Source organism: Tasmannia lanceolata, unplaced genomic scaffold, assembly GCF_043159265.1.
Source record: "Tasmannia lanceolata isolate RefF3 unplaced genomic scaffold, GAP_Taslan_0.1 ptg000008l, whole genome shotgun sequence".
NCBI lineage: Eukaryota > Viridiplantae > Streptophyta > Magnoliopsida > Canellales > Winteraceae > Tasmannia > Tasmannia lanceolata.
The window spans coordinates 69,685,909-69,757,997 of record NW_027518685.1 but is presented as its reverse complement, the minus strand read 5'-3'; the positions used below and the strand labels follow the sequence as shown (position 1 = coordinate 69,757,997).

The 72,089-nt window shown below is 37.0% G+C and overlaps 4 long non-coding RNA genes across 4 annotated transcripts in view; all 4 read left to right on the top strand.

Moving 5' to 3' along the window:
• LOC143885557 (uncharacterized) overlaps positions 1-7,802 on the top strand; it is a 36,550-nt gene extending 28,748 nt beyond the window's left edge. The window contains exon 5 of the long non-coding RNA XR_013253466.1: positions 7,384-7,802. This is a non-coding gene — a long non-coding RNA (uncharacterized LOC143885557). The remainder of the gene's footprint in view (positions 1-7,383) is intronic.
• Positions 7,803-11,743: 3,941 nt separating this feature from the next.
• Positions 11,744-15,967, top strand: LOC143885555 (uncharacterized). The gene is made up of 2 exons (XR_013253465.1): positions 11,744-11,855; positions 12,913-15,967. It is a non-coding gene; the product is annotated as an uncharacterized LOC143885555 (long non-coding RNA).
• A 25,327-nt stretch (positions 15,968-41,294) lies between these two features.
• Positions 41,295-43,849, top strand: LOC143883803 (uncharacterized). Its single transcript, XR_013252555.1, has 3 exons — positions 41,295-42,016; positions 42,120-42,149; positions 43,322-43,849. It is a non-coding gene; the product is annotated as an uncharacterized LOC143883803 (long non-coding RNA).
• A 236-nt stretch (positions 43,850-44,085) lies between these two features.
• On the top strand, positions 44,086-71,721 carry LOC143883802 (uncharacterized). The gene is made up of 3 exons (XR_013252554.1): positions 44,086-45,521; positions 54,774-54,967; positions 71,001-71,721. It is a non-coding gene; the product is annotated as an uncharacterized LOC143883802 (long non-coding RNA).
• Positions 71,722-72,089: the final 368 nt, after the last annotated feature.

Here is a 72,089-nt window from a genome sequence, read left to right as displayed (position 1 = left end):
TTGCTAAGGTGGCATGCCACATGGCTTCTTCTAAGGCTCCCAATCATGTGGTCCCTTCTTGCCCAAAGGCCCCCCTTCTCGCCTTCTCTAAGCTCCCAATTGAGTGACACATGGTGTGTTCTTGTGCTTTAACGCCTTTTAACAATCAGTCCTCCCAACCGACTATGCCCTACCATCCTTTCTACCCGATATTGCCTCTCATATGACAACATTGACATTACTACATTTAACCCCCTGTATGCATAAAGGAAAGTAAAAATACGACTACTCTATGCAAAAAGAAACCCGCGCTCCTCGAACTCTCCACCTTCAAAAGAACATTCCCTAAAGCTCACGTCTTTCTCCATGAAGACTCGACACATGTTCTAGGATGCCCTTCGCCCGGGGCCAATCCGTGTCAACACCTTGCCTCGTTGTCAATGGTGTATCGCACCACCTGGCTACTTCTGATAGTGCCTTGTCTTTATCTCCATCTTGAATTTCAAGTAAGTTTTATGTCCCAAGGCTATCCTCACGAATCAAATGTTTTTGCCATAATGTTCTATCATGATCCAGAAAAGGATTGTGAATGAAAAGCTCTATTAAGTCAAAATGGTCCCTTGTCATCTCAAGATCTAGGCCGTCTACTGCCCACACCTCTGGGCACAATATGGTCATCTTCTGCAAATGCCATCCATTCTCCATCCTCCTCTATGAAGTGTTCCTTGTATCTACGACGTCAGACTGACAACCTCCCAAATCTCAACTTGTGTACCACAATCCTCACAAATCTCACTTTGTGTGTCAAACTCCCCTGTCTCCACACAAGAATCTATCATCAACCTGCTCATTGTACACACATCAATTGATGTAGATCGCCACGTTTAGATCAAATTGTCATGCTAGTTCCCAAAGGTTAGCAGAAAACTCTGAAGATCTGATCTGCAAGACTTTGATCTAAATGCAAAGCTTTCAACAACAGTGATGAAGTTCGATCTACTCACACTTCTTAAATGAGTTTTAGAATTCTGGTCAGGCTGAGGCTTCGCTATCACTATATTCTTTGTGAAATTAATGCTCGCGAATGTATACTGCTGCTCAGATTGAGCTCTCTGATTGAAGATTCTTCTAACCAAGGACTTTTGATTCATTCAATTGTGTTTCAGTGATGGAAGCTGCAAAGCAATCTCAGATTTGCAAGCTCCAGGTTGAAACAAACTCCTCTAATGATTGCTCCTTAGCAAACTCAACTTGGCCAAATCCGCTCACTTGTTGTTTGACAATAGCTAGCTGGATTGGAGTTCAGGGAGGTTTCCTTCACTCTCTGAACTGGTTCGAGTTTATTGTGAAGAGGAGAAGTAGATCTAGAGAAGATATTAAGAAGTATCAAATTGGTAACTGAATACCTTCAGCTTTGAGTTCTCTTATTTTAGGAAACTCAGATCTAGCACTTGAACCCAAGTATTGGAGGGGAAAAAATACAAATCAGAGAGAAGGAGCAATAGGACCTAGAACTTGTAGAATTCTAGAGTGGAGAGCCAGAACTTGTAGACCCGGAATGCCTTTGTATTCACTTGGACCGAAGCTCAGCTTCAGAAAACTATCGCCTCAAGCCAGGATACGACAAGCAGGTGGCAGCTCAAACTCCACATAGTTGATTTTCATGATAACATAGCACGATGTCTTTTCTCCTTCCAGCTCAAAATGGATCAAAGGTTCATCAATACCAATTCTCAAATACCTGTTTGGATCGAACAACCAGAAAGCATAGAATTTTCTCGAAAACAGAGTGTCGGTGGTACTCTGTTTTTGTGTTCTTCTAGAATATAAGAAACAAAAGTTGAATCCTTTAAGATCAAGTGGATTTGTTGTTTTGTAGAGATGTAAGAAGATAATAAGTATAGGATCCCCAATACTTGTTGTTAACAGTTAGCACTCTGTATTCCATTAAGACAAATGATCAATTTTCCCAAAGACGAATTATCTGCCATGAAGTAGTGTAAAAACACAGTGGTTTTATTGCCTCCTAGATGACTCCTTTCCCCATTTCAATTCTATGCAAGGAAGGCTTTCGAAATTACATGAAAAACATGAATAGATTCCTTCATTTTCTATTTTGATCTATTAGATCTTTATAAGGAAAGATCTCAGAGACGAAGTCCAGCAATGAAGGCAGAGAGGACCGAATGGATTGCAAGTCCAGAACAAAGCGAAAAAGAACACTCAAGGATATGGAACCGAACAATGAGGCTCTCCTCCAATTGCTAAATCTCTAAAACTCTAAGTCTAATGAAAACAAAGAGAATTCCTCAAGTATCCTAATAAGCTGCAGTTCGTGTGATGGGGATAGTTTTCATAGTATGATCCAAGGAAAAACAGCAATGGAGGCAGAGCAATGTGTGATGCTCTGTTTTTTTATTCTGTGAATAAATTCAATGGAAAACTGTAAAACTCTCAATGGAGGAAATATGATCGACCAAAGAGAAGGACTTTGTCACTCCTTGATGTGCTTGTCATGAGGCTTTTCATTTGAGTTGCTTGTGGCGTAATCTCATATTGACCTGAACTTAATCCACAATACTAACAAGTGAATCATTAGATTATAAATTTCAATCAATTTGGGTTTGGGATCAATCAAAACAGGGGTGATCGTTGAACCATTGGGCTTACAAATTTTCCGCAAATTTGGTGGACTTTTCGACAATTTCTGTGGAAATTTTGGTGGACATCTTTAAAATTTCGATGGGAATATTTAAAATTTGGGTGGAAATCTTGTAAATAAGCACGAAAATGAAAATTTGGAATTTCAATGAAATCGTATAAAACAAATGACTCATTGTGAATTCTGTTTCAATCTTGGCCGAAATCTGAAATTTCGGCTGAAATTTAAAACCATGCCACCAGTCTGATGTCTTGGAAAGCAGCCCTCACTTCCGCTTTGTTAGATTCCTTGATACCAAAAGGCCCAGGGAAGGCTCGCTTAGTATCACCAGTCTTGTCTCTAATAAGGCCTCCGATGCCGGTCAGACCTGGGTTGCCAAAGCTAGAACCATCGAAATTTAGCTTCAAACAACCGGGGTGTGAGTGACATTTTTAGCATTTTTCATAGAAGTGATATAGAAATTTGTGTTAGTATCTAAGTCAAATAAAAAATGTGGAAAATTGATCGTACCTCTTGCCATGATGATCATATTGACATTGCTTTATGAAATGTGCTATTATTGAAAATGCTCCTATCTTCGAGTATTGTTGATCACTGGAATGATTTTTCAGTATAGCCAAGTCATGATGCTCAGATCAATAGAATCTTTGGCCTTACCTTTGGTATATCAAAGAAAAATCATAGAAATCCTGAGATCTGAATATCTCTTGCTCCCATCAATCAGAAACCCATATTAATAAAAGAGATTAGGGTTAACCCTCCTAGTGAAATACACCTTCCTTCTTAAAGTTGAACTTCTAATAGATTTAATCTTTAATTTATCTAAAATCCATTTTAGCAAAAATCCTTAACACGGATTAATAAAAAATCTAAGTGGCAATGTCGGCTACCCTATTAGATCTCACGAGAGATTATTCCAGCATTCTCCCAGCGGTCCATATTGACACTGCTATGTTCTGGGTAAAAAAAGACCGGGCTTTGGACACTTTAAAATTTTGAAGTATGGGCATACATCATTTCCTTTAACAAACAATCTCTTTAGTCTAGTCTTTCAGGGAAAATATACATTCATGTAAAGAGAACTAAATTTATAGATCATGGCAGCAAATACCCAAATAATGAGCATTACATTCCATATATCACAGAAATAGTGATTTCCTTTTATGAGTACTTAATGTGGTGCACTCTTTATGATAAGACTAACTAATATCCATTCCATTCCAACTTTATTTTGTGCTCGTGGTTAATCTTCCTTTGACTATATCCAAATGTATAAACTTTACCTATGATACGAATCATCAAATTTAGTTTCAACATTAAAGTTAAAAGTGTCTCGTAATCACGATCAAACACTAAGGCCCTGTTTGTTTTAGATTTTGAGAATGGATTGTGAGTTCAAAACTGATTACTGGACTAAAAATTAAACGTAATTTTGAGTCCAATAATCTGTTTGGGACTCACAAACGATTCTTAAAATCCAAAACAAACAGGGCCTAAATGAACTAATCAATCCCATATGCTCTACATGCCCCTTATGTGATATGTATGGAAGCCTTTTTTTGTCACTTGGTATGCGGCATCATCACAATGTATATGTGCTTCACAGTAGGGGTGGACATGGTTCCAGTTCGAACTGAGGAACCGAACCGAACCGGCACATTTGATTCGGTTCGTTTCGGTTCCATTTCTATATGGTTCGGTTCCGGTTCAGAAATCCGGGAACCGGTGCAAATTTGGTTCGGTTCTGGGTTTGAGATCCCGGAACCGAGAGCCAAACCGAGAACCGAATTGGTTTAATGTGATTTTTGCTTTGGATATTAGGGACTGTTTGCTTTGGATATTAGGGCCTTATTATTTCCCAAATTTGTAGTTCATGGCTTCATGCATTGCCAAAATTTGTGCATGATTATCCCACCTGTTTGTACTTCTTCATACTCCATATAAGTTTTGCATTGCCCAAATTTGTGCCTGTTACTGTTACTGTTACTGTTAGTGCTTGTAATTCATATATAAACAGGGCCATTGGTGAACGTTGGGTAAACCCAGAACCGAACCAAACCGAACCGATTATATATGGTTCTGGTTCGGTTCGGTTCGGTTCCACACATATGGTTCGGTTCTGATTTCAGTTTTAGGGAACCGATTATATATGGTTCGGTCCTGGGTTTAGCCCAAAACTGAACCGAACCGAACCATGTCCATCCCTACTTAATACCCAAATGATGATCCCTAACATTCTCCCTAACAATATGATAATTTAAGTAATTATGCTTATTGTCATTGTCACTCTTCTTTCTCCTTAGAGAAGAAACCTACTGTAGCATTATCCCAATAAATAACATATAGCCTAGAGATATGAGTGCACGACTCCAAGCCTTGTGATAAAATTCTGCAACCATAGTGCCTGTATCGCAGTCTTGTAGCATGGAACAAACTCTGCCTCAATACTAGAAGAAAAGATCTGACACTAATGCTTCATGTTTTGTGTTTTGTATGAGATGAGATTTCCCTCCTTCCACATAAGTAGGAGGACATCCCTAAGGTAGACTTCATATGATCGACGTATTGTATTTATAAGAGAAAATTAGCAGGTTAGCCTGTTGTGACCTATCCTTAAACAGAACATCGCTCAAACAAAACCTCAAATTACGAGAGGTAGAGTGCCTCTATAAGGGAAGGAAGGTAGCCCTATGAGTGCTGCTTTATTTGTGGTAAAGCCCCATTACTTTTCTTTTGAAAGAGTTAGGATTGAATCTTACGATCAAGCCTAGGGTCAGCCTCATGTCATACATAGGGACAAGGGTGGGATCATTGATATGGTGAAACATGATGAGGAAAACCCATATGGTTCTAGTCCGGTACCTAATGGGCATCCCATTCACCCAATTAACTGCTATAAATAATCAAAGCTTTAGCTTCTGACTGGGAAAACCTTAGCGAATCCTAATACTCAAGTGCTAGGATCATTCAATCAAGGTTGGACAAACAATAATGGGCCAGGTTTGTGTTCGCCAGTTAGTTAACAAAACGGGTCACATCCACAGGGCACAAGTGGCGGGCACAAGAAGCGATATGTCTTCATGGATGCAAAGATTGGATAATGACTTTATCATGTAGGCTATGAAAATATAATAATACAAAGTTAATTTTTTTTTTCGGAAGCCTTTAAAATGAGGGTTGGTTAAAGACCCTAGTATTAGGGCTGCAACTCGAGCCGGGTAAAACCCGACCCGCATCGACCCGACCCGAAAATAGCCTGGGTCGGGTTCAGGTTTCATGGGTTTCAGGTCGAGCCGGGTTCAGCATTCAAAAGCCCGCATGAATCTCGGGTCGAGCCGGGTTTGAAGGGGCCCGACCCGACCCGACCCGAGTTACATAAGTTATAGTGTGTACATTTTTTTTCTATTGTTAGTTAAAAGTTAAAGGGATAATTACATTTACACCCCCTCTAGTTTCTGACACATCCACTTCCACCTCTATAGTTTAAAACGTGACAAATACACCCTTGTAGTTTCAATTTGTTTAAGGTAGGCCCCCTCAGCTGAAGGTTCGTCCATAGATTGAAGGGTTAGGATGATCCGATGGAGCTGATTTTTTTGGCACACCCTAATTATGTCAGGACCCATCAAATGAACGCTTTGGATCATCCAAACAATGTGGGCCCACATTATTTGGATGATTTTTTGGTAGTGTTTGGATTCGGGTAGGGGCCCACATTATTTGGATGATCCAAAGCGTTCATTTGATGGGTCCTGACATAGATATGGTGTGCCCAAAAAATCAGCTCCATCGGATCATCCTAACCCTTCAATCTATGGACGAACCTTCAGCTGAGGGGGCAAACCTTAAACAAATTGAAACTACAGGGGTGTATTTGTCACGTTTTAAACTATAGGGGTGGAAGTGGATGTGTCAGAAACTAGAGGGGGTGTAAATGTAATTATCCCAAAGTTAAAAGTGAAAACCCACGCACCCACTGTTACTGTATGTGAGTGTAATTTTCTGCTTCTATGAGTTGAGTTGATTCAAGTGTTTGATTCAGCATTGTTTGATTGTAATTACAACATTGTTTGATTACAGCATTGTTTGATTCAAGTGTGATGTGAGTGTAATTACATCATTGTTTGATTCAAGTGTAATGTGAGTGTAATTTCTGCTTCTATGAGTTGAGTTGCCTTGCCAAACAAGAATTTTCCTTAAAAATTTGCGTCAACGTGAAAAAACCCGACCCGACCCGAGATTTATCATGGGTAGGGCCGGGTTTGGGAATCGTGGGTTTTCCGAAAAAAACCCGACCTGACCCGACCCGAGATATTTCTCGGGTAGGGTTGGGTTCTCCAAAACCCGACCCGCCCGACCCGAGTTGCAGCCCTACCTAGTATCATGCCTCTTGGCAAAAGTAACAAATTTTTCTTCCTTCATTTGTCTGTTCGGTTTTAGCTAAAACAACATATTTTTGTTGTAAGGTGGGGTCCATTTTTTGGCTATCCAAGTCATAATCAAAGGGGAATAAAAGAGGATGAAATAGAACGTGGGTCCAATGGCCCACACAAAATCAAAAACTACTATTGAGGCAATTTATGTTAAACTTGGGGCTTTCATGCATGCAGGCATCAACGCAGGGAAGTTGGTGGTCATGAGAGTCACACCTTTGATTGATCTAATCCGTTTATTTCGTTAGCATTGCTTTGGTAATAAATTAAATGTGCTCATATGTTTTTGTCTTCATCATTTTCTTGTAGGCTTATGCAGCTTAAAAAGACTCAAGACTCTATATCTCTGGGGAAACCAACTTGATGATCGAAGTCTTCCATCATGTCTAGGAAACCTTTCGTCCCTGGAAGATTTAGATTTATCATTTAATAATCTTAGAAACCCATTTGGCAACTCAACAGGTACGGCGTGGCAAAAGTATTTTTCTCATCTGAAATGATGATGGTTGAAGTAGTTTTTCTCTTCACTTTCACTTGTCTCATAATTTCAATGATACGCTTTTGATATAGTCCTTAGGGTACAACAGCTGCACCCTTTTTCAATTTTCGAAAGGCAAACTGATCACTGCATATAATGACTGTCATAGGCCTATGAAAAATATAATAATAAAAAGTTAACCTGTTTTTTCTTTTTGGAGAAACCATAAAAACGAGGATTGATTGATCAATAGACTAGTATCATGTCTCTTGGGGAAAGTAACAAATTTTCCTTCCTTCAATTTTTAAAATAACACAAATACACATTAGATTAAGGGCAGTGATAAATCGACTCCCAAATATCTTAAATTGACTCCCCATGTGTCTATCTCTCTCTAACCCAGAGGAGAGAGAAAGACACATGGGGAGTCGATTTAAGATATATGGGAGTCGATTTATCACTCCCCTAGATTAATTGTCTATTCAGTTTTAGCAAAAACAACTTATTTTTGTTGCAAGCTGGGGTCCATTGTTTGGTTATCCAAGCCATTCAACTCATGCTCATATGCTGGTGGATCAATACCATACAAAAAAGTTTTGTTTTTCTTGGATAAATTAGGCAAAAACAGAAAAGGGAATAAAAGGGGAAGAAATGGAAAGTGGGTCCATTGGTGCGGCGATCAAAGGAGAACCCAAGATATAGGTCAAAATCCATTTGGTCAAAAGCGAAAGATCTTGGGTTCGATGGAGATCCAAGAACAAAGTGAACAGCAAGGAATCCAAGATCAATCACGGAGACCTCTCAATCGCAATTATATGTCCAAAACGACATTATTCCAAAGCAAGAGAACTTAAATCTTAGGGTTTTTAAAGATCAAAACCATTTTTTGGATGGGATTTTAGCTTGGATCACGATTTCTGGCCTCCAAGATGGTCTCTCCACTTTCTCCCACACGAACACGCTCCTTTAGAGCTGTTACACCATTAGATTAGGTTAAACTCTGGAAAAACCCCTCAAAAGTTGTATTTTTAGGTGTTTAATATGATCCCTAACCCAGGTTTTGCAAATAGACAAAAACACCCTCTGAAAGCTTTAGCTTCTATCAGAGAGGCGTTAAATGGGGCGAATGCCGAGTCCAAGCGGCGAATTTATCACCGCCCTTTCTAATGTGATTAGAACCTTATGGGACACCCTGCGAGGAAGTACAAGGTTAATGGTTATAATCACATTCATGGTCATGGCCCTTTTGGATTGCAGGAATTTTCTTTAAAAGTTTGAAAAAGAAAATTTTTATAAAATTTCTTCCTTTTCCATTGATTGATTACAAAGTTTTATTTATTAGGACTTTCATTTTACAATGGTACCCCTCTAAATAAACCGTAACCATATGATTTCAGTCTACATTGTGAAATAAACAAAATCAAAGAAAATATTTTGTGCGAGAAATGTTTTCTTGCAATCCAAACAGGACCTAAACAAATCTCATGGCTCAGGATCATCTGATCAAGATTGGGAAAATGATAAAGAGCCACTTTTCTGGCTGTCTTCTAAATCAACAGAATTGATCATGTCCACATGGCACAAGTGTGCCCAGAAAGTGATCAATAGGGGAAAAAAATCTAAGGGTGATTTTTTTTAGATTTCTCCCTTGCATTGAGAGCAATTTATTGTTTAGTAATAAATGAAATGGGTTTTGGGTTTTTATGTCTTTATCATTTTCTTATAGGTTTATGTTTCTTGAAGAGACTCACAAATCTACATCTCGGATATAACAATCTTCACGATCAAAGTTTTCCATCATTTACGTGGGACTAATCTGAGATTTGGCGCCCTTCCATCATGTCTAGAAATCTCAACAGGAACGGGGCAATAGCTTTTCCTCGCCCAAAATGATGATTCTGTTATTTTTCTGCATGGTACCCGCTTTAAGAAAAGTAAACTATAGATTTAATAAAGAAAATGGGAAATGATATTCCCACCCCTCTTTTAAGATCTTTGGATCTCACAAGTCAAGTCACAACACAGAGACAACCAATACAATGGCTGGGCCAAATCTTATAGTTATATCATCTCCACATGTTTACAGGACTAATTATGTTATTACTTTGAGTGGTCATGGTTAGGATGAAGCCTAGGGTCAACATTAAGTTCCACATATGGTCAGGGGTGTAATCAAGACCGTTGATCATGTTGACCATCATGAGGCAGCCCTTATTGTCCAAGTCTTATGCCTAACTGAGATCTCATTTGTCAGATTAAGGCCTCTAAATATCAAAGCTTTAGCTTCTTTTAGTAGGATCCTTAAAACAAGGCTTGATTGGTTAGCATCTCCATATTTTTTTTGGCATATTCTTTCACGATTGTCTCAAACATAACGGAATGTTATTTCATTTTCCTAAGAATAGGGATATTTTTGTCTTAAAAAATAATTATGACTATAACCTTACACACAAGACACAGCATAACAACCTCCCTAAATATTTTTGTTATGTTATTCTACGTACCACGTAGGCCTTGCTAGGACTTAGAAGCTGTCTTTTACCTTCTTTATTTTTTTTTTTCGAACTAGTGAAAATTTATTACGAGCACCCACAAAAAATGCAAAGAAAACACCAACACAAGAAATCTGATGAAGTTTAAGGGGAGAAAATAAAAAATCTCAAGTTGCATGATCTCCTTACAAGATGGAATGGGACATGGTGACCCTTCACGCTAGGGCTGCACACGGTTCGGACCAATTTGGTTTAGGGAGTTTTTTTGAAACGAATCAATCACATCTGTTTGGAGAAAATCCAAACCATAACCAAACCGATCGGGGGGTATAATCAAACCAAACCAAACCAAACCAAACCGATTTGGACCAGTTCGGTTCTGTTTGGTTCACAATTTATCCGGTACAAATCCAAATCAAGTAGTTAAATACATTTATCTATCCAAACTAAAAAGGTTTATCTATCCAAATCGACCATCAACGGTGTGCAACGAGACCGGCAAGCTCTCTCTCTCTCTCTCTCTCTCTCTCTCTCTCTCTCACACACACACACACACACACACACACACACATGAAACAAAAAATGAAGAGACCCCTCCCTCTCTAACCCTAATCGATATAGGGGATGATATATTCGATCCCCCCTACTTCACGCAATCAAGTATCTCAAGTTTCCAACAATGAACTCTGAAATTCCCATAGATATGCACAGAGCCTAAAAGACACAACCATTCACATTTGGCATCCAAAACAAACAGGACCTAACTGAACTAATCAATCCCATATGGTCTACATTGTTAAAAGTATAAAAGATAAATAATGCCTTTCTCCAACAGCTTAAGCATTAGGAGAAGTTGGTAAGTTAACATGGTATCAGAGCCAAAGGTCTCGAGTTCAAACCTCCTCGATAGCAAAAATCCACATGCGATGGTCGGCCCAAAGTGGGACCACATGTGCCATGTGTTTGCCAAGTGGGCCACACGTCCGGGAGAGTGTTAAAAGTATAAAAGATAAATAACGCCTTTCTCCAACAGCTCAAGCATTAGGAGAACTTGGTAAGTTAACATACATGACCCTTATGTGATATGTATGGAAGCCTTTTTTGTCACTTGGTATGCAACAATCATCAGTGTATACATATTTAATACTCAAATGATGATCCCTAACGTTCTCCCTAAGGACCCTAACAATATGATACTTAAAGGAATTATGCTTATTGTCATTGTCACTCTTCTTTATCCTTAGAGAAGAAACCTACTGTAGCATTATCCCAATAAATAACACATAGCCTAGAGATACGAGTGCATGACTCCAAGCCTAGTGATAAAATTCTGCAACCATAGTGCCTGTATGATGAAGACAAGAGTTCTGACCAAGCTGAACAAAAAGAAGAGAGTACTTGAGCCAACTGGAACATCCAAAGGCTTTGAAAAGATCTGAGCTGGAACATCCGAAGGTTCTGAAAAGATCCGAGCGGTTGAAGGGCAAAGTTAAAGGGACTGTAAATAAGTAGTAGTGGCAACCATGTAATAAGGCGTACATTGAAGGGGTGAAGAGAATTGGGAAGAGGACCACTGCCACATGGCGGCCTAAGAAGGCCAAGTGTATAGGGGGACCACTTGGGTCAAGGACAGATGTCAATATCTCCTTGCAGTCTTCCACCTATAAATAGGAGGGAGGGAGGGAGGGATGGATGGGGACTTTTGGCTGAGAAGAAAAATTGAGGTTCCAAAATTCTCAAAGGCTCTGGAATCGGATTGGGAGCTTGGGGAAAAAGAGTTTTAGCAGAGGAAGTGTGGAGGATCTTCAAGTGTAAGATCTTTTCCATACTTTTGCCTTTGTTTTCAGTTTTGAATCGAAGACTGAGATCTCCTCTATTACTCTGTTCTTTCTTGTTTCATAGACTGTAATTCTTCTTCTTCTTTTTTCTCTTGGATCCCTTCAAGATCTATACAATGTGTGAGCTAAGTTCAATTGGAAATTCTCAGATGTTTCCTCTACTTTCATAGCAAATTATCTTTAGAATATCCTACATTTTTTCCCTCTTCTTTACTTCCTTATTAAACTTCTTTTTCTTTGCAAATGTTGGAGTTGCAAGAGTAATGAGGTATTAGATCATAGTAGGTCTTTACTAGTTATAAGTTTGCATCCAAATGTTAGATCCACATCAAGAATTTGGTATCAGAGCTGGATCGGAAAGGTTTCTAAGCTTTTTCCCGATCCTGAGTAACCTATCTTCATCTCTGTAGTGATCTGATCCTAAAGCTTGTGTATTGGATCTGTCATTTTGATGGATTTTTTTTTCTTGTTCAACATGCAAATTTTGACTTCATCTTTGAGTTAGAGGAAGATTTCTTCAAGTAAACTACTCTCTCTGTAGACAGATGTCTATTTGCTCTGAGACTCGACATGTATTCTAAGATATCTTGATTTTAGTGGATCTTGTTGCAATTCTTTCCTATTTTGATCAGATCTGGAACTTTAGAAAGATCTCCTACCTGTTTTACACTTGATCAGTAGTGTAACTTGTTGAACGAGGTTTATGTTTTTTTTTATTTTTTATTCGATCATTGTCCTTGAACAAATCAATTCATCTTCACTTCTTCTTACATCTGTTGATCCGTTCATTGAAATCTTCTTATACTTGTATTTCTTTTTCCATTTCAGTCGTGTTAATCCTTTAGCCTTTGTTTTCACTAATTGTTTACCAAGTCGAAATCTGAGCACCACACGATCGGCTAAGAGGATCATTAATTTTCTCATCCACTTCTCCTGCTGGTCATCAAATGTGTCTTTTTTTTGTTAATCTCACTACCGCTTAAAGAGTTTAGATCTTTAATTCTCCAATGCGTTGCTCAACTGTCTTCAGCAAGCTGGTGGAGAATTAGTTCATTTCAGCTACTCAAGAAGACTTCCCTGTACTTGATCTACATCTTGTGAAAAAAAAAAGGAGGAGTTCTGCTGAAGAGGATCGAGTAGATCAGTTTGGACACGAATTACTATTAAAGAAAGGCTTTGAGCCACACAACGATAACATCAGACATTGATCGATCATACTTGTATTCAACCACTCCTTTCACTACCTCCTTAGAGCTGCAAGTGACAAAACTTGTGAACAGTATCTGAACCATTGTTAGGATTTTTCAAGCAGCTGCTGATGCCTCCTAAACGAGGGACTACAACTGAGACTGAGGAAGGGTTTCAAAACTCTTCATATACAGCGCTATCTGGTAAGATCCATACCTTGGCAACTCGCCAAGAGGAATTTCTAGCACGGGAAGTGCAAAGGCAGCAGCAATTAGACCTCATAATGGAGATGTTGGACCAGCTGAGCGTGCAACGGCGTTCTCCAACCCCTCCACTACCACCTGGATTTGAGGATACAGTGAATGATGAGGAAGGAACCAGGACTCCTATGAGACGGGACAAGGCAGGTCCTAATCTGCCACGGCACAATCCACCTCATTTTGATCCTCCGTTTGCGCGCCACAACGACCGATGGGAACATGGCCTCAAAATAGAATTTTCGGAGTTCGATGGGGGAAGAGAGCCCAAAGATTTACTAGACTGGGAGGCCACTGTGGAAGAAACATTGGACCTTAAGGAGATACCGACGGGGGAAGAGAGCCCAAAGATTTACTAGACTGGGAGGCCACTGTGGAAGAAACATTGGACCTTAAGGAGATACCGACCGACAAGGTCGTTGCCTTATTAGCAACTCGATTGAGAAGACGTGCATTGGCTTGGTGGCAAGCTGAAAAGTTCCGCCGGCGCCAACTTGGAGAGCCACTAATCTCTTCATGGGAGATGTTGAGGCGGGAACTATGAAGGGAATTCTTATAATACAACTTTGGCCACGAACTATATCGGCGTTTGCATAAGCCAGTGCAAGGGCCGAAGTCAGTAAGCGAGTACACCATGGAATTCCGTCAATTGGTAGCCCGAAATAACCTCCGGGAGACAGAAGAACAGCTCGTATCCCGCTATATTAGCGGGTTGAGAATATCCATACAAGATGACATAGCTCCACATTCCTTGCCGAGTGACTGAGGCCCAAAGTAAGGCCCGTGCCATTGAAGAGACGCAACAGCGGGGTCATTATCGTCGCTTCCTGTACAATGGGTCTATGGGTGTTCCGAGGACAAGCTGACCTACTAATGCTGCCTCAACACGAGCGACGTCTGTTCCGACTTCCACGAGTGCACCACAACTACCTGTAACTAGGTCTCAGTTCCGACTTCCACAAGTGCACCACAACTACCTGTAACTAGGTCTCAGACTGTCGGCCAAACAGCCCCACAGCATCCTCAAAACCCACGGGCAAATGTCAAATGTTTCCGGTGCCAAGGCATGGGGCACTATTCTAACGAATGCCCCAAGGCACGACAACAGCTATGTGTTCATGATGATGATTTTGAGGAAGCGTTTGAGGAAGAGCCATTACCTCCAGAGGAGAATGTAGATGAAGAGGACATTTTATCAGCTGAAGATACTTTGGGAGAGTGTTTGGTTTCACGGAGGGTATGTCTGACCCCCAAGCCAGAGGAGGATTGGCTCAGACATAACATATTCTCTACCAAATGCTCCATAAATGGCCGAGTGTGCAAGCTTATCATAGACCCTGGAAGCTGTGAAAATATCATCTCACAAGAGGCGGCCCAAAAGCTTAGTCTACAGTTAGAGCCACACCCCAGACCTTATCGGCTTCTTCGGCTAAATAAGGATTACGAGGCTTGGGTAAAGCACAGATGTTTTGTGGCTTTTTCTATCGGGGAGAAATACCATGATCAATCGTGGTTTGATGTAGTTCCCATGGATGCTTGCCATGTCTTCTTGGGCCGACCATGGCAGTACGACCGCAACATTCTATATGACGGACGAAAGAATGTGTATTCTTTTTTTAAGGATCGAAGGAAAGTTACCCTTTTACCGCATAAAGGGGAACCCGGTGCCGCCACCACCACCACAGAGAAGAAGAGCTGACTTTGAAGAGGCCTGGGGAACTCCGACATCATTTTTGCTTTGGTTTCCACCCCTTTTCCTGAAGACAGTACTATTGAGGGCATTGATTCATTGTCCCCTCAAGTGGAAGAAGTTTAATCAGAGTTTGTGGATGTGTTTCCTCAGGAATTCCCACATGAGTTACCTCCTACGAGGGAGGTACAACATCATATTGACCTCTTTCCTGAGGTCACTCTTCCAAATAAAGCGCATTATAGAATGTCGCCGAAAGAGCATGAGGAGCTCCTACGCCAAGTGGAAGAGCTACTACAGATGCGCTGTACCTGCATTGCTAGTACCTAAAAAGGATGGGTCTTGGAGGATGTGCGTGGATAGTCGCGCCATCAACCGCATTACTATTAAGTATCCATTTGCATTACTATTAAGTATCGATTTCCGATCCCTCAGTTAGATGACATGCTCGACCAATTGAGTGGGGCCACTATATTTTCTAAAATCAATCTTAAAAGTAGTTGTCACCAGATTCGGATCCGTCCTAGGGACGATTGGAAGACAGCCTTCAAAACTCAGAACATGGTGCAAAGTAGAGGGGGTTTATATTCTGCGCGCACGAAGTCCATTATTTTTCAAACAAATACTGTAGGACTAACTTCATGGGATAATCCCAACCGTTCATATGTTGGGCCCCAACTTAAATAAGCATCTCCACAAGATGATCCTAACCCTCCGATTTGTAGAGAGACTGCACATTTTAGAAAAACCTCTATAGATTGGGGAGTTAGGATCATCCCATCGAGATTATTTACCGGATACAACATATTTAAGTTGTGGCCAACAGATGAACGGTTTGGATCATCATATGAAGTGGGCCCACAGTAGTTTTTGAAAAATAATGGATTTCACAGGCGCATAGATGTTGTAAGTTACATCAATCATGGACATTTTTTGTCTCATTTTATGTACCGTTGTTGCCAATGTCCAATATTCAACTATATCAAAAATAAGTTTAAGTGTGATTTAATCATTATAATGGCCAATAAAAATTCAAACTTGTAAATTTATTTTAAGGTAAATATTTTTTAATTAATTGGGCCATTTTTTCCACCTCAAATAATTTATTCTAGAGAAAAATAAAGATTAAAATTTGCAAGATTTCAGCCCATATAGCTGAAAAATCTTTACCTCCCTTAGGCCATGTTTGGATCTCAAGAAAAATATTTCCGACGGAAACTTTTTCTAGGGTAAATGTTTCCTTTCCTCGATTTAGAAGGGAATAATATGATTATGGTTAATTTATAGGGATATATCATGAGGTCCCTCTAAATAAAAATTGAATAGGGTGGATTCAAATTATCTTTTTTAGTGTGAAAAAAACAGTAGGAAATGTTTGAATATGACACATCGCAATACAGTTTTCAAATGAACAATCCAGATATGGTGCCAATGTACATTCAGTAACAGGAAGAAGTTAAGAAAAGACCTTTTCAATTCTTCAGATATGGTAGAAAGAAGTTAATAGACCTTTTCAATTCAGATATGGCAGGAAGAAGTTAAGAAAAGACCTTTCAAATTCAGAAAAGGTGCCAATGTAGAAATGAATAGTGATACGAATAGATGTGCCCATATTATTTTTTGGTGATACAGGTTTCCAACTGTAAAAAATTGCACACCCAATGGTGTTCATCCTCATCAATCTGGTGTGCCTAGCTAGTCTAGAACATTGCCTCCAGTCCCGAGATGATCGAGTGTTCAGCTTAATTATTGACATTATTTCCTCATTTTATGTTAAAATCATGTCAGTCATATCCTTTTATCCAGGTCAGGATCATCCAATAATGGTGAGAATATATAATATAAAAATATCGTAAAAATGTCAGGATAATATCATGATATTATGGGTATATTTTATGATAAAAATAAAAAACATAGCTATATTTTTCAAATCTAGGGATTATTTCGGAATTGTCGTTTTATCAAAATGTCGCAATAAAAACGTGATAATTTGAAAATATTGGAGATAATTGTGACATAGAATACAAGCAGTGTGTCATTGTGAAATTGAAGAATATACGGGCTTAGATACCTCACATCCAGACTCTAAGGCAAGCTTGAAAACCCAAGTGAAATTGAATGCATAGCAGCAGATTCAGATATCTTAATCTGTGATATCCAATAAGAGACAGATGAGAGAACACTGAATTTCCGCCTGTTTGTCGACTTTGACGCATCAGAGGCAGGTGTATCACAATTTCCCTGGCTGCTAGTTAATTTCTTTGTTCTAATAATGCTGCTAACCGGTCTCGGTAGTGGGGCTGACAGAAGACTTGGCAAGAATTGAGAGGTGTCTGGGTGGTTTAGCAGTTTTTTCCTTGCCAGAAAGATAAAAAACACTCACACTTTTGCTTACATCTGAGACAGCCCGACCCTGCGCAAGTATGAAATTAATCTCTTCATCTTCTTCTACAGAGGATGTTGCAAACATCTAAATTTGAAATACGTAAATATAGAAAGAAATTAAATTTTATATTATAGCTAAAATCTGCCTGTACCAAAATATCTTTCCCCCTCCCCTTTTAGAAGGAAATTATATGCTGAAAGGCCGTATGAACACATAAAGGCAGTACGATAAAGGTACCATCTTGAGATTTGATCCAACAGCAGCCCATCAAAAAGTGAGCTGCTGTAGGATCAAATATGAAGGATGGGATGCTGAGTACGTATTCACAAGACCTTTCATCATATAATTCTCTTAGAAACAAGTCATTCCTCTCATATTTTGCTACTAGACACACCATCTCTCTACCATCTTTTCTTTACACAGAGTTCAATTATACATGCTCTTTAGAAGATCTTTTTTTAATGTATTTATTTATCCCTTGATCTCATACACCAAAGAAAACAAGATTAAAAATAAATAAAAGGTTTGAAATTTTGAAGTTTCTAATGAGTCATGACTAGTTCAACATGTCGAAGTGAATATGTAAAAGTTTTAACCTAAAATTTGTATAGAAAGCTTTAGATATGTAATTTTATCAACAAAATGATGTATTGCAAGCAAAGATTATAATTAAATAAAATAATAACTTCAAAGAAATCTATATCAATCAAATTTGATCTAGAAATTTATAAATGATAAAGTATGCATATGATCGGTTACTATAAAATGCATAAGACAATAACCAAAAGAAAAAAATTATTTAAATAAATAAAATTTAAGAATAGCTTATGCGCAATCTGTTTATGTATGGATCTAATAAATAAACAATAGAATAATAAAAGAAGAGGATTAAATCTTTCCCGATGCTTGCGATTCGTGGGTCCAATCATTGATGGTGGATCTGTCATTGATGGATTGAGAAGTTGGTAATCCGTAGAAGCCCTGTGTGAAAATCAATATGAATGCCGAAGATTTGATGCGCGCATCGCCCCAATATATAAGATTGAGATTAAATAAAATGCTTTGGAAAAAAGTATAAATTCTAGTTTGTATTTGTGTACTAATGGCTTGTATGGTGAAAAAACTTATGGTAGAAAGTCTATATTATAGTAACGTGTGTGCAGAGAAAGAAATGACTTTTTTGAAGAGAGTTCTCCTGTAACCTTTTGAGCAATAGGAGGAGAGAGAGAGAGAGAGAGAGAGAGAGAGAGAGAGAGAGAGAGAGAGAGAGAGAGAGAGGGGATCTTTCGAGAATTGCACCAATCTTGGGAAATATCCCCACCCCACCCCCTTCTAGGATTTTGAGGGGAAGAGAGAAATGAAAGATCCTCTTGAGAGGAGAGCCTACTGTGATTTTTTTAGAAGTAGGATAGGAGTCCATTTTTTGTCCTGCTATAAAAGAAAATGGAAGAAAAAAAAGATATTTGGGGAGTGCCTAAAATAAAAATGATTATTTTTAATTGAAATAGGGTTGTATGTCAAAAATAAAACCTTTTCTATAATAGGAAAGTTCGTCGAAAATTGTGTTATCTTTTCTGAAATGACACATCAATGGTGTTTTATTCGATTTCACGTACTGTGAGAAAGACTATAATGCCTTGTTCTTTTTTAATTGTTCCTGTTTTTTAATCTCCACCACCACCGACGACCATCGCTGCAACTTGAAAAAAGGTGGAAGAAGAGGAGAAAGAAGAGAAAGAAGAGAAAGAAGAAGACGATGAAAAAGTGGACAAATTAGATGAAGAAAAGAGCGTGAAGAAGGAAACAACAGAATTGACGATGGAAAAAGTAGAAGACTCCAGAAAAAATTTAAAAGAGAGAGAGAGAGAGAGAGAGGAAGCGGAAATTGGGGCCGTGTCGGTGAGAATTGTGGTCGACTTCGTGAAATGTGGCGTCACTCACAGAGTCAACTCTAAATTTCACCAAGCTGACTTTAAAAAATACCGAGTCAATCCTAAATCTCACCGAGTTGACCCCAATTCCACCAATACGACCCCAACATTCTCTTCTTCCCCTTTTTCATTTTTTCAAATCCATTCTTTCGAGTGTCGATTCTCCTTTTTTTCCTTCTCCCTCTTCTTTTCCATTTTTCTAGCATCTTCTATTTTTCCCAACATCGATTCTTTCTGTTTTCTTCTTCCTCCTTCAACTTGCAGCAATGGTTAGCCATGGTGGTGGAGATTAAAAAATAGGAAAACAAAGAAGAATGAGAATAAAGCATTTTGGTCTTTTTAATCGTACAACACCAAACAGACATGAAATGTCATAATGGTTCCATTCTGAAGTAATTTCTTCAACAGAACACAGTTTTGGAGAAACTTTCCCTTCTATATTTGGATGTATGTAGTTAGAAGATTTATTAGAAAGAACAAAGATTTTAGAAATATAAGTAAAAGAAACTTTTTTGAAAAAATAAGGACCGTAGCCTTTTACTAGTTATGGTAAAAGGTAATCTTTTATTGAAATAAAAAATAAAAGAACAATAGGTTACAATGAGAATTTATATGGCAGCCGACCGTGAAAATCACAAGGGCAGAGTGTCAAAACTCTGCCCCTCGATTTGACACTCTGCCCTTGTGATTTTCACGGTCGGCCACCATATAAAAACTCGGTTACAATTACCCCTCTTTTTCATCACTTTTCTATATAACAAGTGACAAAGAAGCAAACACATGAATAATATGTAGGTCGTAATTTAAATAGAATAAAATTAAACTAAATAGACACCTATAGGATACCCCTCTTGTGTGCCTGATTTGAAAGTGTGGTATCCAAATAAATAAACTCAAAAATAAATGACAAAAAATAGTAAGAAAAAACTAGTGGACACAGTAAACAAATTGGGGCAACAACATACAACATCCAATGAGAACACTCTCAATGGCAGCTCGTACACGAACCTTGCTCTGAATTGTTGCCTTGAGCACACAGGACCACATAAAATGAAATTTATACAACAACCTTGCTTTGATACCAAATATGATGTGGAGCGAAAGTGAAAACCAAGAGGATTCTAAACATCGGCAGCAGAAATCATTGAAGCTTCTAAACTTATGCAGTTATACTCTTTGATTTGGTATGCTCTGATACCAATCAAATGTAGAGTGGTCGGCAAAAACAACTTTTAATCACAGTAGTAGAAACTCTAGAATTGGTGTGCTTTGAAGCCACTACAAATTCAGTCCTCAACTTAAATCCAAAGACGTAGCAACAAATATGAAATTGAGACGCCCACTACAAAAATAAAGCCTCCCTTAGGCCATGTTTGGATCTCAAGAAAAATATTTCTGACCGAAACTTTTTCTAGGGGAAATGTTTCCTTTCCTCGATTTAGAAGGGAATAAATTTTTGAATTAATTGGGTCATTTTTTCCATCTCAAATAATTTATTTTAGAGAAAAATAAAGATTAGAATTTGGAAGATTTCAGCCCATATAGCTGAAAAATCTTTACCTCCCTTAGGCCATGTTTGGATCTCAAGAAAAATTCCTGGCCCATGCTATGCATGGGTGTAAAACTTGTGGCCCCACCCTAATGCATAGGTTAGTCTAGATTATGGTGGGGCCCACCCTAATGCATAGGTTATTTACAGTTTTGTTCTTTTCATATTTATGAAAACACCAAGGAACCAATAGTGACCAAGGGTTAAATGGAGAAGATTAATAGAGTTGAGAAAATGGTTTTACGAAGTGGACATGAATTTTCACAATGCTAACACTGATGGAAGCTAAATTTTGATGGCAGTAGAGGAAACCTTGGCTATCAAATGCTATATCTGGATGGTAAAGGGTAAAACATCAAGGATAAAGGGCAAAATGAAGGGAAAAAAGGCAAAATCTGGATGTAAAGGAACATACCTGAAGTCTGAATCTCTGTTATCCCTTTCCTTTGGTTCTTGCAATGAAGAAATATAGCTAACAAAGAAAGGAGGAGGATGCAAAGATAAGAAATGAGAAAGAAGCTGAATAAACTTACCGGTGAGCAGATGGATGTATTTGTTGTATTTGGCTGATGATAGGCATGAGAATGTTGTTGCCGGCCGCCGCTGTAGAAGAAAGGGGGTTTCTTGTATTTCTTTTGTAAAAGCAGGACTCCTCTTAACCTCTTATTTCATTTACCCAAGACTTCTATTTTGATTTATGATGATTTGCCAAGAATAAAAAAAATAAGAAACTGAAATAGTATGAGCTGATATTTTGGGTAAATTATCCCAAAAAATCCTCTAATGTTAAGCTACCGTTTAGGAAAAATTGCTGATTTTAAGGGGTAGACCGGTGGCAAAATCGAATTGGTTTGAGGAAATTTAAATTGATTAGCAACTATATGTAAGGGCGGCAAACGATTTCTTATAGGAGGGAAACCCAAAAAACTTTTCCAAAGAAACCTTTTTCCTGGAAAAGGCGAATGACATTTTGTAATCCTACAGGCTTAGTATATATTATAGATAGATTATAGATATATATACCCATCATGTGACCAAAATTGAACATTTTAGATTTTCGGATAATTCCTTAGTCATACTCATGTGAAGAATATTTCTTATCTTGATTGAAGTTAAATATATTTTTTAAAATGCAATAAAAGAGAGTATTCCTACCGAAACCTCTGACAGCCTAACCGAGTGTGGAACCGAGCAAATCCCAACAAGCCACATAGCATAAAGGGAGTAGTTGTCCACTTGTTAAGAGCTCAAAAATGAATTGTCTAAGTACTCTTCCCTTCGGGTTTGGGTGAGTGATGATGAATATGGGGCAGTTAAAAAAAATCTCTTTTTCCTTTTTTGACTCAAAGTGATTTTTTTAATAGCTCTCCCATTTCTACTTTCTCATTTCCTATCTCCTCCTTCAATTCCACCCAAATTCACTCATTTTCTTCTCCAAGATTGTCAGTGGTTGGTCCTTCATTTGTAGTAGAAATTTTGCAATAAAACCATTCCATAGCTTGCTGAACGACCAAGTTATTTATAAAGAAGCATCGACTAACCCACTAAGAGAGATTTGCTAGGCAATTTCACGAAAAAGCCATTTCGTGACTCACTTTTTAGAGAAAGAACAGCCACATAGCAACACATTTTGTCTTATTCATTTAATTCACATGACACATTTGTACTGTCCTGTTCAGTCTAAAATGCCAGGGCACAGTCGGTCACTGCAAGCGTGTGTGGGGAGTGTGTATATGTGTGAGTGATGCAAGGGCGTGCTAGCCAAGGAGGTATGAAATTGGAAACCCATTTCGAGGGTTCGACAACCGAAATGTTTCCATCCCCTGAGATTGGATTTCAGGTGATTGAGATGAAGAGGGGAACGTCACTTCTTCCTTGGGCTCCTCTGTCTATACATAGATGGAAAGGACATTTTTAGTACATACATAATGCCAACTGAGGAGATGTCAACACGCGCAAATTGTCAACGACACGTCGACATGCGAAGAACATGAATGACTCGCGATTGGCAAGGGTTACGTCACCGAGCGCATAACGCAAATGTCGCTATCTATTCAAGCAGAATGCAAACGACTCTCAGGGTTTACAAGCCGTTCTATTTCAACTAAATGACAAAAGAATAGAAACAAAACGCCAATGCGAGGGATAGTTGAATTAAAGGGAAGGACTCACTTGGGAAGATAAATTCATTGCATCCTTAATCCGGATAAAATCTATAGCTGGGAAAAGTATAGGTACAGTGCTTGAAAGTAAAGATAAAATGTTAAAACTTGTTTGGATTTTGGTTCTGGTACCTCTTCCTTGGAGACAAATGTCTCTTTATATACCTTTATTTGGATAACTGTAAATACCGGAATTTACCCCTCCCTTTAATATTCGTCCCCCTTGTGAATCAAGGGTAATTTTTCATTAAAAGTTGGATTAGAATTAGAGCTTCTTTAGAAAAGCCTATAAATTTAACTTTAAGAGAGATTAAGAACCCTAAACCGTCTTTGTGGCCCTAAGAGAAGATCCATGAGGAGAAAGAAAGGAAGAACGTGATTCAAGAAGAGAGAACGTGAATCGACGTAAGATCTATGTTATATATAAGGTTTAGCATGTTGAGAACACTAAAACAAGGATTAAAGTATTTAAAAGATAAGATTTGTGATCAATATGGCTTAGAATAAGAATATTTTGACTGATCATGGATTCCTAGGGTTAGTATCGCCCTTCGACCCCCAACAAACCCAAGAATTGACAGTTATGTCATAGAATTTTAGTTTTAGAAAGCTTAACCTAAAAGATTAGATTATTTTACAATAATTACTCGTACCAATTCGGAGCATGAAATTGATTTAGATGGATTTCTCTCGTCGATATGAATCCAATGAATCCGACCACGCGCAAATCGGAGCTAAAACGGAAAAGTTATGGTACGTTGAAATTTTGGAAAAATCAGGACGAATCTGGAATTTTTGCAAAAACCAGTCATGAATAGTGCTGCGGGCATCCGATGAATAGTGTCGGGCATCCGATGAATAGTAAACTGAGAACCCGAAAGTGTGCAGAGGCGTCTGATGAATAGTGTTGGGCGTCCGATGAATAGTGGTGCGGGCGTTCGATGAATAGTGTCGGAATTCCGAACCCATTGAAAATTTTGAAGTATTTTTCTTAATTTTGAGTGATTTTAACCATTGCTTTGGCCACTATCCAAGGCCTATTTATTGATATGAATGCCATTGTTTGGGATAGGTATTGTGCCCTAGAAATTGTTGAAGGAATATGTATTCGGCATTTGAGGTACGTAATTTTGTACTACTTTAGTGCTGCGATTTACCTTTCGAATACTATGCCATTGTTGATTGTGAATCCCAAACTCTCTGAATCTTTGGAGCCATTGATAAACTTTAGACTTGACTTGGGTCTTGCATGCTAATTTCGTTATTTTTTGAAATCTATTAAATCTTATGGCAAAGAGACTTACATTGAATGTTTTTTCCATTATATGAATCTTTTGTGAAAACCCATTTGTGATTCCTTCACACTTATGAACTTTGACCACTGTGTGACCATCTGCATTTGAAACCTTATGAAAAATCTATGTGAATTGCTATCTTTGAATGTCGAATGAACTCTATTGAATTTGGTTATTTGGTGCACCTACGCGGTGTAATACTTTAAACTTATGAGGCCTTTCAGTTTTTCTAACGACATGAATCTTTGAACTATCAGACATCCTCTACTATATGAATTCACTTTGGAACTAATGTGAAACAATCACTTTGAACTTTGAATACCTTCTTTTGAACTGTGTGAACTTTAAACACCTATTGAGAGGCTCATGTTATGTGAACTCAGAAAAGACCCCAGCCAGTGGGGATGGGCATTAGCCTATATGTGAACATAAGAACTGTGATCCTGCCAATGGGGCATAAGCATTGGACCTGTCGACAGGTATGTGAACCTAGGAACTAGTTCCGACACCGTGGGCGGTCGGTGTAAGCAATAACACGCTTTTTGGACCCGTGAGCAGTCGGGGAGAAAATAACTTGCTTTTTGGACTAAGCTGATGATGTCGGGGTGTTATCGTACCTTAATGAGTTTCTCTTATGTGACCCTCAGAACCTATGACTCCCTTCGTTGCAACATTATGAGGCATCTTTTATGAACTTTGCTTCTAAGCTATTGCTCTTATGATTAGCCATGCCTTGTGTAGCTCATACCTACTTTATTCATTGTTGGCCTTTGATCCTTTGAACATTGTGACTCTTTCGTTGTGACACTTTGACCTATGCCTTTATGAGCCTTACTCCTTAACATTGAACTTATGTTAACTATCTCACTTGTGGCTTATATCCTTCTATTCTGTTACGAACCTCTCTTTTGTAGCATGCATGATCCCACTTTTGTAGTGTGTTTTTATGTACTGAGCTTTTCAGCTGACTGTGGTTATATTAACATTTTCAAAGTTTGATCCTCGTGGACTCGGCGAGGAGAAGCGGAAGAGATATCTGATTTTTGAATTTTGTTATCTTTCAGTACTTTACATTCCTTAGACAGTGAGTATTGTTAGGATTATTGAGAATGTATTATTTGACTTCATCACTTTGATTATTTAGATTATTGTAGGTGGTTTTGATATTTGCTTTGCTAGCCTTGTACGCTTGTGAAGCTTGCTTTGCAAGTGTACGGCGTTGTCACACCCTTAAGCCTTGTGTTGTGAATATGTATGTGTATGTGTGTGGCTTTGGGGTGTGACAGAAAAGTGGTATCAAAGCCTAGGCTTTAGGTCCTACGTAGAAGAATTGAACAAAAGACTTCGATTGTGAGATTTGAGAACTTAGGCAAGGAGCAATTTAGGAAGCGCTTGATGGATTTGTGTGTTCCAGGGACGCCTGACAACACATAAGTCAGTCGCGAGACCAGGGCCTATTATAAATTCAAATGCACCTGGGGACGTTTGGGAAGCATGCGAGTTTGTAATTGGGTATGAATAGTACGAAACTCAAGTGAAAGATAATAGCTCCATAGGGTATTTTGATTTATAGTATGGATATTTATGAATTGTGAAACATGTGACAAATGACTAATTGAGTGTTTTATGGAATTGTAGAATGACTAGACGAGGAGTCGTAGAATGTGACCTTATAGCCAATAGTGTCAGCAAGATGTGTCCTATCAGGATTTGTGATGGCAGACTTAATACTTTTAGACCTTTATGATTTTGATGTGATTCTGGGCATGGATTGGTTGTCAGCCCATCATGCCCTTGTGGACTGCAATAAGAAAATAGTGAACTTTGAAATCCTGGAGAGGAAAGATTCTGTTTTGAAGGGAGTGGAGCTCGCTCTACCTCTGTGATTCTATCTGCCATGCATGTCGTTTGCTTAGACAAGGCTGTGAAGCCTTTCTAGCATCAATAGTGGAAGTTGAGAGTAATGATGTAAGAGTTGAAGATATCCCTGTGGTCAATGAATTTATAGATGTTTTTCCTGAAGACCTTCCGGGTCTTCCCCCAGACAGAGAGGTGGAGTTTACTTTGGATTTAGCACCAGGTACGTCACCTATTTCTAAGGCCCCGTACCGGATGACTCCTGTGGAAATATTGGAGTTGAAAGAACAGTTAGAAGAACTTCTAGAGAAAGGTTTTGTGAGACCCAGTGTTTCGCCATGGCGAGCTTGTATGAATTTGGAGTGCTTAGTTCTACTTGAGAATTTGTTAGTTGTGGGATAGGGCAATGTAGTCAACTCATTTGAACTGGGGGCATTTTGGTTTAGCATATAAGTTAACCACACTGGTATGGGACGGTGTAGTGAGTTGTGTGCACTAGAAGCCCTTAGTTGAATTGTGATTCAGCGTATTAGTGTGAGAGGATATGATTGGTTCAAGTGTTCTAGACAAAGCTAGAGAATGAGAATGAGTTAGGAATTTGACTTTCTGTGACATGCACCATTTGATTTTGCTCTGTGATTACTTCGAATCACATTCATCTTGTGATCCTCTTTGATTGGGAACTTAATCGAATTGCCCTATCTTGAATGCATCATCGCTAAGATATGGTTGATTGTTCATCACCGATCCAATAAGAATTCAATATCTTTCCTTGCGTTTTCCTACCATACGTGGTAAAGTTTCGATTGCTTTCTTATAAGCTTCTTTAATCGAATAAGATCAAGGATTATTAGTGTGGCATCTGAATCAATTCCGTGGAAAATTTGCCCTTGAAATTAGGGAAACCAAATCCAGTTAGCATTAATCTCATTTGATATTATGTGTGTTATTGTAATCTGAATCTGACCCTAAACTTTGTTTCGGCCTCAAATCGTTAATTGAGGAGATAAATTAGTACTCTACTAAATCTGAAAGGAACATGTGTTTTATATTTGAACTCTTGTGTAAGTTATCGTACTGTGCCCATCATTCCATCTCTTAGGTGACTATCTCGTCTCTGTTTGTCAAACGAAAATTTTGAGAAAAGAAAAGCCGCAGGATAAATCAATTTAGCTTTGAACCGGGTCACCAAAAACCCTACAATCTGACATTTTGAAAACTCAAAAATAAAAAAGTTCTGGAGCAACTTTTTAAATAGTGTGCTGTTGTAATTTGAATTTGACTCTAAGTTTCGCCTTAACATTTATCTACTATTAGAACAACTAAGAATTTGTACTTTTGTATGTGTTCTCAAAGTATAAGTTATTATAATAAGACATTTGTTTCGTTCTTAGATAACTGTCTTGTCTTAGTTTGTAAGTAGAAGATTTTAAGAAATGGAAAAACTTCGAAATAAAAGAATTCAGTATTGAACTAGTTTGGCAAAGTCTTTTAACCTAAGATTTTGAAATCTCAGAGCTATATATATATATATATATATATATATATATATATATATATATGAGGAAAATGATTGTGAGCTTGAAGCTCATATAGCTTATATGAGCTTGAGGGCTCAAACACATGTGGGCCCACATTGTTAGGATGATCCAAACCATTCATTTGAAAGGCCCTTACATAGATAGGGTGTGTACAAAAAACCGGCTCCATAGGATCATCCTAACCCATCCAAAAGTGGAGGGCAAAATGGATAGACACCGTTTGCCACAAATCTGCCCATTTTTGCCCTCCACTTTTGGAGGGGTTAGGATGATCCAATGGAGCCAATTGTTGGTACACACCCTATCTATGATGGGGCCTTGCAAATGAATGGTTTGGATCACCACAAACAATGTGGGACCCATGTGTTTGGGCCCTCAAGCTCATATAAGCTATATGAGCTTCAAGCTAACAATCATTTTCCTCTCTCTCTCTCTCTCTCTCTATATATATATATATATATATATATAAAGAAAGAGGAGAACAATTTGTATATTTGTAATCGAAAGAAACTGCCTAATATATTTGAACTTAGTAGTGAGACCTGGCCCTTCGAATCCATTAGAATATGAATGTGTGACATTTAGAATAGTTAAGTGATCCATGTTCAGTACCTAAACCCTTTGAGTCCTATCATAATGTGAAAAAACAAACTGAACTCCGATAATCGACTTGTGATGCCTTTTCGAATCCCTTATATCTTATCAGATTTTGACTATGTGGACTTTGATATCTGATCTATGCCTTCGGCTAGAACCCTCTGAATTCTTGTATTGTGACCGTTTAAGTTTTATCACTTGTTCCATGTTTAGAGAGAGATCTATCTCGTATGTATCAAATCTAGGTTAAAATTGTATTTGATAAACCGTAAGAGATCTTTATCGTTGTTATGGACCATTGAACCATTCACATTTTGAATTCTACCTTCAGTAATGTAATGAACACACACAAAAAAAATGTTTGAAACCTATAAGTGCGTTGTTAAATTGTATGTTTGAAAGACATGATTAGCTAAACTAGTGAGTGGAGCAAACTCGGTAAATATCGAGTGAATCCTAGCCTAGAATTACACATTCTCCCTAGGATACCTTGTGTCGGCCTGATGAAAGAGGCCCCTTCTTAGAAATTGTCCAGTGTGTGAAGTAAATAAGAAAAATCAAGTATAGAATTATATCGCCTTATGTGTTATAACTCAGCTTAAGAATTGTTCAGAATAAGAAGCTAACTTAGTGAGTAAATTTCGAGGACAAAATTTTTGTAAGGAGGGTAGAATGTAAATACCAGAATTTACCCCTCCCTTTAATATTCGTCCCCTTCTGAATCAAGGGTAATTTTGTCATTAGAAGTTGGATTAGAATTAGGGCTTCTTTGGAAAAGCGTATAAATACAACTTTAAGAGAGATTAAGAACCCTAACCCGTCTTTGCTGCCCTAAGAGAATATCCACGAGGAGAAAGAGAGGAAGAACGTGATTCAAGAAGAGAGAACGTGAATCGAGGTAAGATCTATGTTCTATATAATGTTTAGCATGTTGAGAACACTAAAACAAGGATTAAAGTATTTAAAAGATAAGATTTGTGATCAATATGGCTTAGAATAAGAATGTTTTGACTGATCTAGAATTCCTAGGGTTAGTATCACCCTTCGATCCCCAACGAACCAAAGAATTGGCAGTTATGTCATAGAATTTTAGTTTTAGAAAGCTTAACCTAAAAGATTAGATTATTTTACAATAATTACTCGTACCAATTCGGAGCGTGAAATTGATTTAGATGGATTCGTATCGATCAGAGCTAAAATGAAAAAGTTATGGTTCGTTGAAGTTTTGGGAAAATCAGGACGAACCTAGAATTTTAGCAAAAACCAGTCATGAATATTGCTGCGGGCGTCCGATGAATAGTGTTGGACTTCCGAACCCATTGAGAATTTTGAAGTATTTTTCTTAATTTTGGGAGGTTTTACCATTGCTTTGGCCACTATCCTAGGCCTATTTATTGATATGAATGCCATTGTTTGGGATAGGTATTGTGCCCTAGAAATTGTTGAAGGAATATATATTCGGCATTCGAGGTACATAATTTCGTACTACTTTAGTGCTCCGATTTACCTTTTGAAAACTATTCCATTGTTGATTGTGAATCCCAAACTCTTTGAATCTTTGGAGCCATTGATAAACTTTAGACTTGACTTGGGTCTTGCATGCTAATTCCGTTATTGTTTGAAATCTATTGAATCTTATGGCAAAGAGACTTACATTGAATGCTTTTCCCATTATATGAATCTTTTGTGAAAACCCATTTGTGATTCCTTCACAGTAATGAACTTTGACCACTGTGTGACCATCTACATTAACAACCTTATGAAAAAATCTATGTGAATTACTATCTTTGAATGTCGAATGAACTCTATTGAATTTGGTTATTTGGAGCACTTATGCGGTGTAATACTTTAGACTTGTGAAACCCCTTTCAGTTTTTCTAACGGTATGAATCTTTGAACTATCAGACATCCCTACTATATGAATCCACTTTGGCACTAATTTGAAACAATCACTTTGAACTTTGAACACCTTCTTTTGAACTGTGTGAACTTTGAACACCTGTTGAGAGGCTTAGGTTATGTGAACTCAGAAAAGACCCCCGCTAGTGGGGCATGGGCATTAGCCTATATGTGAGCATAAGAACTGTGATCCCGCCAATGGGGGATAAACGTTGGCCCTGTCGACAGGTATGTGAACCTAGGAACTAGTTCCGACACCATAGGCGGTCGGTGTAAGCAATAACACGCTTTTTGGACCCGTGGGCAGTAGGGGTGAAAATAACTTGCTTTTTGGACTGAGCCGATGATCTCGTGGTGTTATCGTACCTATATGAGTTTTCCTTCTGTGACCCTCAGAACCTGTGACTCCCTTCGTTGCGACATTATGAGACATCTTTTATGAACTTTGCTTCTAAGTTATTGTTCTTGTGATTAGCCATGCCTTGTGTAGCTCGCACCTACTTTATTCATTGTTGGTCTTTGATCCTTTGAACATTGTGACTCTTTCGTTGTGACACTTTGACCTATGCCTTTATGAGCCTTACTCCTTAACATTAAACTTGTGTTAACTATCTCACTTGTGGATTATATCCTTCTATTCTGTTACGAACCTCTCTTTTGTAGCATGCATGATCCCACCTTTGTAGTGCGTTTTTATGTACTGAGCTTTTCAGCTGACTGTGGTTATATTAACATTTCCAGACTTTGATCCTCGTGGACTCGGCGAGGAGGAGCGGAAGTGATATCTGATTTTTGAATTTTGTTATCTTTCAGTACTTTACATTCCTTAGACAATGAGTATTGTTAGGATTATTGAGACTGTATTATTTGACTTTGTCACTTTGATTATTTAGATTATTGCAGGTGGTTTTGATATTTGCTGTGCTAGCTTTGTACACTTGTGAAGCTTGCTTTGCAGGTGTACAGCGTAGTCGCACCCTTAAGCCTTGTGTTGTGAATATGTATGTGTATGTGTGTGGCTTTTGGGCGTGACAATAACTGCCTCTCACTACCCTACGTTCTCTTGGAGGGAACTCTTTGGGAACTTCCCACTCTAAGCTCCCTTATTTTCATGTCCTCCATTCTTCTAGGTGGTTATCATCCACCTTCCCTTGATTGGCAACTGTAGTTTCACTCCTTTGACTCAGTCCATACGGGTAATAACTTGGTAACTCGGTCCCACTTGACTGATTGGGCTTAGAGATAAGTACAACTAGGATGGAATTCTTGATGACTGTCTAACCTTTTGGATTCCAATTCTCACATGTTCTTCCACTCCTATCGAGTGCCAACATGGAGGGTAACTCCATTTACCTGGTCCAAAGGATTCACCACTTGTCCATTCGGTCATTCATGACCGATCATGTGCAAAATCGGGTGTAAACATTGCCCCCCACATTCCTTCGTTTTGCAGATGGAGACCAATAGGCTGCATTCCTCTGATTGAAGCACCTTTAATCCTTCAAATGGATTTTGAGATTCGAATCTCATCGTTTCTTGTCACAAGTCTTAGCGGTTAAGTAAGGACACATGTTGCCTCGAGGTTGAGCACGTTATTTCATAACCAACGAAATTCACCTAAAATCCGAAATACACGCCAGTTATCGTACTATGAACTCATTTTTTCCAAATCCTCATATTCCTTTCTCTGGTTAAGGTTTCAATTGATCGTCTCTTTTAGATCTCTCATTTGTTCCTCATTGTGTCTTCTTCTCGTTAGAACCTCCCTGGTCCTGATCTGACAAAAAGTCTGAAGGTTTTTGATGGATTCTTGATTATCGCTAATGTAGCTTATTGCCCCCAAATCTTCTCCATCGTTCCAGATTCTTTTGCTGTCACCCTGGGGCGTTATTGTCTCAAAGGTTCCTTAGATGAATATCGGGCTTTTTTTTTCCCGACATTCTAAAGAAAAGCTTCCCATCCAAAAGTCTGATTCTGCCACTCTTCATCAGTCTATGCGGTCATGGTCGCCCTCGGAAAAAGGCAAGCCAGCATGGGTGGATTGAATGGCATCAGTAAAAGCGGATTCTTGGAAAGTTCTTGGCATATATGAATCCATATATTTATTCAAGCTTCCAATACCTGAAAATAGTCCTTTTCCATCCGCGGCCTCATATCTCTAGAGTCGGACTATGAACTCTTTTCATTTCAAAGTCGGTCCAATGGGTCCAACTCTTCTCGATGTAACCGGTTTGACAGGTCTCCCTCGACATGTGAAGAATTCTCTGCGAGTTTTGATATTGCAGGAGAGACTTTTGGCTTAGAGCTCGACAAAGCTTCAATTTATTCCAGATTCATTACCATTTACCAAAAGTTCGATGGCAACATTTCTGACCAGGTGTATTTCCTCTTTCTCTTGATTTGGGTGTGTAATTTTTTTTTCTTTTCACCAAATCCATTAAAGTTAGTAAAGCCATTTCAAAGTTAGCAAGGGCCATGTTTCATGGCCATAAGCTAGCCTTAGCACCTCTAGCCTTGTCGCCATATATCGTGGTTCCCACGACTTTCTATCTACATGGTCTACTTCTTTTGAGGGCCCCCTTTGGATTCTGCAGCTTTGGCTTCACCTTTATTTTCCAGAGCTTCGCCCACCCTTGAAAGATGTCACCTACCATTTCACTATTGGGTTTGAGCTCGCATTGCTAGAAGAGGACACGCATCCTTACTTATTTAGGGATTGTCTCTTGTTTTCCTTCAATGTTGAATCCCGTTCAATGTTTGCTCCTTTAATCTCTGATCCGCCTGGTCCTTCCTAGTTTCGGCACTCGCTCAATTTTGCTCCTGATATTGATCCAGACCTTCTGACCATCATATGGGTTCTTGCTTCATATGGGCTTCTTATTTAATTTTTGGCTCGTCAATTTGGTTTTATTCAATCCATTCCTTTTCCAACAATTTATCGGCCAACTTGGACTTCTATGAGAGACAGATTCTCAATTCTCTAGCTGAGATGACTATAGTTTCATCCATTTATCCCATTTATCCTATGCTGAAACAAACTTTTTACTTTAGCCCTTCACAAAACTCTTTTTTTTACAATATGAAGGATACTTTCATATATATATATATAGAGAAAACGGTTCCTACACATATGTGTAGAGAGTTCTCTACACACTAGCTTAAAATACAGTGGGGGCCCACATTGTTTGGGTGATCCAAGCCATCCATTTTAAAGGCCCTCACATAGATAGGGTGTCTACAAAAAATCAGATCCATAGGATCATCCCAACCCTACGATTTGTGGAGGTAAAATGGATGTCTTTAAACCTTCACAAATTAGTCCATTTTTTGCCTCCACAGTTCGAATGGTTAGGATGATCCTATGGATCTGATTTTTTGTGGACACCCTATCTATGTGAGGGCCTTAAAAATGAATGGTTTGGATCACCCAAATAATGTGCCCCCCACTGTATTTTAAGCTAGTGTGTAGATAACTTATCTACACATATGTGTAGGAACCGTTTTCTCATATATATATATATATATATATATTACACACACACACTAGTAAAAAACCCCGTGCGATGCACGGGCCGACAAAGAACTGTACAAACCACATCATAGGTTGATCCAAACCGTCCATGTGATGGAACACAACATAAATAGGTTGTGCCCCAAAAATCATTTCTATAGGCTGATCCTAGCCCTACAATCTATAGAGGTTTCCATAATATGTTGTTCCTCTTAAGGTGCCCGGAATTTATAAATATTTTTCAAGGTGTCCCGAATTCGTCATATCCTCAACATAGTAATCAGGAAAAGTAGTTTTTTCGTAATTGTCATATTTCAATACCTCTTCTTGGTAGTTTTTTCAGTAATTGTCATATATAGTTACCCATTGCCCGTAATTTTCCTACAAAACTTTAGTAAGTAATGATTATTATTGCTAGCTTCTTTCGGTACTCATTATTGCTAGCCACCTTTATAGAAAATAGTATTTTCGTTCATTTTTTCACCAAGTGTAATAAGACAAATCTATGAAGACATACAATTGCAAAGGACGGGCGAGATGTAACCTTTGGAGAAGGTGGCTAGCAAATGATGATTCAAAATTACCCACAACATGTTAATTCCACAGATTTTTGAAATAATTCAACAATTTCTCTTCTGCTATATATATATATATATATATATATATATATATATATATATATATATATATATATATATATATATATATATACACTAGTATAAAACCCCGTGCGATGCACAGGGCGAAAAAAAACTAAAGATGATAAAATAAGAAATTTTAATTTACGAATCTCCAAAAAATGAAAACCCATCACCAAGAAATAGAATCTATTAATGCTATGGGTGCAGCAAGTAAACAACGGCATAAGTAGAAAATAAAAAAAGTGAGGAACTAAACTAAAACTCAAAAAAAATTACAAAGGAAAGGAAACATCAATGAGAAGTCCTTCTCGAAAGTTGGAGTTTAACCAAATTTCAGCTGCTATATTTGATTTGATCTTGTTAGAAAAAATGAAAATATCTACAAACATACAGAAAAAGCAAAGTATCTAAACCTAAGAACCAAAGTCAATAAATAACTAAATTTATATACCATAAGATCTTTAAGTATCAAACACAGGTATACAATACATTTATTTCGATGTTAACCACAATGATGCTGTCATCTCTTCAAAAAATAAAACCAAGCTAGATACGTCCGCGAAATCCAGCTAGCTAATTTCATCTGACATTGTGGTATACAATTCGCTTAAAGGAGATGTGTGTGCCAAAAAAAATCTATAAATATGCAAAACGTGAGAACATCCATTGAAAAGCTTGGACATTTACTAAAGATGGGGCAAGACGTAAGACTGATATTTTGCTTGAGTAAGTGACAATCCAAGTTTTTGGCTAATATTTGGCCACTAAAGATGGTAAACACAGTCCAATTCACAATAAAATGCATGCAAATATAAGCATCCAATAGAGTCAGATCTTACCCTAACTGAAACAATCGCATCCAACCAAACAAACCTAACCTGCCATTGAAACCCAAGTCAATCCAACAGACAAAGCGAGGCTTTCCAAAATCCTTGCAAATATAAACAAAAGCTTACTCAAATTGAAACAATTGATTCAAAAATACAACGAAGCTGTCTTGTCATTGAAAGGCAAGCCAGTCTAATAGGTAAAGCAAGTTTTCACCAAACCGTTGCAAATATAAATATTCAATAGACTCGAGGCAAGTCAGTCTAATAGGTAAAGCAAGTTTTCACGAAACCGTTGCAAATATAAATAGGGCGATGATATTGTCACCCCCCCTGCGTACGCATTCGCCCCCCTTATTAATGCTTTTTAACGTCAAATCAAGCCAAAAGGGGAGCGAATGCGTAATTTAGGGGGGGTGACAATATCATCGCCCTATAAATATTCAATAGAATCTGAGCATGTCATTGAAAGGTAAGCAGCTCCAATAGGAGTCCCGCAATCGTAGAAAGTACATTCAGTCAAATAAATCTTTCAGTGTTCTTACCATCTACATATAACATAGAATCAAGAATATGCCTTATAATGAAGAAATAATCAATCATTTTGCATTATAACAGAAATCAGGGTATGCAATTATGAGAAACAAAGCCAGAAATGAGAAGTAGACGGAAAATATATGAGAAACAAAGCACTGTGCGTATTGAGCATTACATGGCAATGAGAAGCTAATTGGAAATTGTAAACCAAAGTAAGAAGAGTCGGACGAATTCCTCTACAGATAGAAATGCTAATATAATAAGAAAAACAATGAGGATCTGAACCAAAACTCAGATAAAATTATAGAGAAAAGGAAACATCCACGTAAAGCCCTTTAATAGTTTTAGAGTTGAAACCCAAATATCCACAGCCATATAGGAAAAAATATGTAAAGCCAAGAACCAAGTCAATAAAAAAAATTAAAATGCAGTAACTATAAGTAACTATAAGCCTGAAAAGCCCACAAAACACAATTATACAGTACATGTATTCAAGAAAGAATAAGCATGCCTTTATTGTGCCATATCTTACTCCTCATCTTGTGCTTGACAGCCCCAACAGTCAGGATGTAATGACCCATAATTAGTCGTTAAAAACATAAAACATAATCCTGCTGAAGAATGGAAATAATCTAGTTGAAGAACGGAAATAAATGAAACTTGAGAACTCCCCGGCCGATGAACGAAGAGAGGCCTAAACCAATCCTTGAGATAGATTTCGCAGGAGTTAAGATTAGAAATTGTAAAATCACCTTTCATGTTTCACAAATCTCTGCAAATCCAGCCCAAGTCACTGATTCCCGTAATCAATCGCCAAAAGAATAAGAAGAAAAAAGGGAGTAAATCTAAAGAGAGACCAGCTACAATCGATAAAAAAAAAAAAAAAAAAAGAAAGGCAAGGGAAATGCATTTGGGTTGCCCATAGAAGACCAACTTGGGAAAAAAAAGAAAGAGCACGGCTTGGATTTGAATACAAATGGGATGAGGGTTTGGTTGGACTGGGCAAACTACACTGCTGAAAAATGAAAAAGAAAAGAAACCCAAACCCCAAACCAAAGTAAAAAAATATATATATAAAAAGAAAAAAGAGAATCACAGATTATCCAAACTGGTTCTTAAACAGATTCAGAAAATTACATTGCAAACCCTAAGAAATTCATATAAGATAAAGGGGGAAAAACCCAAACCAGGAAAATAGCATACAATAGGGGAGAAAACCCAAAATAGAAGAACAAATATAATAGATCATAAGGGTTTTACCTCACACATACAGGGAAGATGATGAAGAAGATGAAAAAAACAACCGTGGAGACCTTAGAAGAACTGGAAAGTGCAGAATCAAACTACAAAATCAGAAGAGGAGAGAAAGAGACGTCTGTGAGTTTCAGAGAGACCTCTTATGGGGTTTTAATTTTACAAAAGAAGAGAGATTTTGAAGACCAGGTTATAGAGAGAGAGAGAGGGGCAGAGAGAGGTCGAGATGCCTCTCAAGGCGCTTGACGCGTGGGAAATCGGGGGCACAACAGTGTTTTTTTAATTTTGGATAGGTAAAAATTAATGAAAACAAAAAATCTCGGGAGAAAATCGAGAGAAAATCTTGGGTTGACACGTAAGAGAATATTTTTTTTATGTCTTTTTTCAAATAAACAAAAATCCAAGAAATATATCTTAAGACGAAGGAGAGGCTGACACGTAAGGCATGAACAGTAAGACGCCCTTTCCTCTTTATTATAATAGAATAGAATATAATAGATGATTACTCTTTTATACTACCAGGGATGCTTGGGTAAAAACTTGTGGCAATGAAATTGATATATTTGACTCTTATCTATTTCCCTTGGACAGTCCCTATCTAGGTATTGCTCACTCTCTTTTTACTCTACAAGGTGGGGTGAGGTGAAAATAGGGGTGTGATTATCTTGCAACAAGAAATGATATTTTCACATTCGTTTCCTTCCTTGGACAGCCACCTTGAATGCATTTATCACTACTCTTTCATCCTAAAGGGGGTGGTTAGGCAAGGAGAGGGGCAAATATATCACTTCTCTTTCAGCACAAGTGATTGGTATTCGCACTCCTATGTTGGGTGTTTCACCCTCTGCTGGTTTAAGCAAAAGAAAATGATATCAACACCACCATGCTTTGATATTTGTACTAACTCAGCTTGTCTTTTCTATTCTCGAGAAATGCAATAACCTTGGATAATCTTTTAAACAGTAAAAGACAAGATGGGTTGATGCAAATACCGAAATATGATTGAGCTAGTATCATTGGAATTTGGGGATTCAAGTAGGGGAGTGTCAATACCAAAAACTCGGGGGTATTTTTGTAGGCTTTTCTAATTTTTGCAAAAATAAAAGAGAAGGTCAGGGCAATTGAACGGAGGATATCAATGGGGCTCGGGGATCGCTTGGACTTTCAGAATATTTCGAAAAATGGTCTCCAAATGGGCATTTTCGGATTTTTCAAGTTCTTTCGCAATTAGAGCTCGGTTTTTAGAACTTTTGAGACTCGGTTTCAAACACTTTGGGAACTTGAGACTTGATTATGAGGGACTTTGAATTTGGTTTCGGGACTCAAATTTCAGGAACTTTATTCGATTTCGGGATTTTTATTCAAATTTGGGAACTTGGGGGTTCAGGTCAAAATGGGGTGTCTACAATAGTATATCCACAACTGCACAAGATAAACTAGAGGTCGGCAGTTCAATCCCAGCTTACCTACCGAAAAAGGAAATTAATAACCTTTGCTTTATTATGAAAGCTTTCTAAAACTTACATAAGACTTCAAGATCTTGCTAGCAAACTTGAAATCCTTTAGGCCCTGTTTAGATGGCAAGAATTTTGCGGAAAAGTTTGGAAAGGAAAAATATTTCTAAAATTTCCTACTTGTTTTACACGTGAAAAATAAAGCTAATTTGAACCACCACTATTCAAATTTTATTAAGAAGAACTTACAATTTATAATAATATCCTTCCAAATTAACCATAATCATATCATTTCCATCTAAATCGTGGAAAGAAGAAAATTTTCCAAGGAAGTTTTTTCCATCTGAAATGTTTTTCTTGCAATTCAAACAAGACCTTAAGGTAGATCTGAAAAGGAATCTTAATGACTAGCTTAATACATTCCAGAGGTGGACTTCAAGGCACCTAAAAAATACAACACTTGCTAAAGACTGGCATAAGTCTGCTGGCTAATGCTGGTTGTTGACGGGTCAGAAATGCTACACGCTCTAACACCAGACAGTATTGTTGGAAGGATTTTCCAAATCAAACCAACTGAAACACAAAATCCTGATCCTGGAGAGCTCAAGATTAATACAGATGCCTCTCTTGATATCGAAGGAGCTGGAATTGGTGGAATTCTTCAAGACGACGAAAGAATGGTTCTTATTTTATTGTCCATTGAAGTCATGAAAGAACGATTTTTTGGACTAGAGCTCTCATCCATTTTTGTGAGAGTGAAAATGGTGCAAAAATGGGGAACCCCAAATCTATAGATTGAAGCTGATTAATTATTTGTCGTAGATGTAATTACGGGGAAAATCCAAGCCCCCATGGAAAATATCCCAATGAAAACCCACATTCGAGAAATCCTCAACACTTTCGGTGATCCAAACCATTCATTTGAAAGGCCCTTACCTAAATAGGGTGCCCACAAAAAATTGGACCCATAGGATCATCCTAACCCCCTCCAAAAGTGGAGGGAAAATGGGCAAATTTCTGGACAAACATTGTCTTTCCATTTTTCCTCATTTTCCCTCCTCAATTGGATGGGTTAGGATGATCCTATGGATCTGATTTCTTGTGGACACCCTAACTAGGCCAGGGCCTTTCAAATGAATGATTTGGATCATGCAAACAATGTGGGCCCCCACTTTGTTTGCCCGGTCGAGTAGATAAGCTTATCTACTTGACCGAGTACAATCACTTTTTCGATATATATCTACTACTATATAGCTAGATAAAAAAGGAATTTCTTTTCTTTTTACCTGAGATTTACACGTCAGTATTACTCTTTTACCATTAACCCCTTTGCTGATATCTAGCATCTATCTCTATGAGAAATTATTTGAGGGTAGAATCGTAATCTACATATGAAAAGTACCGACACAGGGTACCTGTCTATGACAATTACGGAAAAAAACTATCAAGAAGAGGTAAAGACATATGACAATGACGAAAGAACTACTTTATATTACTCATGCAGGACACTTGCAAAATATTGATGGATTCCGGGCACCTGAAGAGGAACAACAATTATGGAAATCTCTATCGATTGGAGGGCTAGGATCAGCCTATGGAAATGATTTTACAGGCACAACCGATTGATGTTGTGTTCCATCACATGGACGGTTTGGATCAACTTATAACCCTCTATAAATCGGAGGGTTCGGATCAACCTATGAAAATTATTTTTGGGGCACAACCTATGTAGGCAGTGGCCCATGTAATGGATGGTTTGGATCATCCTATGGTACGGGCCATACTGTACATTTTAATAAAGTGAGGAGTGCGATCATCAAAATACGGTGAGTAGTGCCATTATAAAATATGATAGTGAGGACATTAGCACTATTTATAATTTGAAACCATCGTTGTTACTTGGATGTTCCCACGCGGGTCGGGTTCAACCCGATACTTGGATGTTCCCACGCGGGTCGGGTTCAACCCGAATTTGGGTTGGGTCGGGTTAAGCTTTTTCGTAAATCGGGTTAGGTTGGGAAAAATCAACCCGAATTGGAAATCATGTCGGGTCGGGTTGGGCTGTCGGGCAACCCGACCCAACCCGAAATCCGAATTTGGGTTCCATCTGAAGAAGTTATGTATATGTGTTTTTCTTTTTCAACATTGAAATAGTCTCCACCGTCCACAATGGACGGTTTGGATAATTATATGGTGCGGGCCATACCGTACTTTAATAAAGTGAGGAGTGTGATCATCAAAATATAGTAGTGCAGATAACATTTCCCTTTGTTAATTGTTAGTCTCTGTTTGGTTTGGATTTTGAGAACCGATTGTGAGTTAAAAACTGATTATTGGTGACTCACTATTGGTTCTCAAAATCCAAAACAACCCGGCTTAAGTTGAGGTGGTCAACAATTGGTACCATATCAAATCGGGTCAACCCGACCCAACCCAACCTGAATTGGAAATCGAGTTGGGTCGGGTTGAGGAAATTGCAAATCGGGTTGGAAATCGGGTTGGGTCGGGTTGCCCGATTTATTCAACCGCTTTTCCTATTGTTACATTTCCCCCTTCGCTACTTTATAAATGAATTAGAGAAAATCTATAAATCCATCTTTTAAATTCATTTTTTATGAATAATTTACTTCCCTTAGCCATGTCGTTCAAGTAGAAATACTATATCAACAGATATTTTTATTTTTGTGTTTTCTAATAAATTATTTTAGGTGTTAGTTTGTTTTTTCCAGTTCTTTTTCCGTATTTTAATCACCAACTGGATTATATAGAACGTATTTCTTTTCTGTTTAAACAATTTTTCCACTGTTCAAAGACACCTGTAGGCCTCTCCTTCCTCCTCAGGGCATTTTCTATATTTAATATGTTTTTTACTAAATCAGAAAAAACCGAAAAAAGGAGAAAAGAACTGTGAAAAAGAAATAAAATCGCTCTCTTTACTGGCGAGTTCTTAGGGGAGAAAATCGTGCAAAAAGAGATGGTGTGAATCTCTCTTCCACGAATTCCCATCGGCCTTCACCCTTTCCATCCTTTCGGCATGTCCTGGTTTTTTAAAGATTCGATTTGATTTTGGGGCTCAACAATCGATCTGGAGATTCTTTTCCCAATCTGCAACTGATTATTCAAGCTCTGCTGTTGGTTTTGGAATTTCTTTCTTCCTTCCTTCCTTTTTTTTTTGTTGTTGTTGATTCGATTCCTTTCTTCTTCCAGGAGTAGGCTTTTGGGTGTCAAACATTTAAGACACCTTCTGTTGCCATCTGCTGCTAAGTTTGGGTTCCAGACTTTAATTTCACCTCTCTACCCTTTTTTTGATGGATTTATCAGGAAGGGGATGCTCTATATTTTGGTTGAGTGAAAATAAGGTTTATCAAAATTAGGGGATGCTAAAAAACTCAAAGAGTGTAATCAAACAAACCTACAACTATAGGAAGTTTGTACTTCTGGATTGAAATGAAAAATCCTTACTATGAGGTTTCTTTGTTGAATCAATGGATATTTATGGCAGATGGACTGTTACAGCCTTGGTGCGTCATTGCGGACGATGGTACTTTTAGTGAGAAGGTGGTGATGAGCAGTTGTATTAACTTTTTTCTACTTAAAGAATGTTTTTTTTTAGGGTTTTATCTATTTTGATTATGATCTTACTCTTTCTATTGTATTGCAGGTATACCATTAAAAAAAAATTGTATTGCAGGTATAAACAAATCTTACCATTGCTCTATTGTCTGTTGGAATTGCACACAATGTCTGGATATAAAAGTTTCTCATGAAAAAAATTAATCATGGTATTTTTGTAGTTTGCTTAATCATGTTTGAAATTGAACCAATAGGGTCATTGTTGGATGCAACATAATTTGAAAATTTAGTCATGGTATTTCTGTATTTTACTTAATTGTGAACTGGAAAATTTAGAATAAATGAGTCTCTTTGAATTTTGATGAAGAGATGAGTTTCTTTGAATTTAACTTCTTGACTTTGGTTTTCTGTACACACCCTTCCAACCATCAAACATTGTTATTTTTGAAGTTTACTTAATTCTGAGCTAGAAGATTTAGAAAGGATGAGTTTCTTTGGATATAAGTTGTTCACATTGGCTCTTTGTACACACCCTTCCAACCATCAAACAGTGGTGTATATTTTTTACAAAAGCTAATATGTAGAAATTAAAATGCAATGATATCATTTCTTTAATTTTACCCGGCTCAATCATTTTTATTTCATCTTTTTAGTAACAAGCCGTCAGTTACAGGTCAAAAGCTCTTTCATTTTGTTCGTTTCCTTATCCTATTTCAGAAGTTTAGACTATGATTATTAGGTAATTCTTATGGAATATTGTTGTATATTTTTCTCTATTTCCCTTTTTGAACTGTGCATTACATAATTTTCATTTATAGTGTGTTGAGATGTTGGAACTTTGGGTTTATTGGTGGTGTGTTGTTATCATTTATTGCTTGTGTGTGATTTTTTTTTTTAGCTTGTGATGTTGTGTTCTGAGGTTTTCTTATAGATTGGATTCTGAGGATTGTGTAGTTAAATGCATCCGGAAAGACTAGAGTTTTGGGAATTCATGCCATTACCTCAAACGAGTCTATGGAAATTCATGCCAATGCACTCATACGAGTCTACAGGATGTCTGGCTAGCCAAGATCCGTCCTCAATGCTCGAAAGGCTGTACTTTGGGCACTGCAACCGTTAATCATCAGATATACTCTTTAAGTTTACTTAATTTGGGAATTTGTTTATCTTAAACTTTATTATTTTACATTCTAATTAGGACATTTCACTGATATATATTTCGTGGTGAATCTCTTTAAAATTCTTTAGATCATCTGCAATCCTTTTACGTCGCTATTCTTTTTTTGGTAGGTGAGCTGGGTTTGAACCTGGGCCATAGTCGTCTTTGCTATTCTTTCTATGCACCCAGTGGCATTTTTCATGGCCTCAATGATTTAATTTATGAAGTTGATATAGGAAGTATTCAATGGATGGGTATGCTAAATTGTTAATAAGTATTAGTTTTTCCTTGCCGCCCGTGCATCGTTCATCTTTGCATTTCTCAGGTATTTATTTCTGCATTTTTTCCTTAAATTTTGGTGAAAAAAAATTGCTTGCATTCCATCTGGGATTTTACAATTTCAGGAGGAATTTGTTTCTTCCAACTCTGACAATTGGTTAGGGTTAATGGACACAACAATGATGGATTCAGAACCCATTTATTTTACTCATTTGGTTGTTGTGGGAGTTGCGGGTCAATGTTTTTAACTTCATAACATAGGTACATCCTTTCTTCGTAGGTTTGTTTCCTACTTAGTGAGGCTTTTGGACTTCTGGTAATACAAGTTGTATGTTTTCCTCTTCATTCTTTGCAGTGATTATTCTTTCCATGTTGAAAAGCTTCCTACATATACCCAATATTAGGTTATGTGTCTGGAGTTGTAACAATATCATACTTTGCAGAGCTATCTTGTGATAGAAATGAGGATTGTGCTCCTGAACTATTTCTTTTGCATTGGCTACCACCATTGTAAAATTATTTTAACACAATATACCAAGTTCATTCGGTTGTAGTATTTAATCCATCAATTTTCATATTTAGAATATGACAAGATCTACAAATGTTTCAAAATTCATGAAGTTAAATGTGATGTTGATGTATTCGTGATATCAGCAATTGATGCTATGTGGATGATATGAAATGGATGAGAATGCAGCCAAGCAAGTGTGAGATTTTATTTCCTAAAAAAAGATAATGCTATTAATTTTCAAAAAAAAATAAAAAATGCTATTTTTCCCACTAATCTTCCTGATATTTTTCCCTCTTTATAATAGTAGATGTTTTTGTTTATAAGATCAAAGTCTCTTTCTCATGCTCTTCAAGGTTGGGCATCGAAGTACCTCCAGCTTCTTTTCCTTTTTCCCCAATTTTTCCTGTCTATGAGCCCTCCGGTTATTGGGTTCTTTTACCAGATCTGGTTGGAAGTAGTGGAACATTGAGAGAGAGAGAGAGAGAGAGAGAGAGAGAGAGAGAGAGAGAGAGGCCTTTTTGCAATTGTCTATAGAGGTAATTATATGAATCTCTTTATTATTTAGATAGATCTATTGTACCATTGAATTCACGTCCTCTATTTCAAGGTCTAACTCAGAAACCATACTATCCACTCTGTATAAGTATTTAAGATTTTCTATGGTTTCCCTTCTTCTCTTAAATATTTGAAAACGATGAAAATCAATCCAATGATCTTTTCTAATGATCTCTGCAAATTTCTTATGAGCTTGATTTTGGGAGCCAGTATTGGTGACTTTTTGATAGCAACTATGGGTGATTTTGAGAGAGTATTGGTGGCTTTTCAGATTCTCAAGTATGTATCAAGTACAATAGCAATTAATGAAGTTGAGAGCATATATCAATTTCACTGCTATGAAGGTGATAAAAGTTGGTTTATAAAGGTGGAGTGCAATGAAATTTCGATGTGGTTGCTGTGTTTTCTTTCTTCTTTTTTTAAATCTACAGAGCAGCCCCTGCAAAGGATGGGTTGTGGTAGCTTGAAAGGTATGGGGAAAAATCTTGATATTCCACATAGAGCAGCCCCTGCAAAGGATGGGTTGTGGTAGCTTGAAAGGTATGGGGAAAAACATTTGATATTCCACATATGTTTCACTTCCACAGAAACTGCTCGATGAAATGTTTTTAAGAAAAGAAGGAATTTTTTACCTACCTTTTGTGCAATGTTAGTCTTTTACATCCGAGCAGAGATTTGCTCTTGCTGGCCTTTCGTTTTTTCATGACAATTCCTTTCAGGTTTATCCAAAAAACTTTCTCTTTTTCACATTTATGTAGTATAGATAGTCATGGAATTCTATAGGGATATGTTATGTTTCATTTAATTGTAGGCATGACTTTCCTAAGCTTTGTAATAATCTACTATGGGTTCCAACATTGTTTATATTGGGTTTTTAAGGTTTTTGATTTGTTGAATCTAGGATTGCCTGAGATCGTTTGTTCGCATGGTACAACTTGATATATCTCAACTTACCTGCTTCCATCAAAGACAATATCACTAGCCAGGTTGTTTCTATCTCTATCTAGAAGATTCATTTGACCTTATTCTTATGCTTCCTTCTCATTTCCTGTTGTTGCATATAAATGGAATTTTTTTTTAATATTACTTCATTTTCTTTGTTTCAGTATGTGCAGGCAGTTCTTTGCCTTTTTATTTGTTTTGGAATTTTGATTGTTGATATGGAAATGAAGCTTTTCACTTTACTGAGATTTTATGAAGAACCCATGTCAAGAAAAGTGATGAAATGCGTTTGTAAACTGTGGTCTCTAGGTTTTGAATGTGAATACTTGTTTTATCTCAATTTGTAGACCGTCAAATACACTTATTAAGACACACAATAGACTTCTAATCAAACCCAATCTTAACAAAAAATTGTTTCACATCCTTGGTTAAATCAAATCTATAACTATAATCCTGCAACCAGTCAAAGTTAAACACAGGACACTATCAGTTTAACTGATTTTGGAACTGTTTTAAAACAACACAAAATCAGCATATCACAATGATCCAATTGCGAGAAAACATTTAAAAAACATGTAATCAGTTTCACATTTTCGGTCTTTGAACTGTTTTTTTTATTTAATCTCGGTATATTAGGGCCGCTAAAAATGTCTCACTCAAGAAGGTGAGTTGAGGTGAGCTCCAATTTGGTGATTCATGGCAGTTTCTATAACGCATCCACCCTTGGAAGAAGATATGCCAAAGTCCTATAAAGCAACTACAACCAGAATAGATGACTTTAAAATGGTAATAGACACTGAGACGTGAACAACAAAATGAAAAAAAAAAAAGGAATGGAAGAAAAGCAGAGGAAGTGAGAACCTACTACTGTAAGAAAGACAGCTGAAAATGATAAACGTCAGGGTGGATCAAAGAGAAAATAGAGATTAGAAAGGAGATAAAAGTAAGAGGAAGCTTTTTCTAAAATTTCACCCTAGTTTTATCCCTTGGTTAATTAAGTTGAATTAGTTAAGCTTAACCAATCTTCACAAATGTATATAAGCTTAAAAACCCTTGTTTAAACAACCAACTTAATTAGGAGATTTAGTGGGCGGGGGCTAATTAGCAATGTAAAGATATTCACGTTGGATGACAATGCTAACTCACTCAATTCTAAATAATAAGACAAGCACAAATAAGAGAGTGAGAAAGGGAGTGAGAAATCGAGAAATACCAACGCAAGCGACACAAGGATTTATAGTGGTTCGGCCAAAGGCCTACTCCACTCTACTCAAGGTCGTACTTGAGGATTTCCACTATTGAGACCTCCACGACACCCGGCTCCAAGGCTTTTACACTCCAAGGGAATTAAATAAGGATGCCCTTCCACCTTTAAAATGACTCTCCTTCTCCGCCGAGTTCTAAGCGCTTTCTTCCAAGGGAATTAAAAACGGATGCCCTTGCCACCGATCGAATGAAGAAGAAGAAGTATTAGCCTCTTACTAGGCTTGATTACAAGTTGTAGCTCACACACTTTCTCTCAAGAATAATTTACAAATGAAAGCCTAAACCAATCTCAAATGATTTTTCCAAAATCAAGGCACAATGAGTTTGGTGAGAGTTTTTACCCAAAAATGATTCACAAATGATTTTCTAGGATTTGTTAGAGTTGGACAATGTTCCTCAAGTGTTTTAGACCCATTAGATGGGTATATATGGTGTCCCAACTCAATATGACATTTCAGGGGCAAAACGGTTATTTTCGGGTCAAACAGTCAACTAGCCGTTGGACCACAACGGCTATATTTTTTTGAACAAAACACTTCTCGGAGTTCCGAGCAAATTCTCGGAGTTCCGAGCAAATTCTCGGAGTTCCGAGAATTCAAACAGAGTATAGGATTTTATTCCCTGGAACATTTCTCGGAGCTCCGAGAAAATTCTCGGAATTCCGATACTGGTTTTCAAGCATTTAGCGTCTAACTTGTAAAATTCATATCTCCCTCATTTATTATCGGATTTTGACGTTCCTGTACTCTACGGATATGAGAAAAATGAGAGCTATCTGTTAAAATTTTACCACTCTCTTGAATGAACTCTTGAGGTAGCTATTGCTTGATCTTCTCTTTGAGTGCATGGCTTGGTTTGAGATCTTCAAGGTTGAGCTTCTTAGCTTGACACCTTCCAAGGATGATGCCACTATTTGGTTCCAGCTCCTTTGCAAGTTGTTGATCCACAAGCTTTGGCCTTCATTGATCTTCCTTTGTTTGTTCAATGCTTTGAGATGGTTGATGATGAGCTTCTCCTTGGCACCTCCAAGGTGTGATTGGTCCAAGTATGTTCCAAGCATCTTTGCCATTGTGTTTGGTTCATCTTCAAGCATATGCCAACAAGGTGCGTGCTAGTATGATTTAACTTGTGTAGGACCTGTCTAAAGCACAACACTCAAGGCAAATGATCAGTCCATAAACGACTAATCAATTTGCGTTTGTTAATCATCAAAACAAGATGATTGAATGAACCCATGGGGAACCCTTGGGCTTACAATCTCCCCCTTTTTTATGATGACAAACCAAATTGATTAGATAGGTGGGAGGAACCTCTTATGAGGATTAGATAGACAATTTAATCATTACTACTCCCCCTCAACATATGCACGAGTTATATTTAACAAGTTATAACACAAGAATGCATATGATAATGGATCTAATCAATTATACAAATTCTTCCTCTTTTGGCATTAGCAAAAAGGAAGGATTAAGCATTTAAGCACAATTACATAAAGCATCAAGATGAGAATATGATGCTTCCCTTAACTACTTATCATGAGTTACCAATTAAAATTAAAGTATAATCCAAAGTATAGTTGCATGATAAGAGCATATCAACATAAGAACTGAATAAACTAATATAAATCAAGCCTATGTTGGAAAAACAAAGAGACATTCCAAAATTTTTAGGGTATTTCTTAGTATATATATAAATCCAATATAAATTTACCCTATGACCCGCAATATAATAATAGATTAGCAAGTTAAAAGCTTATATTTTACTTATCATGAAAGAAAACAAGCAAGTTTAAAATTTAGCATGATAAGCCCCCCTTTAAAAAAAAAATTCCTACAAAAATCTTATCACGAGGTGATGTGTAGTTATAGACTCATAATGATAAGCAAGAATATATATTTTTCAAGTTAAAAGCATTCGCAAATTGTCATGGATAGAAATAAACATTTGATTCTAATATGACTAACTATTAGGATATATGGTATGACAGTGAGCTCTATCATGGATATATGGATTGCCAAGAGGAAATGCACATGATAACTACTCAAATTCATAGAGATTAAGATTGACAAGAATAATTTTCTCCTATGAATGTAGATCTAGAAAGATATGCAAGTTTTAGCTTTTGTTTAAAAGGATAGATAAGCTTCCTTTTTTTTTTTAATCTAATGATATGCAATTTTTAGCATAATTAGTGGGAAAATGCTTGAATGGATAGTGTAAGCATCTTACAATGATCAATATAAACATAAAGATAGCAATAATTAGCTCTCCCCCTTAGTATTTGTCATTGGCCTTAGATAAACCTAAGATTTAAGGCATGACATCACATAATAGGCCAAAGATATGACAATGGAATACTTGGCAACCAAAACTTATTCTTGGAATAAATGATATCATATTAGACCATCCAAGATAACTCAAAAAGCCTAAAGGATATGACACTAACACCTAGGCTATGGGCTTCTTGTCTTCAACTACACTTGAATACACAAGACAAGTCCGGTCATAACTCATATGGAGCAACAATGCTCCAAATGAGTGTACTTATCATATGCATAATGATATACACATTTAATATCATATGACAAGCCATTTAGGACAAAATCTTATCCTACTAAGCTCCCCCTTTGAAAGTGAGTCATGCAATGCATGAATCCAATGGAATGTCCTTGCATAGACTCCAAAGGTTTTTGGATATATTTTTCAAAAGATACCAAGTTAAACTCAACCCTTGGGCTACAATGACACTTGCTCTCCAAGTGTCAGTTTATCATGATAAAATGATAGCCATAGTCTAGCTCATCATGATAAACATGCATAGCACAAAAAAATTCCAATCTTTGGCTCATGCTCCCCCTAAATGTGATTTAATATTTTTCAAATTCACGCTTTACTTCCCTAAGTATGTAATATACATAACTAGCTAGGGAGATCAAATATAAATGTATACCTATTCATGTTTGAGATGTTGGTACAAGGCCAATTTGTTAGATATTTTAATTAATGTGAATGTACCATCTCCCTCTTAGAATCTAAGTAGGCTAAGGGCACCAATTGAGTGACTTTTAAGATTAAGGTTTAACATCTCATATGTGTAGATATTATCAAACAAGGCGTGATAACTATAGAATATGTATATACTAATGTGAGTTCAATTCTATAGGACTAAGACATAGTGAGAATGGTCAATAAAATACCATGTCTTAGAGAGACATCCATGATTCATGAAGGTGAGAGTATACCTTATGAGAGGATATGATCATCAAGGTTTTCATGGATAATCTACCATGTTTGGACACAAAGGGCATGACACATAATGTGCATGGTCCAAACATTACATCTACATCCACAACCACATGTAAAATGACAAGGCATTAGGCACAAGGTGCATAAGCCCTAATGAAAAACCAAAAAATGTGTGGGAGGCACATGTTCCCATCACAATCTAATGTATAGAACCACGATAGTGAATTTCAATTTTACTCAAGTGAGTAACTACCCAAATATGATTCTAGATTCCTATGATATTTTCATATCAAGTCATACATTGAATCTAGATTCATCTTTCAACTTCCCTACATATTATATCATTTTGTGTTTCTAGGGAAAGATCCAAGGAAAATAGAGTTTAAAGAATAATATTTTGGCATATTCACAACTTTCACTCAAATACTATTTGATTGCCAAAAAATTTCCATTTAAGTTCAAGTCTTTAAACCTATTGGTTTCTTTTCTTTTGGTTTTGCTAGAATGATGTGATCAATTAACCTAACTCCTATCAACTACCAAAAAGGTTTCAAATTTTAAAGATGTACTTGAAGTTTTAATTTGAACGCATGGGCAAGAGTTGTGGTTGAATATTCTATGAGGATCAATTATGGTTTTCACATTAAGTTCAAGTGTGGCATGTTATGTGGATGGATACTAAGTGCAATAAGATCCAAGTCATAGTGTGTGCACTTAGCCAAATATCTATTCATACCAAAGAGGATAGTGTACTTCTACTAGGCACAATGACATGGGATAACAAATTAGATAATCCTAGTGTCTCATGTCACATATGGTATGAATAGCCAATCATAGATACCTAAGGATCAAACATGATAAGTCTAGTGTATCTATATTTTATTTCTTTACAAAGATGTGATCATTAAGCACAACATGCATAAATGCAGGTGAATAAAAGTAATCACATGATATCTATACAAACATATTCTCAAAAGATTCTCACATTGAAGCATAAAACAAATACTAGACATTAAAGGATATCTAGGGAACCTTTTCCAAAAGATATGACAGTTGAGTGCAAGATATCAAAGTCTTATAAAAATCAAGCTTCAAGCATAAAGACTTTGGATTTTCAAAAGATAATCATTTGAAGCACAAAATATGGATACATGGCATTCAAGCAAGACAAGTATATTGTATGCAAACAAATTTTCATATGATATAAAATTAAAGCACATCCCCTAATCTAAGATAAACACAATGCAGATCATGTTGGGGGTTTTGGAACCCAAACCATCTTGGTTCCAAGCAAGTTTGTCCTAGGTGATTAGTCCTTTTTAACCCAAACAAACTTACTACTTTCTACAAATTTAAATATACATTTAAACTTGTAATGTCCAAATCTACCACAATAGTCACAAGATGCATAAGAGTAGGTAGATGGACGGGATGAACATGATGAATTACAAGAGTGATCATGATGGTAATTGAATTTTACATTCTCTTGTAACTTATGATTTTCCAACCTTAATGTTTCATTCTTGATTATCAAATCATTGATTTTCATTTTGTAGTTGATTGATTCAAGAGATGAAAACATTTTTATCTTTTCTTCTTCTTCTTTAAGGAGTTGGTTTTCTTCTCTTAGTGATACAATAGTTTCACTTACTTCAATAAAATCATTTTTAAGCATTTTATTTTCTTCACTAAGATGTGCATGATCTTTTTCTACTTCCCTAAACTCCTTATTAATACTAGCTAAATTATTTTTCAAGTTTGAATTCTTAACTATTTGATCCTCAAGTTTCTTATTCAAATCTTGAAAAGCACAATGTAGTTCTTCAAATGTGAAATCAATATTTTTCAATGCATTTTCATTAGACTTCTCAATTATTCCATTTAAGCATAGGATTTCACTTTGACTAGATTTTTCAAGTTTGTTTAAAATCTCTTTAGCATTAGTACATAAGAATACCTTCTCATAAATGTGTGGTGGTAATGCACAACATGTTGCAATTAGGGCTTTTGTATTTAGTAAAGATAATTTTTTACTATATTCATTTAATCCTTTAGATTTAGCATTTAAAATAAATTCATTTTCAATTATCTTTACCATATCTTTATCTAGACCTTTTAAGTATGTCTTCATATGGATCAACCACGATCCATAATCCGAACCATCCAAAATAGGTAGTCTAGATCCCATCTTTTAAGTTGCCAAAAAATTTGATCTTTTAACTCTTAACCGGTTAGGGTCTTAATCAAGAGCCCAAGCTTTGATACCAATTGAAATCCAAGTAGAGACTTGGTTTGGCAACCTAGAGGGGGGGTGAATAGGATGTTTATAAAACTTGTCTTTTAGAAACTTTTTCTAAAATTTCACCCTAGTTTTATCCCTTGGTTAATTAAGTTGAATTAGTTAAGCTTAATCAATTTTCACAAATGTATATAAGCTTAAAAACCCTTGTTTAAAGAACCAACTTAATTAGGAGATTTAGTGGGCTAATTAGCAATGTAAAGATATTCACGTTGGATGAAAATGCTAACTCACTCAATTCTAAATAATAAGACAAGCACAAATAAGAGAGTGAGAGAGGGAGTGAGAAATCGAGAAATACCAACGCAAGCGACACAAGGATTTATAGTGGTTCGGCCAAAGGCCTACTCCACTCTACTCAAGATCGCACTTGAGGATTTCCACTATTGAGACCTCCACGACACCCGGCTCCGAGGCTTTTACACTCCAAGGGAATTAAATAAGGATGCCCTTCCACCTTTACAATGACTCTCCTTCTCCGCCGAGTTCTAAGCGCTTTCTCCCAAGGGAATTAAAAACGGACGCCCTTGCCACCGATCGAATGAAGAAGAAGAAGTATTAGCCTCTTACTAGGCTTGATTACAAGTTGTAGCTCACACACTTTCTCTCAAGAATAATTTGCAAATGAAAGCCTAAACCAATCTCAAATGATTTTTCCAAAATCAAGGCACAATGAGTTTGGTGAGAGTTTTTACCCAAAAATGATTCACAAATGATTTTCTTGGATTTGTTAGAGTTGGACAATGTTCCTCAAGTGTTTTAGACCCATTAGATGGGTATATATGGTGTCCCAACTCAATATGACCGTTTCAGGGGCAAAACGGTTATTTTCGGGTCGAACAGTCAACTAGCCGTTGGACCACAACGGCTATATTTTTTTGAACAAAAACACTTCTCGGAGTTCCGAGCAAATTCTCGGAGTTCCGAGAATTCAAACAGAGTATGGGATTTTATTCCCCGGACCATTTCTCGGAGCTCTGAGAAAATTCTCAGAATTCCGAGACTGGTTTTCCAGCATTTAGCGTCTAACTTGTAAAATTCATATCTCCCTCATTTATCGTCGGATTTTGACGTTCCTGTACTCTACGGAAATGAAAAAAATGAGAGCTATCTGTTAAAAATATTTTAAAAAATATTTGAAAATGTCTTAAACAAGTTTTGATAGGATTTAGTTGCTGGTCCAGGTTGTTTCTTCGGAACTCTATTTTGTTCAATGTTGTGTTGAATGCCATATGGGTCCCAACATGTTGGTACACCACCATGGCCATTCACTTATCTATTTAAGTCCTTAAAGGGTGTGTTAGTCTTTTTGAAAAACATATTTTTAGGGGTTTTAAGATGTGCCTTGATAAGAGAAAACACAAGAGAGATAGGTGATACAATCTACCCTTTTTACCACTCTCTTGAATGAACTCTTGAGGTAGCAATTGCTTGATCTTCTCTTTGAGTGCATGGCTTGGTTTGGGATCTTCAAGGTTGAGCTTTTTTGCTTGACACCTTCCAAGGATGATGCCACTATTTGGTTCCAACTCCTTTGCAAGTTGTTGATCCACAAGCTTTGGCCTTCATTGATCTTCCTTTGTTTGTTCAATGCTTTGAGATGGTTGATGATGAGCTTCTCCTTGGTACCTCCAAGGTGTGATTGGTCCAAGTATGTTCCAAGCTCCTTTGCCATTGTGTTTGGTCCATCTTCAAGCATAGGCCAACAAGGTGCGTGCTAGTATGATTTAACTTGTGTAGGACCTATCTAAAGCACAACACTCAAGGCAAATGATCAGTCCATAAACGACTAATCAATTTGCGTTTGTTAATCATCAAAACAAGATGATTGAATGAACCCATGGGGAACCCTTGGGCTTACAGTGACAAAAAGTGGAATTAATTGAGAATACTGCAAATAAAAGCATGCAAATGATTAATCAAAGAGAATCAAAATGTGTGGATCCATAAAGTAGGAGGTAGGTCAAGAAATTGGAGCTCACCTTCAGCACCACATTTTTTTGAATGTGAATACTTTTTTTATCTCACTTTGTAGACCGTCAAATACACTTATTAAGACACACAATAAACTTCTAATCAAACCCAATCTTAACCATAAATTGTTTCACATCCTTGGTTAAATCAAATCTATAACTATAATCATATAACCAGTCAAAGTTAAACACAGGACACTATTAGTTTAACTGATTTTGAAACTGTTTTAAAACAACACAAAGTCAGCATATCACAATTATCCCAATTTGCGAGAAAACATTTAAAGAACATGTAATCAGTTTTACATTTTCGGTCTTTGAACTATTTTTTGATATTTAATCCCGGTATATTAGGGCCGCTAAAAATGTCTCACTCAAGAAGGTGAGTTGAGGTGAGCTCTAATTTGTGGAGCTTCCTCTTATTTTATATCTTTTCTAATTTTTATTTTCTTTGATCCACCATTGGCATGCTTTTATTTGTATCATTCTCAATTAATTTCTTTTTTGGGCAGGTTTTGAAAACTGTTATAGGTGGAAGAAGCTTATACAGAAGGTTCGAAACTTTCATGATTCTTTGCACTTTTCTGCTTTTTGGAACTGTAGCTGAGAAGATCTGATGTTACATTTCAATGTCAAGAACTACTCGATGCTTCGCATTTGGTGGAAGTAGAAACATAGTATTGCATGATCCCGAGACTGACCCACGGTTAGTTTTATCAACATGTTCTCAAGAATGTGGTAATCTGTTGTTTGTTTTTATCCTCTTGCTTCAGTTTTTGGATTTTGGTTGCATATGTATACTGCCGAATTCTGGGAATGTTGTGTGCTTTTAATTTTTTATAGCAATTTTTTTCACATTCAACAGTTTCTTGCAAAAGGAGCTCTCTCTATTTGTCTGATTTTGTCTTTATTTTCCAGTATTGGGAAAGGAATTGGTCTTTAGTTTGATTATAACAGTTGGACATGTTTCATGTGTAGAATTTCTTGGTTGTCTCACTAGACAAATCCAAAACATTCTTCCTCAATTTAACATTTTTTATCCCATGCAATGAGGATGTTTTTATAGACAGCATCATAGCATGAATTGTATAATCTTAGTCGATACCCATTTTTAAGATGGGGATTTTTATTAGCTTTTGCATTTCCACCCATGTAAAAACATTAAACAATCTTCTTTGAATTGGATTTTTTTACTCTTTTAGAGTCAAATTATAACGACTGAAAGAAAAATAAGGAGCTGGAATCTCTCCCTTTTTTCACATCTCTTCATTGAAAAGTTACATCTTCCTTAATTTCGTATCTCTTGGTATCGTCAACACATGAAAAGTTACAGCTTTCTTACTTTCATATCTCTTTGTACGTCTCTTTGTACGCCTCACTACTGTCTGCTAGAGTTCTATCCGTTCGAATTTCTGTAGCATCTACTAAATGTTTTACAGTGGTTACTCTGTCCACTTTTTATACAATGTTGTAGCCTCATGCCGAATTTGTTGAGATGCAGCTGGTATGGCTGGCCCCCATCCTTCCTATACCAACTACTAAATGATTTCTTATATTTGAGATGTGCCCCCCTCCTCTTTCTGTAGCAACTACTAAATGATTTCTTATAATATGATATTTGGCCTCATGTCAAACCAGTACATTCTCCAGCGGCATCAACCACTCACTCCGTGCATCGCACGGGTTTCTTACTAGTGTGTATATATATATATATATATATATATATATATATATATATATATAGATACCAATTGTTACGAACACAAATCGGTTCGTAACGTGATTGATCTTCTTAGAGGGAAGATCAGCCTCTTGATCCACTTCGAGGGAAGGATCAATCCTCCTTTGTGCACAAGACACTTTCTCAAACTAGTTTTCTTCATTCCTCCCCATTACAGTAGTTGCTTATATAAAGCACTCCAAGATAAACATAGAAAGATCTAGAAAGATCTTATTATAAGAATAGAAATAGCTAATTAGAGACTATCCTAATCTAACCTAACTACTTAATATATCAACATATGATCTTATTTACTAAAATATCTAATTAATCTATTCCACTAAGTGAGACCCATCTAGGTACGTATCATTCCAACCCTCTTGCAATCAACCTTGTCCTCAAGGTTGGAAATTAAGCGCTGGCTCGTTGGTGATAGATTTGCGCAAAACCTTTCAAAATTCTTCCATTTTCTTTTTCTTTTCCTTCTCGCCCCCTTTCTTCTCTTCATCTTGCGATTAGCACAAGTGTCGAGGAAGCTCCAATTTTAAATCGATTTGATCATGGTTTTCATCAAAGCTACATCGTTGTGGTTTTTTGGAACAATTGGGATTTTGACGCACGAACGGTCGTGGATGAGGATCTTCTTGATGATGTTGGTAAGGTTGAGAGGAATGATGGATTTTCCGACGACAACCACGACGAAACTGAAAATCAAAGACGACTTTCTTTTGTGGCTTTTTCAATTTTTTTCTATCTTCTTTCTTTCTCCATCCTTCTTTTCTCCTCTTTTTCTGTTTCTTCTTTTTTTCATCATGCAAGACTTATCAATCCTCATGCTGATTTCGTTCAAGCCTTCCACAAATTGTCGATTCCATTCCTTCAATTCCAAAACGAGTGTTTTGATCTTCTTAAAATCTTCATCCATCAAATCCAAAATCTCCGAAGATATAGGCATGGATCAACCAGTACATAACCCCTCCAAAAGCGGAGGGCAAAAATGGGCAGATTTTCAGAAGATCAAAACACTTGTTTCGGAATTGAAGGAATGGCGACGACAATTTGTGGAAAGCTTGAACAAAATCGACATGGTGATTCAGTAGTCTTGCACGATGAAAAAGAAAAGACGAAAAAGAAAAAGAGGAGGAAAGAACGGAGAAAGAAAGAAGAGAGAAGAAAAACTGAAGAAACCACAACAGAAAGTCGTCATTAATTTTCAGCATCGTCGAGTTCGTCGCCGGAAAATCCGTCATTCCTCTCGACACATCCAACACCAGCGTGAAGATCCTCTCCCACAACCATCCGTGCATCAACAGCCAAACCGTTCCAAAAAACTGAAGCGAAGGAGCTTTGATGAACGGTCCGATGAGACTAGTTTAAAATGGAGCCGCGTAAACTCTTGATGACGACATGTGCAATGATGACTAATTATAAGACGAAAGGAGGAAGAAAGGGACGCAAGATCTCATTTTTCTCCAACCAGTGCTTAATCTTCAACCTTGGGGACAAGGTTGATTTCAAGGTGGGTGGAATGGTACGTACCTAGATGGGTCCCACTTAAAGGAATAGATTAATTAGATATTTTCGTGAATAAGATCATATCTTGATATATTTAGTAGTTAGATTAGATTAGGATAGTCTCTAATTAGCTAATTCTATTCTTATAATAAGATCTTTCTAGATCTTTCTATGTTTATCTTTGAGTGTTTTATATAAGCAGATGTTATTGTTAATAGAAATCAATGAAGAAACTAGTTTGAGAAATTGTGTCTTGTGCATAAAGGAGGACTGATCCTTCCCTCGAAGTGGATCAAGAGGCCGATCTTCCCTCTAAGAAGATCAATCACGTTGCGAACCGATCCGGTGAAGAATTTTAGAGAATTTCTATTATTCTTGAATGAATTACAATGGATCTCAAGGTGTGCTTATATAGAGCACATACAAGATAAACATAGAAAGAAATAATCATAACAAAGGCAAGAGATAATTCTATAAATCCTACCTACTAAGATTAGCCTAATTGGTAATTTAAGCTAGCTACCTAATTAGCTAGGTTACCCCATTCAACCCACTTGCCTAATCTAGCACCGTGGTGATCCAACGGTGTGAATTCAACATAATCTGACAATGAGATCTCACATATTCTAACATGCCCCCTCAAACGTATGTGGATTGAAAAATCAACATACGTTTGATTACAATGAAATTCCCCAATAAAAAAATAAAATTGTATCCCCATAAGAAAATAGAATCTTTTGATTTGAAGAGCACTATTGAAGATTGATGATGAATATCCCCTGATGTTGTTGCTGATGATAACCGATACTAAATGCCGAAGAAGACTCCGCTTGTTGATATGTCACGAAGTGGGCTTAAAAGCCAATAGATCATAGTCTCAAAGGAGCTAGATGATACTCAAGCCTCGACGGGTGAGTAGAAATGGGTCCCTATGGACCAATGCCGGAATGGGCAAGAAATGGGTCAAGATAGACTAATGCCGGAATGGGCAAGAATGAGCTAGGATGGGCAAGAATGGGCCACGATGGGCGAGAAATCATGGGTTAGTAAGTACCTAGGAAGCACGGGTACTCTCCCGGGGCTCCCGCATTCTCACCCGACACGTATGGGTGCGGGTACGCCCCGGGTACGTACCCCATTTAAAAAAAAGAAAAGAAATAGTTTGGGTGCGTGTCGGGTGCGCACCACGCGTACCCGACACGTCCTACTTCTTCCTGCTGCTTCTCTTTCCTCTCCTGTACTTCTCTCTACTTTCGTGTACTCGGTATTTACATGTAAACCTAAATGTCTTTACTATTTTATTGTCCATTTACTTAAGATTTACATGTATATAACGGAATACCCCCCTTTTGGATTTATTAAAAATAGTTTCAACACCCAAATCTAAAAGGAAAAAAGTCAACTCTCCAGTTCTAGTTCAAAATTCAAAGAAAAAAGGTCGGGTCAAAATTTTAACTTTCTTAACTTCCAAACGGTGGGGTATTTTTCAAAATTTAAAAATTCATAAAATCTATCGTGTCCAAACATTATTAAATCCCAAAAGTCCGGTAAAAAAATCTCATAATTTGTTCTCTAAAAATTATTCATCTTGTCAGGCACTGGTCAACACACTGGTGACAGACTTTTTTTTCTAATGAATGATGTATTGATGCCTCATGTTCTGAAATATGGAACTTAATCACTTATGAAATGAAGAGTAATATTAGAATTTTCCATTTTGGTGATGTTATTGTTATTTGATTGCTCTACAATTATATTTTTTAATTTTTATAAATATATAATAAAATATTAAAATATATTATTATATTCGACGTACCCGAACGTACCCGCACCTAGTTTTTTTGGTAAATCACGTACCCACGTACCCATGTCGTGTCGTACCTGCACCCCGTACCCGTACTCGTGCTTCATAGGTAAGTACCGATCCTCATGGAATTTGTCTCTCTCAGGCACGAACCTCAAAGAATGGAGGCCCCTCAACTGAGTAGAGTAATCAATTTTAGGCACGAACCTCGAAGAGGTACCTCAACTGAAATGGGACAATGAAAAAGGGATGGAGAAGGGAAAAAAACGACAACAAGCGGCTCAGATGATAAATATGGGGACAATGCATGAAAAACAGTGCATATGTCAAATATGGGGTCTTGAAAGAAAATTAGTGCATTAAAAATTCTAGGGGAAATATAGAAAATGAAATCAAGGGGTGCATGAATCAAAAGACTGGATTTTGAAATACCAAAAGAAGGTGTGCGATAATGGAGATGGAGAATGGCAGATCAAGGAAAACAAAAGGAACGAAAAACTAGAGCAGATACTACAACCTAAGAATAGAGAAAGAAAACGTAAGGAAGAAGAGGTAGGATTGGCGCAATTGGTAGAGGTGTTGATGATGGGTGCAATGCCCAGCGGACGGCTAGATCGGCCGTCCGCCGGAGGACGCACTCACGGATGTTGTGATCAGCAGGTTGCTCGGATCAACTGCTCTGATACCATGAAGAATTTTAGAGAATTTCTATTATTCTTGAATGAATTACAATGGATCTCAAGGTGTGCTTATATAGAGCACATACAAGATAAACATAGAAAGAAATAAACATAACCAAGGCAAGAGATAATTCTATAAATCCTACCTACTAAGATTAGCCTAATTGCTAATTTAAGCTAGCTACCTAATCTAGCTAGGTTACCCCATTCAATCCACTTGCCCAATCTAGCTAGGTTACCCCATTCAATCCACTTGCCCAATCTAGCACCGTGGTGATCCAACAGTGTGAATTCAACATAATCTGACTGTGAGATCTCACATATTCTAACATCCAAAAGTCGAGGGCAAAAATGGACAGACACCGTTTGCCACAAATCTGCCCATTTTTGCCCTCCGCTTTTGGAGGGGTTAAGATGATCCAATGGAGCTGATTTTTGGTACACACCCTATCTATGATGGGGCCTTACAAATGAATGGTTTGGATCACCACAAAAATGTGGGACCCATGTGTTTGGGCCCTCAAGCTCATATAAGCTATATGAGCTTCAAGCTCACAATCATGTTCCTCTATATATATATATATATATATATATATATATATATATATATATATATATATATAGAGAGAGAGAGAGAGAGGTGTTCCTGCGCAGCTACTCAGATAGCTTATTTGAGTAGCTGCTTCAGAAACTCATGTGGCCCCACTTTTTTTGGGTGATCCAAAGCATTCATTTGGAAGGCACTTCCATGGATAGGGTGTGTACGAAAAATCAGCCCTTTAGGATCATCCTATCCCTGCCATTTGTGGAGGGAAAAAATTATCAGAAACAGTGTCTGTCCATTTTCCTCTCCACCTTTGATTGGGTTAGGATGATCCTATAGGGCTGATTTTTGGTACACACCCTATCCATGGAAGGGCCTTTCAAATGAATGCTTTGAATCACCCCAAAAATGTGGGCCACATGAGTTTTTAGAGCAGCTGCTCAGATAGCTTATCTGAGCATGGATTTTTAAAACAAGGGTGGGCCCACATTTTGGGGGTGATCCTAAGCATTCATTTGGAAGGCCCCATCATGGATGGCGTGTGTACAAAATATCAGCTCCATTGGATCATCCCAACCCTTCCATTTGTGGAGGGAAAAATTGGGCAAATTTGTGGACAAATAGTATCTATCAATTTTTCCCTCCTCAAATGGACATGTTAAGATGATCAAATTGAGCTGATTTTTGGTACACACCCCATCCATGATGGGACCTTCCAAATGAATACTTAAGATCACCCCCTCACCCCCAAAATGTGGGCGCACCCTTGTTTTAAAAATCCATGCTCAGATAAGCTATCTGAGCAGCTTCTCACAAACCATTTCCTGTATATATATATATATATATATATATATAGATATATATATATATATATATATATATAGACTAGTAAGAAACCCCGTGCGATGCACGGGTGAAAAAAACAAAAGCCCTAAAAACTTACACTTAAATAGCTTGATTGCATATGTGGAAGGAAAGATAAAAAATACCATAAGAGGTAAATAGAACTGTAAGAGAGATCCAAAGAAGCGGCAAGGCTGTTGGGAAATGAAATTAAAATGTAGCTGGCAATGTTTCATAACTAATATAAACAACCTAACAATAAGGTATTCACCTTTCTAATATGACTTCTCTCAACAGCCTATTGATATGACAGATGTGAGGAAAATAGAAAGACCAAGCATGAAAAGAACCTCAACCACAATATAGTACTATCAATTGAAGAGGTGGATATAAAGGAGGTGGATTTTGATATGGCCATTCCTAGCACAACCAAACTGATAAACAATTTGGATAATTGAATACGTGGGCCCCACCTTGACAAACGAAAGACCCCCACTCAAAATAACAAAGGACAATTTACTATCCTTCTTTTCATTACAATGACGAATCTAAATCTTAACCCGTAAAGTGGTATTAGAACATCACAAAAACTTTGAATTCTACATGGACATAGTAATGAACCTGAATTCGACACCCCGTGCGATGCACGGGCAAAAAAAGAAAGTTTGGCTTAAAATTGTTTTAAAGGCAGAAATATGCATTCGTTAAAAATATTAAGTTTGGAGATGCAGGTTTTGCCTCAAAACATGTGAAAAAAGAGTAATAGCTCTTATAAATTATCTATTTAAAAATGGACATGAAAATGGAGGAGGGAAGAATAACAAATTCTTTTTCTTGGAAAGAGGAAGGAATAACAAATTCAGTTTCGTAAACATAAACAGAATGAAAATCGAGCAAAATCCCAACTTCTAAGCCAACAAATCAAAGACAGACTATCAACAAAAAGTTCAAGTGGTGAACATTGTCTCCTATTCTTAAGTGATGAAATAAGATGAAACCTCAATTTCCCACTCTACTCCACCCAAGCAACTGTCATTCTTTGCAAGTAGACCTCTCCAACTGCAACTCAAGCCTGAAAGCTCAGCAACAAATTATTCATGTGAGACCTATGAGAAAGCAACTACGGAAGGATTAGAAGATTTCGGTTCTTTATCAAAAAGCAGAAATGCAACTACGGAAGCATTAGGAAATTTTATTTCTTTATCAAAAAGCAGAAATTTTGAATAAGTAACTCCTATGATCCATGTTGGATATAGTTGGATATATGTAATAAGCCTGAGGGCATAGATGTAATTATGCTTCTCCATTATTAATAAATATATTAGTATGTGTATGCATATTTATATGTTTGTGTCTTGATGTATGCCCGTATGTTTGCTCATACATTTATGAGTGCGTGTATGCAGAATTTTAGAAAGGGATTTTTACCTATAAGTATTTCATTTATAAAATATACTTTGCTTAGCCATTCTAACATATTATTTAGCCAAAAAATAATTTTTAGAAAAAAAATATTTCTACTAAGTATTTATTTATGTTGCATGCATTAGACATTGAACTTGTTTTCTTCAACATGACCTTTTGAGTAACGCTAAAAAGGCAATGTTTTAGTCTGAAGAGTTTGTTGTTATATTCCTCTGATGTTTTGAATAATTTTTATTCAAAAAAATTGTGTACATATGGGCCATGTGTCCAACAGAAAAATAATCGGAGACCAACATCGATCAAAGCCTTGACCCCTAATTATTATGGCTCAAATGGGCAGTCCGCCAGACGAAATTTGGTTGGCGGCTGGACTCCACCTGGCATTGAACACATCTAATGGACATACTACTAATTAACCTTAACATTTAGTTGAAAATGTAACCCTCTATCTTTTTCTACTTTACCATTTCAACTTTTATTGGTAAGAAACTAGTGAGGGCATTTCAAGTTTTTTTTTGGAAAATAACTGAAAACCCTCTACATAAAAACATATCTAAAAGAGTCTGCCCAAAATTTTCTTGATTACCAATAGCATAGTATTGTGTCCTAAATAGTTTTTAATTTTTTGTCTCTACCAATTTCAACCTTAATTATATTAGGGAAAACTACTAAAAACCGACTACATCACAACATATCTATAAGAATCTCCACGTAATTTTCTTAATTACCAATAGCTTAATCTGCCCATTTTATCCTTATATTACCTAATTAGATAATGTTTACTTTTCCTAAGAAGGGACAAATTCTTAAATATCTCTCCCTATCATTATTCATTTGGAATATATCTCTCTCTCTCTCTAAAAAAAAAGATAAAAATGCAACGGGAAGGAAGAAACACCGCAAAGAGTCGTCTTTCTCCTCGTCAAAGAGTCATCTTTGTCCGTTGTTTCAGAACAAAGGCTCCTTTGCACAAAGTGGCACTCCAAAGGGGGGAATTGCTTTGTAAAAATAAAAGATAGGTAGCCGGATACATAAGTCCCTTTAACCTTTTGAGTTAAAGGATCGCTAAGGGGGGTGAATTTATTGTGAAACGGGGTGAATTATCAGTGCTCTTTCACTTACGTCTGTATTTTCCAAACAAATTCCTGTTTTGGAAGTGTTTTCAAGTCCTTTATGAGATGACCTAATTATTGCTAGTCCCACGCCACATGAAAATCAAATCCATAAGATAGATCAACTTTCGATCACCTATGATCGAAAAAATTTCTTTATGGAAGTTGGAGCAGGCAGTTGTTTATGGAGATTTTGGTTCTAGAAAAAATTCTTAAGAGGATGAGGATGATGACCTATGATGAAGAGAGGGCTTCTTTCAATGACCCAACCGATAAAGAGATGTCGGGAGATCTTCTCCGGAAGCAATGGAAACTATTTAAGCTAAGGACCCGGACCCAAGATTGCCCTTGGAAACTTTATAGCCTCTATGGGACAGACACGGTCAAAGACACCCACTCGCCGTTGCATAAACATCCTTTCTTCAAACTAATCTTGAACGAAGAAAGAGTGGTGAGGAGGCAGAACTGGGAAGCTAACAAGGTGGTGGGCATCCAGCTGGTGGGGGAAATGATTGCTAGCAGAAAAATTCCTGGATTCTTGGATCGGGTTCCGGAGGATCTCCTCATTGAAATGCCGGATTTCCAAATCCAGCACATCCTGGAGGAGTTGGAGAAGTGCTCGGCATAGGTGAGCGGTCTAAAGATGAGTTGCTGCTGGAATTTTCTGAAGTAGGGTGGTTTCCATAGCGTTAGGGACATTGTCAGAATCTTAGGTCTTTTTGGTAACATAAGTACACTTGCGGAGGTTTAGAGGTAGTCTTTGGGTATTCGAGGTCATACTTTAGGATACCTTTTGTTCTGTATTTGGAACTCCTGGTCGCAACCCTTGTAAAGATGTTTGAAAGATTGAAATAAATTGTCATCTTTCAAAAAAAAAAAAAACTTTCGGTCACCAGATAGATCAACAATATTGATCACATGCAGAAGGTACACGTGGGAGCAAAAAAATCTATAGTTAGGAAAGATTCATCTTTTAGCAAGATAATAAATGCACCTTGTCACGCCTCGACCCCATTTGTAAATATTGTTCGATTCTGGGTCTTCTACCCTCCTCGGTTTTATTTTCCAATAGCACTAACCGAGTCCGACCCACTCCGCGGGGCCCGCCCCTTGGAGATGCTGAAAACACATCTACACATGGAGAAGGAGAATCCACATATATAGCCTAGGAACATTCTCTCGCTTTTCAATGTGGGATCTTACACACCTCATTGTTATACGAGGGACATACCTCCTTAGATCTCTGTTTTGAAAAAAAAAGGCGATGGTGGACATTGATCGAATGGAAAACAGCGGAGCATGGGCCCACTGTTTTGCACTCATGCATAGCATGGCCCCCCGAATTCTAGTCTAATATATGTTAGAATATATCAGATCCATTAAGATCTGACCGTAGGATTATTGGGTACTGATTAATTAATTATTTAGATTAAGAAACATAGTTGATTAGGAGTACCTCGCCATAGTTCTTATCCTTATTACTTACCATATTTAAGAGAATTCAATGTATAAGAGCATTCCTTCATCCTTCCAGGACAGAAAGTGCCTGCGTTCTTGTGGAACAGAGTTAAATAACACTCGATCTTTAGAAATGTTTCCCCATTTTTGGATTGTGAATTGTAGAAAAAAAAATCTTAGGAGTAGTCACTACAACAATAAGCACATATTTAGTTATATCTCTAAGTATATTTGCTACGTTTTCATCTTAAATTTCCATTATTACATTAGGAAACTAAGTTTCTTCTAATTTCAATTCCTTGGGCAAGATCCATATACTAGTTTAGATTTTTTTTCCCTTCCCTTGTTCCTCATCCTTCGAATTCTAGAGTTGGATATTGTTGACACCCCATTTTGACCGGACCCTAATTCCCCAAAATCGAATAAGTTCCCGAAACCCGAACCCCATAAATCGAGCCAAGTCATACCCCAACCCAGGTCTTGGGTTCAAGTTGAGCGTAACAAAGTGGGGTGAATTATCCAGCCCTAGTGTGCCTATATCAATCTCATGTGCCAAAAAAAATCTAAATTCTACCCCTCCTTCCTACCTGAGCCACTCCTTCGTAGGGAAAAAAGTGGTTATAAATACACTAAAGTTGGGTTGTCTAGGGAGGAAAATGGTGGTGGAATTTATCACTTCCCTTAAAATGGATCGAATTAGGGCTTCGAAAGGGGGGTTCCATTTTCGTTGAAAATCATGGAGAGAGGGGTTCTCTGATCTGCAGAGGGAGAAATTGAGGGAGAGGAGAAGACTGAGAGATTTGTAGAGAAAATCTCGAAGAGAGATCAAAGGAGAAAGTAGAGAGAAGAAGATAGAGAGATCTAAGACAAATTAGTGAGGGAAAGAGATTGGGGTCTTTGATCTTCTTTTTTTTTTTTAAAGAGTAGATCTGAAAAAAAAAAAAAAAAAGCTGAAGGAGAGTTTCTAATAGCAGAGAGAGATATCTCTGATTCATTAGTGCAAGTGCTTTACAGGTATTTCTCTTACTTGTATTGTTTGGGAGTCATTGCACATTCAGATATATGGCATTTTCTTAAGGTTTTCTGAAACTTGACTTTTATGTTTGAGAGAAAGGAAACCATTGCATCTGTCATCAGTTTTTTTTTTTTTTTAATCTATATGATTGATGCATTTCATTTTTTTTTTAAAATTCGCTTTGGATTCTATTTTGCATATTATAAATCATTTGTGAACTAGAGCAATTCCTTTCTGATCTTATGACATAATGGTGAATCCGGCTCAGTTTCAAATCTTTATATTATGTCAAGTGGTGTGTTTAGTATATTTGTGATACATGGAAAAGACTCGATGAGTAGATCTGCTTTAGATTGCGTTATGTTTAGGTGTTCAGAATGCAGGACCATGTTGATGTCTCGGTTTTATTTCACATATATTCTTTTTTCTGTTAATAGGTTATAAATAGCTAATGATTTTTCTTTTGATAGAATTGGCGGATAGTGCCATTTTATTTTGTGATCATTTGAAGAGCCAAATGAGAATTTCATTTCATCATGATTTCTTGAGGTCTTTGCTGTAGATTTCCTTTATAGCTGATTATAGTGTTTTGACTTTTTGCTTGATTCTCCTTATGATTGTGGATGTTATGATAAGGGGTGTAGAATGAGAGTCATATTTAAGATTAGAGTTTAAGAACTCTAGTTTCAGCTATCTTATTAGAGATTAAACCAACAACATTTTTTTTTGTTATTTCATAAATGTGATAGAACCCGGTATTTTGACTTACAATTTTTCTTATTAAGTTCTTCCAGAATATACTAGAAGACAAAGCTTTGAACTTATGATTTTGTTTGAATTAAGGTACTGGAATGTATTGTTGTTTGTGTGATGTTTCAAATAAAAATTACCGATATGGATATCTGAAAATGATAAGCTCTCTTTATTTCTATGGTAATTTTCCTAGTTTCAGTTGAATATTGTAATACAAAATCCTTTATTTCATAATCTTTCACACATCCTATGGATATAAGATAAATATTGATTAGTTGAGAATTTTCATGATTACATTTTTATATTCAATTTGTTCCATGATTGTTGTGAATTAAAATTATATGTGATTTCCTTTCTATTAGCTTGTTCCAATTTAATCATCCAGGGTATGTCATGATAATATGTTCATATTGTCTGTGTAAAGTATTACCCTTCTTCATTCTATAGAAATGAATGGTTTAGACCATTGATTTTATTATATCTTATCCGCATTCTCTTTTGCAAACAGATTCTATTCAATTAGAGTAGAGAGAGGAGAAGACTGAGAGATTTGTAGAGAAAATCTCGAAGAGAGATCAAAGGAGAAAGTAGAGAGAAGAAGATAGAGAGATCTAAGACAAATTTGTGAGGGAAAGAGATTAGGGTCTTTGATCTTTCATTTTTTTATTTTTTAAAAGAGTAGATCTGAAATTGACACATAGGGGGAAATCTCAGAAAAAAAAGAAAGCTGAAGGAGAGTTTCTAATAGCAGAGAGAGATATCTCCGATTCGTCACTTTTACATCAAAGCAAGTGCTTTACAGGTATTTCTCTTACTTGTATTGTTTGGGAGTCATTGCACATTCAGATATATGGCATTTTCTTAAGGTTTTCTGAATCTTGACTTTTATGTTTGAGAGAAAGGAAAAGAGAGAAGAGAACATGAAGAGCTTTAAACCATTGCATCTGTCATCAGTTTTTTTTTTTTTTTTAATCTACATCATTGATGCATTTCATTTTTTTTTTAAATCGCTTTGGATTCTATTTTGCATGTTATAAATCATTTGTGAACTAGAGCAATTCCTTTCTGATCTTATGACATAATGGTGAATCCGGTTCAGTTTCAAATCTTTATATTATGTGCAGTGGTGTGTTTAGTATATTTGTGATACATGGACAAGACTCGATGAGTAGATCTGCTTTAGATTGCGTGATGTTTAGGTGTTCAAAATGCAGGACCATGTTGATGTCTCGGTTATATTTCACATATATTCTTTTCTCTGTTAATAGGTTATAATTAGCTAATGATTTTTCTTTTGATAGAATTGGCGGATAGTGCCTTTTTATTTTGTGATCATTTGAAGAACCAAATGAGAATTTCATTTCATCATGATTTCTTGAGGTCTTTGTTGTAGATTTCCTTTATAGCTGATTATAGTGTTTTAACTTCCTAAATAAAAAGGGTAGCATTTTCATGATATGTGATGAGTGAATAATATTCTTAATTCAATAGGTTATACATTTTTGTGTCTAATTAGTTCATCAAGCCTTGAATTAAGGTTGAAATAAAACTAACTAAAAGTTCAAGGTATACATATTGGGTCATATTCCTTTGTGATATATAGGCGAGTTCCAGGGTATTTGATGACTATTAAGGCATTGAGTTTTTTTATTTCATTCAAGCTGTTAATATGTTTTGGGAAATGGCTTTCAATTGAGAATTGGTTGAGACCTCTTCCTCAGCTTCCTTGAGTGAATGGGCTAAAATTGATCTGTTGTTTGTATTCCTTTTTGTTATTTCAATAGTTAACCACCATAACCTTGGTCTTTGTAAAGCTGTCAAGATGAATAGAGAAGTTTAACATACTACTTGTGGTGGCACAAAGTTTACAAGCTTCAGTTGGTTGGAAGCAGCCATAGTTTTTATAAATACATGAAATTGGCTTGTTCTTAAATGGATATATACTTTATTACAGCAACTTTATCACAGAATTTGCATGCTAACTGACCTGACTTTAAGTTCGCACTAGGTGAAATGCCTAAAACATTAGCCATAATTAAGAGAGACATTTATAGAAATATTGGCTTGTGTTCTTGACTCCATATGTGTAGAGGACTGCTTGAGTGGAATTTAGGTTGCTTGAATGACAAATTCTTCAATTGGATAGATGGATATATGATTTGGGAGGGTATAACTGACCTATTATATTCAATTTGTTCCATGATTGTTGTGAATTAAAATTATATGTGATTTCCTTTCTATTAACTTGTTCCAATTTAATCATCCATGGTATGTCAAGATAATATGTTCATATTGTCTGTGTAAAGTATTACCCTTCTTCATTCTATAGAAATGAATGGTATAGACCATTGATTTTATTATATCTTATCCGCATTCTCCTTTGCAAACAGATTCTGTTCAATTAGAGTTAGTTCCATTTCATTTGTTTTGTAAAACTAGATCATTTGTCATTTAATGTAGATGATGTTTTCATTTTTTTTGAAATCTGTATAAATATTTAAACTTTAGGGGTTTGAGGAAAATGTGTCTATTTGATGATTATTGGTCAGTTGTACATTTCATTGAAATCATGTGTTTTCTTTTCTTTAGGAACTTGAGGCATGTTTTGGGTGTTCCATGTATTTCATTTTCAGGAGGTTTTTCAAAAGAATATAAAGGCATGTGTATACTCGTTGGATTGGATAACAGGTGGTAGTTATCAAAATAAAGCAATATTTACTCTAACTTTCATAATGATGTTATTATATCTTAGGCAATCATATGTAATCTGTTCATCTTTTTCAAGGTAATTGTATCCTTCCTCGAATTCTTAGTTGTCCTATGAAGTCTACTTTGGTTTAGGATTTATCCAAGAAATCTGTTAGTCTTTCCAATTTGTTTAGGGCAATGAAAGAGTCATCTAGAGCCCCCTATAGGAGACATGGTTTGTCTCTATAGTAAGTTACTCTTTAGGAGACAAGCCCTGTCTCATTAGAAAAGTACCCTCCTTAGGAGACTATCCAAGTCTCATAACTTGCACCCTAAACTAAGTTAAAGACTAGCTTAGTCTTTTAGTTGCCCTATGCTATTTATCATTGTAAGGGCAATGATAAGGATACTTGGAGCCCATCCCTGTGTCTAGGAGACTTGCTCAGTCTCACTAGCACCCTTCTTTGTCTCCTCTTCTTCTAGGAGACTTGCTTTAGTTTAGTTAGCACTCCCTTTAGAGCTTATAGACTAGGAGTCAGCCCCATAGAATAGGAGTCTACCCTCTAGTTAAGAGTTAGTTCTTCAGTAGGATTCTGTCCTACTATCGTAGAGAGTTATGATTTTGTCCTACTTTTATAGAGTCATAGGATTCTGTCCTATTGTCATAGAGTCGTAGGATTCTGTCATACCCTTGCAAAGTTTAGGAGCCTGTCCTACCCTTGCAGACTTTAGGAGTCTGTCCTACCCTTGCAGACTTTAGGAGTCTGTCCTACCTTGACAGACTTTAGGAGTCTGTCCTACCCTTATAAAGTATAGGAGTCTGTACTTTCTTTTAGGAGTTTGTCCGACGCTTTGAAACATGATTCAAACCTGAATTACCAAGATCTAGAGCTTAGCCTTAATATCCAACTCTGGAATTCGAAGGATGAGGAACAATGTAAGCGAAAAAAAATCTAATTTAGTATATGGATCTTGCCCAAGGAATTGAAATTAGAAGGAAACTCAGTTTCCTAATGTAATAATGGAAATTTACTATGAAAACACGGCAAATATACTTAGAGATATAACTAAATATGAGCTTATTGTTGTAGTGACAACTCCTAAGATTTTTTTTTCTACAATTCACAATCCAAAAATGGGGAAACATTTCTAAAGATCGAGTGTTATTTAACTCTATTCCAGAAGAACGCAGGCACTTTCTATCCTGGAAGGATGAAGGAATGCTCTTATACATTGAATATGACCGTCTAGACTGACCGAGGTGAGATTTAATGTTAGTCTAATTTATAACACGTTTAATCTTCATAGTTTCTTTACATAATTATTTTGGGAAATTATATTTTCACCCCCTTTTTGTCCTTGGCCACTCTTTCTAGTGTATTTAGGACTACTTTTTTAAACACTAGAAGGGGGTGTGGCCCAAGGACAAAAAGGGGGTGAAAATATCACTACCCTTAAAAAATATGGGATGGGGGTTGCTAGCAAGACGGGATCCGTGCTGAAAAAAGCACAAGATCCTCTATCGTTACACGTGCTCAAGAGACAAAAAGAGAGCGTGTATCCCCACAAATCCAAAAGAAAAAGGGTAAAAATATCCAAATCCTTTGGTTATTCTCATCCCTTATTTATTTTTGGCACAAGATCCCGTTTTGAAGTGTTTTCCAAGAGTGATTGAGATTGTCATGTGGAGTGTGTAGCATGCCATAGAGAGATTATCTTGACTGTCTTGGTTATCAGATCCCACACGGACAACCTTGAATTGTTTGTTGGATGGACAAGTAAAATACATTTCTAACATACATGCAACTTTATATATTTCTTTAAATAATTCAAAAATGCTAATTAGTGGAACTATTTTCTATGAAGGTCTGTTTGGTTGCTTGGCATGGACTTGGAGAGTACTGGAATAAGTAGTCAACATGGAGGAGACAAGCATTGGATTTGCCTGGAATTACCTTGAAGAATAGTCGTTGAAAGTTTTCGGTTGTGCAGCATAGGCTCGGAGAGTAGGGGAATAAGGAGGGGCTGTCATTACCAATGCATAGAGAGAGAGAGAGAGAGACAGAGAGAAAGCACGGCTCTCAAGAAATTTAAAGCGAAATTCCACCTTTTTTGGGTGTGTTTGATTGCACAAAGCCAGGATAGTTTAGGAGTTTTACTTTGCATTTGGGTGCCACATCAGCAAAATCTCTTGTTTGGTTGCCAATGTAGCATCGAAATCTCTGGATACTACAAGACAAGATTCATAGGTCATTATTGCATGTCTAGTGA